General features: G+C 39.5%; 2 protein-coding genes and 1 non-coding gene across 6 annotated transcripts in view; 2 read left to right on the forward strand and 1 right to left on the reverse strand.

Annotated features, from left to right (window-relative positions):
- Positions 1-10,516: 10,516 nt before the first annotated feature.
- Positions 10,517-49,650, forward strand: COL1A2 (collagen type I alpha 2 chain). 3 transcript variants are annotated; one of them, XM_085566675.1, is made up of 52 exons: positions 10,517-10,714; positions 12,886-12,896; positions 13,518-13,535; positions 14,213-14,248; positions 15,783-15,866; positions 17,156-17,212; positions 19,333-19,377; positions 19,474-19,527; positions 19,836-19,889; positions 20,262-20,315; positions 20,847-20,900; positions 21,177-21,230; positions 22,889-22,933; positions 23,123-23,176; positions 23,282-23,326; positions 25,339-25,392; positions 26,763-26,861; positions 26,947-26,991; positions 27,100-27,198; positions 27,785-27,838; positions 27,938-28,045; positions 28,867-28,920; positions 29,036-29,134; positions 30,006-30,059; positions 30,433-30,531; positions 31,288-31,341; positions 31,990-32,043; positions 32,169-32,222; positions 32,322-32,375; positions 33,157-33,201; positions 35,948-36,046; positions 36,697-36,804; positions 37,606-37,659; positions 38,227-38,280; positions 38,817-38,870; positions 38,976-39,029; positions 39,131-39,238; positions 40,200-40,253; positions 40,345-40,398; positions 41,338-41,499; positions 42,222-42,329; positions 42,757-42,864; positions 43,812-43,865; positions 43,967-44,074; positions 44,261-44,314; positions 44,649-44,756; positions 45,420-45,473; positions 45,601-45,708; positions 46,121-46,367; positions 46,778-46,971; positions 48,397-48,639; positions 49,226-49,650. In XM_085566675.1, exons 1-52 carry the CDS (start codon positions 10,645-10,647, stop codon positions 49,370-49,372), a joined length of 4,095 nt encoding a protein of 1,364 aa, XP_085422801.1. In that variant the 5' UTR covers positions 10,517-10,644; the 3' UTR covers positions 49,373-49,650. The 3 variants fall into 3 exon arrangements, with proteins under 3 accessions (XP_085422801.1, XP_085422796.1, XP_085422798.1); XM_085566672.1 differs by lacking the exons at positions 10,517-10,714; positions 12,886-12,896 and adding an exon at positions 13,101-13,239; XM_085566670.1 differs by lacking the exons at positions 12,886-12,896; positions 13,518-13,535 and having other exon boundaries at positions 14,194-14,248.
- Positions 49,651-56,710: 7,060 nt separating this feature from the next.
- On the reverse strand, positions 56,711-56,784 carry TRNAN-GUU (transfer RNA asparagine (anticodon GUU)). The gene has a single exon. It is a non-coding gene; the product is annotated as a tRNA-Asn (tRNA).
- Positions 56,785-62,121: 5,337 nt separating this feature from the next.
- The window catches only part of CASD1 (CAS1 domain sialic acid O acetyltransferase 1), a 29,542-nt gene continuing 19,863 nt past the window's right edge, over positions 62,122-71,800 (forward strand). The window contains exons 1-4 of one of the 2 annotated variants that reach the window (XM_021538393.3): positions 62,122-62,377; positions 67,444-67,540; positions 68,214-68,334; positions 69,839-69,883. In XM_021538393.3, the coding sequence (XP_021394068.1) occupies positions 62,245-62,377; positions 67,444-67,540; positions 68,214-68,334; positions 69,839-69,883 (396 nt within the window). In that variant the 5' untranslated portion in view covers positions 62,122-62,244. Of the gene's footprint in view, positions 62,378-62,712; positions 62,738-67,443; positions 67,541-68,213; positions 68,335-69,838; positions 69,884-71,800 lie in introns of those variants that run through there. The other variant, XM_031503835.3, reaches the window with a different exon arrangement.

Genomic DNA, 71,800 nt, shown 5'->3' on the forward strand with positions numbered 1-71,800 from the left:
ACCATCCTCTGTGGGTTGAAACCTTTAGGAGAAACCTCCCAAAAGCCAAAGACCTTTTAAATACTATTCTTTTAACTAGCCAGTCTGGATTTTTAAAAAGCACTTTAACTCTTTGTTGATTTGCTCCTTTTCCATTCACTGAGAACTTTTGGTACAAATAAATTAAGAAAATATTTTTGTTATCAATTTGGATAATCTGTGAGGTGATAGTAACCCATAGTCCCACTTCTTTGACCATTTAGGGGGAGGTTGAGCAGCTGTGGAATCAAACCTCCTGAGGCTATGCAGGCTACTTAGGCTGCAGCCCTAAGTTATCCTGAAAGGGCATTACACTCTCTACTATCCACACAGCACATGCCCTTGAGCTTCACAACGAAGCATTCTCTTTCAATGTACCCAGCTGTGGTCAGCTCAGAGCAGAGCAGTCTGCTCCCTCACCATGAACCCCCACTCTGCACCACTACCTTTCCTGCAGGGCAATGGAGCCTTATTTCCACTAAAGACAGTGCTAAACTCCCAGCACTGTTCCTGAGACAAAACCTCTTGGTTTCCTTTGGTGAATCCACTGAGGCTGGGTTCCACCACACTGTTTCAGAAGTAGGGCCTTCATGCACACAGAAATTTCACCAAGACATCCTAGTTCTTAATCACTCTTTCTGTAATTTTTAAAATTATAAAAAGTGGAATAACTTAATAATATAGTATCATTTGTAAGACAGCAGACATTTGTACATGTACTTTGCATGTACTTGCACTGGGAGCTCTTCTGTCCAGATCTTATCCATACACCCTACTGAGCATCTTGTCACCAATAAAAAGCAATTTACAAATTCAAATAGTCTCCACCATATCTGTTTAGCATCATCAGACTAAGCACAGACAAATTAACTATTCTCATGTACAGCCTGACCAGTAATATAGATTCTGTAGACTTGATCCTACCTTTCCCAGTGTCCCATGGATATACCTGTCAAGATTTTTCCATTCAATTTTCTGACAGCAATGTAAGCCATAATCTGTTTTTCCCAAGAAAGATCCAGGAGGAAAAATAAATCTGCAAACTATATAGGAAACAAAAATTATTTTAAATACACAGGCTCAGTACTGAAAAATGTTTATAAAATTTAATGGATTCTATTAACTTATCTGGTTTAATTCTGTATTCTGTGATTCTTGGGGTTGTCCTGTGCAAGGCCAGGAGCTGGACTTCTATGATCTTTGTGAGGCACTTTCAGCTCAGGATATTCCATGATTCTGTGACTCTATGCTTAAAGGACCCATCTTTCTTACAATATTGTGGGGTTTTTTTATTCAGAAGTACTTTGGAATCTACCAGGTCAGATCGAAGTGTGTCCAATGCAGTGTCTTGTCTCTGGTGGTGACCATAAAAGACAGTTAAAACCAATAAATACAGCAGGCAATATTTTATTAAAATAGTCTCACTGCCTTTAACTTCTTATGGTGCAGGAGTGACAAGTCTCAACTCTCACTTGTGAATTTGCACTTTGTAAAGTTTCAAGTAGTCCACTGATTTATTGCCTAATATTTCAAATATCATATTAAAGTTGGACATGTGAAAATATTCTGCTGTGAAAAAGAGTGGAGTACAGCATTACAGCAAGGCTGCTTATGATCTCACTAGATGATGGAGGAGTACCTCAAGGCAAGGATGAGCAACATTTTTCAAAGAGAGGAAAATATTGTAGAAGAGAGAACAGAGAGCTGCCACTCTATCTGTTACTGGTATTTACTAACAAACAAATTTAATACTAAGAAGGTATTTTGTGCTGGAGAATGCCAACAACATTCAATAAAATATATTTACATCTGAAGCCCAGCAGACTTCAGTAAGGAGACACTTGCGTCTTCTCTATTTGCCTGCCCACTGCATTCCCCCATAACCTTGCAGCCCACTTCAGCAGAATTGACAGAAAGATTTAAAGATTCTGCAATTTTCATGAAACTGGCAGGTTAGCTAGAGGGGAAAGACTTAAACCAGCAACTCCAAGAAGAAAAGGCTTGTGTAAGTCAAAAACTGTCTGGTTTGGTTTACCAGCTGGCTAACCAGTACAAATACACTGGCTTGCTTGGGGTCAGCAGTGGCATGAGCTGCTTTTTGCCCAGAGGATACCTGCAGAATAGGCAGCTGATGCTAGTGAAAGGAGCAGGTATAGATGTGAGAAGGTAATCTAGGAGAAGGGAGAATCTGAGGTTTTTATGTTTGCCACATCTATTCTTCTGAAGGTGTGTAAGACAGTACCACACAGAACAGTCTGAGCTGGAAGGGACCACAAGGACTATTGAGTCCAGCTCTTAAGTGAAGAACCAGTGATCTGGCTTGGTTATGAGTACCATGCTCTGACCAATCTGTTGCAAGGTCTGTGGGTTCTGCCCCTCATGCAATCACCCTGGACTTTTTATGAAACCACATGCTGTTAAAACAAAAAACAGCATTCGACTGTATTAAGTGCTTTTAGCAAAGCACAATCAGCTTTTAAAATATTTCTAGGGAGAAACAAGACTGCACTACATGCCATTCATTGATTCTACCACTTAAAAATGGGAATGTTGTGGTGTACAATATTGGGGAACAGCAACATGATATACTCAGCCAAGCCTTATATGAGTGATCTCACCTGTAGGGATTTCACATTTGCCTCTGTGTGACATAAAAATATGCCTTAAGTCCTTGTACTCAGATACTATACCATTTTCCCCTAGTCTGCAGCAGTAGATTTATTTATCTTTTCAAATAGAAAAGTTGTGAGAAGGACATCCAAAACTAATCAACACGTAAGATTTCCTCTGCATTCTCCTTCCAGAATGAGGGATTCTAACTCCATGTGAAGCAGAACATAGATCTGTCCACAGTTGCTGTAGAAGATGAAAGCATTTCAGGATGACAATTGGTGAAAAGTTTTTTAATGGAAAAACCTGGACTGACCAGGCAATGTTGTTGCTGAATACAACTTAAATATGTATGCTGCCTCATTTTTCAAAGTAAGATTTAAATGCACTTGAAAATTACCTACCCACACTGCCTGTAGGAATTTAGTGGCTTCAGAAGCTAATTTCAGTAATTTGCACTGTCTGAAACAAGCCTTTACTTGCAATGCTGCTTATTTTTGACTGTCAGTGTGCATACCATGTGGTATCCATATAATGAAGGATTAACTTGAAGGTGTTTCCTTTACTGAGACATGTTTCTTTCCATTAAATTATGGGTTATTATGTTCTTTGTTGTAGCTGAAAATTGCCACTTGATTGCAAACTACCATTTATTATTATGCTAATTGACACTCAGGACATGAAGATAACAAAAAGACTGATTATTTTCCCACCTGCTGTAAACTGTTATAGTTGAGAGTTCTTTTGATGGTTTTGTTTTGGTTTTTTTTCATTCTGATTTGTCAGCAAACTTTTCAGTGGTTAATTTCAAGGCAAGGTACCAATAATTTGGCAGTTTCCTCTAATATTGCGTGTCTGATTTTGATATCAATAGTAATTGTATCAAGCAATAATTAGAGCTTTATATGATACTGTCCACAACATTCATACAAAGACGTCTTCAAAGACAGACCAAATAGAACCCCTGATCATGTTTGTTTGCTTTCAGTTACTCCACTCATCTTTACCTTTTACATTTTGCAATGCATTCTTGACTCATGCACTTCTGAGTTCTTATCATTCCCAATCCTGTTGAGAATGTAAAGGAATGGATCTGTACTGATTCTCTACAAGTGATATTCATTGCATTTTTGTTTTATCTCATATAGAAAATTCTGAAAGCTCCCAGGAGCCAAGGCTCTGTAGATGCCAATTCCATAAAGATGCAATGCAACCTTTTAATGCTGTGATTTGATCCCCATTTCAGTAATAGTCTAAATAACAATGATACAAGCTTGGCATACCAGTCCTTGTGTCCACATCACAAACTTATTTCCAATCTATCTACACACATCCATTATTGTGTGTTCATACAAAGAAATTATTCTCACCAGTACAATGTTAATTTGCTTTACTAGTATTTGCTGAGATTGATGAGCATCTCAAAGGACCACATGCCTTTATTTCATCTTGCCTCCTACTGTAGTTGAGAATTTTGATTTCCTTGAGCCAAATTGTAAGGCTGGGAAATAAAATGGGAAAAAAAACCCCAATGAGATGGTTAAAGCTGAAATTAAAAAAAAAGTAATAAATTTGGTGATATGGGTTAAATACTTGTGAGATATACAAATATAGTGAATATTGGGCTGGCTCTGCTGTTACTGAAGCCAGTGTATGTTTCCACTGTGTTCCCAGAGTGAGAACAGAATCAGAGCCAGTGTGGAAGAATGTTTATAGCAGACATGCAGGCTTATGGCTTTATTAGATAAATTAGAGGTGAAGTCCAAATGATCTTAAAAAATAAAGTTTTCAAATTGGCTTTCAGGTGTAAAGTTAGCGTACCAGTAATTTCATTATTTTATTGGATGATTTTCAGTGTCACAGAGCAATAGATTGAGCTTATAATGACATGAAAAGAGGTCAGTGTGTCCTGAATTTATTTAAACATGATAAATTGTTTTGGCTTCAGTAACAACCAACTATCAATAGAACCTTCTATCAATAGGTAAACTAGGCCTTTATTTTGACCTCCTCAATCCCTAAATATGTAAAGGGGAGGGGAGGGGAGGGGAGGGGAGGGGAGGGGAGGGGAGGGGAGGGGAGGGGAGGGGAGGGGAGGGGAGGGGAGGGGAGGGGAGGGGAGGGGAGGGGAGGGGAGGGGAGGGGAGGGGAGGGAAGGGAAGGGAAGGGAAGGGAAGGGAAGGGAAGGGAAGGGAAGGGAAGGGAAGGGAAGGGAAGGGAAGGGAAGGGAAGGGAAGGGAAGGGAAGGGAAGGGAAGGGAAGGGAAGGGAAGGGAAGGGAAGGGAAGGGAAGGGAAGGGAAGGGAAGGGAAGGGAAGGGAAGGGAAGGGAAGGGAAGGGAAGGGAAGGGAAGGGAAAAAATTATATATACTTTGAATAACTTAAACACCACCCAGAAAGCTCACTGACTGTTGCTGTGGAGGTTTACCCCTTTTGAAAAGAATAAATAGACATCTCAGTTTTAATAAAGCAGCATTGAGTCATTCTCTTGTTTGCCTTTACTGAAAGAAAATTGAGAACAATTTTCTGTTAAATTCGTCTACTGATCCATCTAACAGCACTCCCACAAGAGCTGCCTATCAGTTGCTCCTTTTTGAGAATTTTTGACCATTAATCGTGTTGAGGATAATGGATGATGATTCATTTCAGACACAAGACAGCCACTGGGGAACAGAAACTAAATGAAGCAGCTATAGCTGTTCACATAGAACTAGTTTATTTCCCATTAAAATTCAGTTTGCTGGACTACTTCTCAAAACCCACTTTGAATTATTCTAAAAAAATTGTCTTAAAATATCAAGGAAGTATTAGAAGTCAATGGCTATGAGCTGCTTGCACAAAGAACAATATTCCTGCTCCCTTAACATTTACTGGCATCCCATGGAGTCCATCTAAATTATGATCCATGTAGCAGCAAAGCCATGACTTCGTGTACCTGTGCCATGCTCTATATGTATTTTTAGTGCTTGTAGTATCTTGTAGTATCTTGTCCTCAACAAGATTTTATTTTCCCTTTTTTTTGTTGGTTTTTTTATGGATTTTTTTTTTTTTAACTAAGCAGTCAAGAAGAAAACAGCAAGCATGACACAATGAGTTGCAATGAGGAAGATATATGGTACCACTTCCATGTTTTCTTCACTGCCAATATACTACTCTCCTTGTTCATGCAAAATACTGACTAACAAGCTAAGGTGTGAAATCCAGAATCATAAACAATTCCATTAAGGACAGCTCTAGGGAAGCTGATATGGCTACACAGTAGAAATCAAGCAAAAACTATCCAAGGCTGCATGAAATCAGAGACCTTTGTATATCTATACAAAGGATATATGATCTACAAAAGGAAGATTGAAGCCAGGCCATGTCACTGAACCAGCCCCAGTACTCATCCTACTGGGAAACTGTTTCCTTTCAGCACCTCTGTTACTCACCCACTGCTGCTGTACAGCGGGGCATGCATCCATCATCTGAACAAATGTGGGAAAGTTTGTGTTGGAACAGATGAAAAGAAATTAATAACTTATTTGTGCCAACCAAAACCACTGTTGCTCTCCTATTCACATCAGCTGGAGGAGAACTTGGATCTGAGAGCACACCAAATGCAGTTATCCACCCTGGGGTATGAGGTTTGGGGACAGCCTAAAAGGACACAGATCTTTCTCCAAATTCAAGTATTATTCTGTCTTTTCTTGTAGTATGGTGCTGGCCAGACAGTATTAAATTGCTTGGCTGGATAATTGTTTGGTGCCTCTACTCCACTCTGATGAGATTGCACCTTGACTGGGGTGGGATCTCTCTGGGGTGCCCAGCACAAGAAGGACATCAACTTGCTGGACTGAGTCCAGAGCAGGGCCACCAAGTTTATTGGAGGAATGGAGCACCTTTCCTATAGGGCAAGATGAAGCAATTTGGGTTTGCTCAGCCTGTGAAAGAAAAGACTTTGGGGTGACCTAATTGTGGCTTTCCAGTACCTGAAGGGAGCCTACAAGAAAGATGGAGACAGAGTATTTACAAGGGCATGTAGTGACAGGACAAGGGGAAGTGGTTTCAAACTGAAAGAGAATAGGTTTATAATACATACTGAGAAAATTTTTTCACTGTGAGATTGGTGGGGCACCAGAACAGGTCCAGATAAGTTGTGGATGCCCCACCTTTGGAAATATTCAAGACCAGGTAGGCCATGGTCTAGTGGAAGGCTTTCCACAGCAAAGGAATTGGAACTAAATGGGGTTTAAGGTATCTTCCAACTGAAATCATTCCATGATTCTATGATAATGGCCTAGTGGTTGACTGGTAAGTTTTGAAATAGCATGCAGGGAAAATGCTTCCCAGTGTATGTATTAAAAAGTTGGCTTTTTTTTTTTTTTTTTTTTTTTTATCTGTATTCTAATGATATTTCAAAATAATTCATTACATCCAGGTTGAAATCACCTGGAAACTCCTCTTTCAAAGTCTGCCCTAACAGTAAATCTTGCAGATGATTTTTTTTTTTTGTTATCATGAAAGATCCAATTTAAATTGTGCCATAGGCATTACTGGCTTTAGTGTGAAATAGTTCTTTTAAACAGGTATGATCCAAAGGGGAAAAGAATTCTTAGATGTTTACTTGTTTAAGCTAGCTGATCAAATCAATTCTGGTATGCTAACAGCTCCAAAAGCTTTCATGTTACTTCTACTACTTCAGAAATACTTGTACTAGTAATGATATTGCACACTAGCAACCATTTGCTATGATTGTATTTTATGGAAACAGTATTTCTGAATTCACACTCTAGAACCAAAATTACTAGGCAATACATGTTTAAAGAAGTACTTTTTTCCTTCCCCCCAAGTTTCTAAGATTATTTTTACATGTTTAGATAGAGAAGATAAGCACTGTAGTTTGTTGTCACAACAGAAACTGTGACAGCGCCTTTATGACAGAGATACCTTGCAGGAAGATCAGCTTAATAGGCCTTTGCCATTTACCCTAAAATCATTTGGTGTGGCTTGAATAACTGCTGATGCAAGAGGGAGAAGAGATTTCTCTCTTTCCTTTCTCATCTTTTATTGAAATATAAAGACAACTGAAAGTGAAAAAAAAATGGCCAAGGACTCCATAGGTTCCAAAGGTCAGGTATAAATCTTAGCCTGTTGTGGCAAAGTGGTTGGTCCTAGAGAATTTCATTTATGGATTTTTCAGCATGGTAGATCACTGAAAAGAGACTGACATGGGAAAAGAGAAATATCAACAGATTATTCTTCTGCATCTCTTTTTTTCTATCCATATGCAAAAATCCTGAAATGGCTGGAGTATATAATTTCTTTGGAAGCCTAAGGAGTCTCATACCATCTCAGCTGGTTTTGTGTGTTGCTGAGCTTCTGGCTCCACGTGTCCCTCAGCCACCTGCGTTATGGGAGACACGGTGATTGAAAATCCACACCTTTGCAGGGGTTTGCTGTTCTTTTGGGTGGGAGCTTGCCCTTCCTGTGTGAAACTTTAGGGGTAAGATGGAACAGTGGCTTAGTTTGATTTGGTCAGGGTGCATGTGCCTGCATCCTTGCACCTTCCATGTATTTCTTTAATGGAAAAGGGCTATCATTTATTGAAAATGTGCATAAAATAGATTTATACATACGCAATTAGAACAGGTTTGTCTCAGAAGTTTCTAATTACTATTATAAAAATCGATCAATAACTATTCTGCTGATGCATCAGAGTCAAAACAAAGAAAAACTAGCTATAGACTCAATAACTAATTTCAAGGAACAAGTTGGAAAAAAAACCAAACAGTTCACTGAAAGTATCAGGAAATACTTGGATTTGAGCCACAGTGCTTTGGGTCTATAACGATGATGATGATGATGATGATGATGATGATGATGATGATGATGATGATGCTGATGATGTATTTATTATTTTAACTTGTTTGAAGGTCACTGAGCTACTTTAGGTTTATGCTGGTATAAACTTTCAAGTAGTTATCTTCACTGTCCAGGTTAATTTAAAATCCTTCTTGGTCTAAATTGATACCATTCACGTGAAAGATAACCTGCAAGAATACTCATGTACCTTTTATGCCATATACTTTTATTACAATGTTTCAATCACATCATTTGTTGTGCTACAATTTTGTGGTTAGACAAACTTCGTTGGATCACCTTTTCCTAATGCTGTGGATTTTCCTATCCAAACTGCAGTCTTTTCCATTTTATCGGCACTCTTGATAGCGAGGAACTGTCCTGTCCACGGAAGCATCTTCAGGCAGGCTGTCCAGCCGGGAACGGCCGACTCGCCCGGACACGCGTGGGTGCGTGGCGCAGGAACGCTGCTTTCGCTGCTGACAGTGCCCCTGAGACACAGCGCCTGTGGGGTCCCCGCTCAGGCTCACATCCGTGACCCACCTCTCCCTTTCTGTCTGTAGACGTGCCCCCGACGGCAGCTGATAAATACGGGCTGGACACACGCCCGGCACCTCCCCGCGGCAGGCTGAGGGCGGCACGACCCTCTGGCTGCGGGGCGGCCCGGAGGCGGTGCCGAGCCGCTGCCGGGAGCCCTCCTCACCCTCCGCCGCGGCTCTCCCGGAGGCTGTCGCGGCTCGCTGGAGGAGGATCCGCCTGCTCGGCGACCCGCGGCTGGGGGAGGGAAGGGGAGCGAGGGCGGCCGCCCGCCTCGTCTTTTCCGCCCCGGAGAGGTCCCCCCGCCCTGAGGAGGGGCTCCTGTTTGCCTTCCCGTTAGTTCTGCCCGGGACTCCCTTCGGCGAGCGGAGGGGGCCTGGGAGGGGGCGGCCGCCGCCTCGGAGGAGCCCCCGGGCGGGGAGGCGGGCTGGCCGCTTGGCTTGGCCGAGGGCACCACGTCAGCTCCCCGCACAGCGGGGGCCACGATCGCGACCCCGAGTGACTGCAGCCCCGACCCCGGTCCCGGGACAGAGGAACGATGGGGCACACCGCGGGCAGCTTCTCTCACGCCCACCTCGGCCCCCTCCCCGCGAGGGGAGAAGCCGTCTGTAGAGCAGACGTGGCAGACAAGCCCGCTAGTTTTCCCTCAGCTGGGTGGGCGGGTGGCCGTCGCGAAGGGGAGCTGCCGGCAATGCTCATCTCCGCCCTGCGCCCGCAGAGTCCCGTTCAGCCGGCCGGGAGGCGGGGAGCGCTCGGGGCGCCGGCTGCGGGCATCCCGGCTCCCCTCGCACACACACACTGCCCGAGCGGCCGCGAAGCCGGGAGGGGACACGGGCAGGGCTCTGCCCGCGCCCTGGACGGAGATGCTTCCCCAGGGAGAGCAAAGAGCCGGGACGCGAACGGGCTCCGCCGCGGCTGCGGGCGGGCTGAGGGTCTGCCGATGTCCCCGGCACTCGCTGTCCGCGGAGAAACGCCAGGGACCGGAGTGACCGTGCTAGAGGGGTCGTGCAAGAGGGTCTGGGGATGGGGAGAGGGTCGCCTTTTGCCTTTGGTTGCGGCGCGACTGCGGAGAGAGGTTGAGCTGGGATCCAGCCTCCTCCCGGCTGCCCCGGCCGCTTCCCCGCGGGGCGGGAGGCGCCGCAGGTCCTGGACAGCTCCCGCTTTGAACGCCGTCGGGGCGCTGCCAGCCGGCTGCCCGGAGAGGCTCCCGGCCGCGCTCCCCGAAAAGCGGGGCGAGAGGGGCGTGGGACGGCTGAGAGGAAAAAAAAAAAAAAAAAAAAAAGAAAGAAAGAAAAGGGGAAAAAAAAATGAGACGACGAGTCAGATTTTCCTTCCGAAAGCCTCAGTGTCCACGTCCTCAAAGCATGGAACCAATTTAGCGTCGCCGCCCCCCCGCCGCCGCCGCTGCCAAGGCTGCTGTGGAGGGCTGGAGACGCGGGGCACGTGATGGCCTGGGCGGCGCCGGGACCCTCCTGCGGTATAAGTACGGCGGACCGGGGCTGGGTTAATTTAGCGTCCCTGGCAGCAAGTTTCTGCTGAGGTTGGAGTTACTCCTCGAGACTGTATGCCTGCGTCCCACAGGCGATAGCTAACCAACCGACTCGGCACCACAAGGAGTCTGCATGTCTTGCAACTAGACATGCTCAGCTTTGTGGATACACGGATTTGGTTGCTGCTCGCAGTAACTTCATACCTAGCAACAGGCCAACGTAAGTGCTTTCCGCTTGTTTGTGGCAGGGGTGGTGGCAGGGGTGGCTGTCCGGCTCTGCGCTCCGTGCTTTGTCCCGACGCCCGCCCCACGCACGGCAGTCTGCGGGGAGCTGCTGCTTCCCAAACCATAGAGACCAGCTCCTAAACTGCCACCTCCATCCCAGATCAGACTCTAGATTGTTTCTTTCCCTCAGAAAAAAATATGGCAAATTATCAAGGAGATCCCCCTCTACGGGAAAAGAAAAAAAAAAAAAGAAAAAAAAAAAAGGAAAAAAAAAAAAATAAAAGGGACCACCTCCTCCCCAGACTCGTACCTAGAGGAGGACACAAAGCCTCACCTCCAGCGCAGATGCTGCGAGGAGACGCAGATGCGGGCTGGGAGGAGAGTGCTGGCGGCGAGCGGAGGACCGCAGCGTTTGTGAGGGCGCTTTCCGCCGCGGGCGGCGGGGCCGCGGCGCCGCGCGCCCTCCGCGGGCTCCGCGCGCGGGGCGCCCCCTGCGGGCCGCTCGGGGCCGCGCGGCGGGCGGAGCTGCCGGGGGCTCCGGGGGTGAGCGCCGTGAGGGGCCCGAGGAGGGCGGCGGGGAGGGAGCAGCGCCCCGCTCCAGTGCGAAAAGGCTCCCCGGGGGCGCAGTGCAGCTCTCCGCCTCTCCCTGGATGAGGATGTAGTGCCCCCTCTAAGCGAAGCGCGCACGCACACACACACACAGACACACATACATATCCCGCACGCTGAGATGGGAGGGAAACGCGCCCCGCCACTCGGCTGGGGGCGAAGCGGAGCCTTCCTCTAGGGCAGCGCCCTGTGAAGGGCCCCCCGAGCCCCCAGCCACCGTGGCCTTGAGCCAGGGTTTGGCGGTGTGCCAGGCGGAGGAGGGAGGCAACAGCCGTGCGCTGCCCGCTCCTGGCGCTGGGAGCTCCCCAGGGATGATGCTCCCCAGGGATGATGCTCCCCAGGGATGATGCTCCCCAGGAAGATGCCCCCGGGATAATGTCCCCCCCCACTCGGGATGACGCCCCCCGGGATGATGCCCCTCGGGAGGCCCTCGCTGGGGCGGGGGCAGCGGCGGGGCCGTTCTGGACGGGCATTCTGGGGACATTTCCCCCAGCCCCGGTGACGGAGGCAGCCGCGCCTTAGCAAAGGAAACGGAGCGGGTCGTGTGGGGGTCCCCGAAGCGATCACCCCGCGAGTTTCTCGGGAGTTTGGGTAGGCTCCGTTGTCACCGTCACCTGCGGGCAGTAGTGGCTTTAGTTTTGTGTTGGACTAGCACAGGCTGTCTGTGTGTACTGCCGCGGAATTCCAGTGCTTTCAGCATTTCAGCGCTGTTACCTTTTTCTGCGCTGCACAAATCATCCGAATTTAATGTGGTCAGGCAGTGCCAAAGTGACACGTTGTGGAAAAACATCCAACAACCTGTTAGTTAGCAGTGTGTGATGTGCACAAGTGTGATGTGCAACTCTTTTACTATGGTGAGTTTAAGTCAAAATAGATTTTTAATTCCTTGAAATTAAGAAACTCAGAAATTTTTTCTTCAACTAACGAAAAAAGTGCATACTCACACTTAGCAGTGCATAAACATACAGAGATAGTTATTTGCAATCTGGTGTTTGTTTAATACTTCAAACTGTTCCCTGTTACACAGTTTTACAGGAGAATGTAGAAATAGGTGTGTTTGGCTAGAACCTTTCCTGATAAAAAGTGGGATTAGACCATTTATATGAAAATTTCAGATTGCTCCTACAATTTAGTATCTTCACATGTGTCAGTCTGCCTGGGTTTATTAATCTCTTGCATGAACACATATGTGGAAATACATAGGTGTGGTGAGTTTTCAATGGAGGTACACTGAAACATGTTTAGAGCAGGTTTATAGTTGTTATCTGCCTTTTTACTGTATCAGCCATGTTACTTGTTTTGATTTAATTAGCAAGTCCATTTTGAATTTGAAATACATGGCATTTTCACTGTTGAGTCTTTCCAGTGTAAGATCTTAACAGGAAGAAATTATATTAGGAAAATGTTTATTGCAGTAAAGGAATTGACAAAATTGCTTTTCAAATTAAAAGCAGAAAATTTAATTTTGAATTGAAAGCAAGTTTAAAATTTAAAATTTGTAAAATATTTGTCTCCCTGCTCTAATTATCTTTTTTCTTCATTCCCTTCTCTTTACAGATGTGAGTCAGGTCAGTATAATTTTTTTATCTAATATGTAACACTCCAGTTAACAGGCTAGTCTTCTCTTCTTGTGGCAGGATTATTTTCTAGCATTCATTCCCAAGATGGTCATGGAAAAGTGGTGATTAAATCCTGAAGGCACTGCCTGGAAAGGTACCCACCCCAATTTCACAAGTGGGACGGCCTTTTTAAGAGACTGCCTTCATAGGTGTAGAGACCATGAGGAGAAAGTAACGGAGCAGTGCTGTTTGGACATTATACCTGGCAGTCTGGATGGGACATTACTCTACTTTAAAGCTGTTTTTTTACAGTCTAAATTTCATTGCACAGTAGGATTATGAAAGAGCTCAGGTGTGACTTTTTTTTTAGTTCTAATATTTTAGGCTGCAATAGCTATAGGATTGTCAGTCTTCAACACAACTTTTTAATACAGTTACATGCATCTTTGCTGTATATAACCACCTAGCCTTCAAAGTAATTTTAAATCACAGGGTATAGTTAAATATGTTGGGCTGAGAAAAATTATAGTTATGTGAGAAAATGAGTCTAAGTTATGCATTATTTTAATTTAAAATACTGGCAGAAATAGTAAGTTATTTTTTTTAATTCTCTTCCTTATTTTTTTCCAGGCACCTGCAGGGCGCAAGGTAAGCATTTTTATTTTTCTTGTGTGGAAAAAATTATGATATCAGGTAGTCTTCAGCAGATTAATATTTTGTTGAATATTGGATGAAAGGAAAATTGGCCACCCTGCTTATTTTCAGTGTTCTCTGAAAATAGCAGAAAATAGCAGTAGTGAAAAAAGGAGGAAATTATAAATGCAAAATTTTAACACCAGGGTAAATTCAAGTATTGAATCAAAGGTGCTTCACCTGTGAGCAGAACTAAGCCTGCCAAGACCTAAATGGCATCGAAGTATCATTCTTATTTAAACAGAGTTCCTTTGTAAAGAATTACGTGGATTGAATAGTACAGCAATATCCATACAGGTCTAAAAGGCTGAATTGATTCTATATTCTTTCTAAAAATCACTACTGTTAAACTAGAACTGGTTATTCAGTAGAAACAAACCTCAATTTTGCAAGTACTTCTGTGATCTGTGGAGTGACACTTCTAATTCACACAACAGTGGCAGTGGCTAATCTATTTCCAGTATATTATTGTGGACAAAAATACACTGTCTGCAGAAAATAGCTGTTGGACCTGAATGTGCAGCTCTCTTTTCCTTTTTAATGTACACTAATTTTTCTTAATGTATCTGTTTCTCTGTATTGTCCTGAAAAATTTCCACAGTAACTCATTGAGTGTTATTTTCTTCCGGCAGGGCCCTAGAGGAGACAAAGGGCCGCAGGGAGAAAGGGTAAGGAATTAGATTGACATTTACTTGTGATCTTTGAACAGTAGTTGTTGGAAGACCAGTAAGAAAAAACTAAGTTTAAGCATTCTGTGAGATCAAACGATTGTATCTGTAGAAGCTTGCATGTGCAATTTAATTAAAAAAATAAACCAAGTTACATATGTGCCAAATTCAGCCTAATTATGGTCATTGTGCCTGAGCAGATACAGTTGAGATCATAAGGCAGCCTAGCTCTTCAAGTAATGATTTGAAAAATGTTTTTCCAGCTGTTCACAGAGGAAATAACAAATAGAAATGCAGAGGGAAAAGTTGGCATGTAATCTTTGAATAATATGGTGTATAGGTAAGCTCTCTACATAAAACCTGAATAGAGTAAGCCAGTTTTGAAGATAATTCATTATCTGTGTTTCCAACGATGTTTTGGAAAAGCTCTTTTCTTGACAGCTGGGCATTTGTTATCTACCTTCTGCTAGTCAAAGAGCATGTTATACTGCTGAAGGCTCTACCGTATAAGTAACTATAAATAAAGACAGTTGGATAATTTAATTGTAATATTCATTCATATTGCTCATACCTGCTTTTCTGCTTTGCTTCTGCATCATTGCTGCTTTTTGTAAAGTGGTATTCTGAACTTACCCGGGTTGTGTGTAGTTACGTGTATTTTTTGTATCATCTGAAAGTGAAAATGCTATAGTACTGATGAGGGAGCTCTTTAAGATTTCTGAGATCATAGTGTGCTGACAAATGTAATGGAAACTATTAGGAAGACTATATCAGTGTGGTGAGCTGGATATTTGCTTTAGGCTGCCGCTAATTAAATTAATGAAATGAGATGCTTTCTTTGTTCTGAAGTCAACAAGCCTAATTCTTCTCCTGTAGAAATCCATTTATTATGGATTTCATTAAGTACTGAACTGGGTCCAAAAAATTCAACAAATTAAATACCTCACATTTATTGCCATGATGCCAAAACTTCACCAGCTTTATGTACTGAGGACAAAAGAATGTAAGGACGAATGTTACTGAACTGAACACGGGTAATTTCAACCTGTTGTAAAAGAAGTTCTGACAGTGGTAGCAGATGGATGGTATCAAAAATCTGTAGAAGAGCACTGCTAAATTTTAATTGCATTTGCAATTATAACAGTAAATTGTCTATACTGATTAAAAAACTGTCATTGGACTTACTCTGGATCCATGTTAACTCATATCAGTAGGACTGACCTTTTCTAATCCTCAGCTGGTCAAACTTTAGGCTCTCAATAGCAGCATTTGCAGGCTGTGCGGGTCTGCATGAGTCACTTGGGGTTCGTAGGTCCAAAGTTTGTTGCTTAAGATGAAGTTTCCCATAACGAGGGAACATAAAATCAGACTATCTTTCTTTTCTCAAGTTAAGCATTTATTGAAACTGTTTATTGAAATGTATAGCCCTGCTGTAGGGTGTGCAGTGGGTGCCTGGTTATTAGTGAAGTTACCACATCAGGTACTTCTTCAGCCACTTCTAATTTTTACTGTATAATTCTCTTTTTAACTCTAGGGTCCACCAGGTCCACCAGGCAGAGATGGTGAAGATGGTCTACCAGGTCCTCCAGGGCCCCCTGGTCCTCCAGGTCTTGGCGGAGTAAGGCATCCAAACTTTCTATTACCAGAATTCATGAGCTGTGCTTTGTAACCAAGATGAAATTTATATCTGCTGGAAAGAACTGTTGTTGAAGAGTAGAAGAAACATTCTCTTGCGAGTCATAAGAAATTGATGGCCCAGTTTCAATGAAACCCTCCTTGGGGTGTATATATTCCATGGAAAATTTGGATTCTGTATTCAACAGGGACTTAAGAAGAAGAGCAAATCAATCCTGATATTTAGCATTAAACTTACACAGCAATAATGTGTATGAGTTAGGCATCAACTAAATGAAACCAGTGCTGTTAAGTAGATGGGGGAAAGAAACCTTTGTGGCTGGATTCAAGAGACAGCAAATGTATTAGAATCAGCAAAGAAGATGACTCCTTAAGCTAAAAATCAATTAAAAATGCGATAGAATTTTAGAGTATTGTCCTTTAGAAATTTTTGTTTTTATCTGTATTCATGCTGCAGAACTATAAATGGGCTGTGCATACACACTTTGTGCACCGGTGTCCATCATGTGTTCTCTGAAGAATGCAGAATTTAACTCTTCGTTTAACACTAGCTACATAGGGATCATGAAGACATAGACACGTGTTGTATAAATAACTTTAGTAAGTCCTTTTGCATGGAAGAATACTCTTTTTTTACTTCAATACTTCATTTTGCTAGTTGCAAATATCAAACTGCTTTCATTGTTTTTTATTTTAATATGTTAATGAAACAATCAAGAAAAGGGCGTTTGATTGTGCTGTGGAGAAACTTTTTCTATTTTTGATAAAATACCAAAAATGCATTGCAGTGTTTCTAAGGCTGCACGCTCCTCAGATGTTATTGAAACTGAAGGGCCCACCTCATGCAATAGCTACTCAGGACTGGTACATTAATTTTACTTATGCATATTTTTTCACTGCTTTGCTTAACTTCCCTCATCGGAAATTAGGCAGAATAATTTAAGAGTTTCAAGAAAGTTTTTAATTTTAAATGAGCGCTGAATTTATATTCCTAATTTTCAGTTCACACTATTGAATGCCTCTCTTGTCACTTCTGCAGAGATATTTAGGTTTGAAAGGGCCTTCCCAGTAAAATCAAGTCTTTTTGGAAACAAGCCAATAGAAATGTATTTCTAATAGGGCTATATTTACTGGGTTATATGTATGCTGCTTTAACAAACCTCATAGCAAGTATAACAAATCAGATGATATTTAGATACAGAATGTTGATTATTAATAGTTTTTAAAGTAAGGTTTTTAGTATTTTGATTTAAACCTTTTTATTCTCTACAGAACTTTGCTGCTCAATATGATCCATCTAAAGCAGCAGATTTTGGCCCAGGACCTATGGTAGGTATATGACATAGCACTTGATAACTCACTTGAATAACGTGTTCAGGATTTTCCCTTAATTAAGCTGCATTAATGAAAAACATAGTGCTAAAATTTTGGGTTTGATCATATATTGGCTCAGACTGGAAACTGATCCTTTTAGATAGGATAATGATAAGTGTTTTATATAGTCTGAGGGTTTGAAATATAGGGTTAGATCTGTATATTTATCTTGAATATAGCACTGCTGGGTGTTGTGCTTTAACTCTGTTTATTGACCACACTTCTATGTGTCAATGAATCTCATTAACTGATGTTAGATAACACATGTACTTTGAGATAGTATTACTTTACCCATATTGAGACCAAATATTGTGTTTTAGGAATGAGATTAACTGTAAAGCTGCTCTCTAAAGCAGACACAGGCCTAAAAAGTAATTCATCATCCTAGCTCCAACTGGTGATGATTTTTCCTCCATGGCTGTACAACTCCTTTTGATACCCTTAGACTGCACTGGTTTTTAGGAAATTGGCCCCTGCGTTTGGTTCTCAACATCTGAATGTTAGTACTTGATACTGTAAGGCTGTTCTGAGAACTCTATATAGCTCACTGTATACTGTGTACAAATGAAATTTAAGGGGTCTATTGCTACTCCATATGAACTTCCTTATGTTAGCAAATATTTTCAGCCTACATATGTAGCAGAATATGGGTTAAATTTACCACATACACTGAGGTCACAGACAGTGCATCTGATGGGTGAGCAGCAAGATGAAGGATGACCAGAATTATTCTGGGTCAAGTGCTTGCTTCCACTTCCAAAAACACTCTAACATTAAATGGACTTTGGAAAATACTTTGGTATCCATTTAGTTATGAAATATAGAAAATAGGAGTACCTTTAATCAAGTTCTGCCCTCAGTGTCTGATGACTAATCAGAAAACATAGATGAGGATTTATCTGAGATCACCATTTCTATATTCCAATTTTTGAGTCAGTTAGGTTCATTTGACAGAAAAAGCAATAGAATCTACCTATTTTGAGGAAGTTTTAAGTTTCACATATTTATTTCATAAATAATATGTAAAATTCAGGAAAAGAAAAGTAGTTATAGAATATAATTTGATAAGAAATTCTCAAGAAATTTGAGAAGTGTTTATGCAGCACATATGATTCAGACTATCTAGAAATTATTTTTCCTAGAATTACTGCATATTTTCATATCCACAACATTGCTTTAACTTCCATGAGTAAATGCCTGTAATTAATATCAATTTATTCCTCTTAATAAAAAGTTTTCAATCTTATGGAAAAGCTACATAAACCACGGAAAAGTTGACATATTATTTTAATGTTGTAATGAGAAAATCTAAAACTTTCCATGAAAGCTTTAAAACAAATTCAAAACATAATTATTAAAACATAATTATTTCTGTTGAAACATCTCCGAAATAATTTGTTTGGACTATAGAAGTCCAAGTTAAAATTTCAGTTCACAATTGTTTTCTTGTTTAGTAAATCTTAAGGTAACTGTTAGGAGCTCATCAATCTATGGAAATTTCCTTTTTAGAAGTGATTTTTCTCACCCTGTGTTTTCAAAATGCATGTAAATCATAAATAATGTCAAGGAAAACATACTAGTGACTTATTTTGCAAGTGATATGAAGAGAATTTAATAAACACCAGAAAACAATGAAATATTTAAATAGAAGTAGAGAATTATTGGAAATAGATGTATATGCAATGTGTATAAGAGCCTTTTATGATGCATTATGACCCTCCTCTTTAAACGTTTCTGCACAGGAAGAGCAAAGGGAAGAATTCAAAAGAGAATGAACCAGATCACTTTCTAACAAGCCAGAATAGATTAAGAAGATGAATCATGACGTTCACAGCCATAGTGGTACATTTCTAATCATGCCACTGGATTCTGTGCTGGTTGTTGCCATTAGATGTTTGCATTTGGCCTGCCTGTGCAAATTCGTGCAAACCTCTTAACTTCCTCTAATTTCATTTGAGCATTGCACAATGGAAACTGTGATGCTAACCATGTTTTAGGAATGCTGGGAATTGGTGTTATAGATAAGTTTATATAAGTGATGTTCTTAAAAAGATCTTGTGATTTTTCTTCCCTAGGGTTTAATGGGACCCAGAGGCCCACCTGGAGCATCTGGACCCCCTGTGAGTACAGTCTTCTCTCTCCTACTGACATTGACATACCTGTAAATTTACAAATTATCTTGTTTGGAAACCAATAATATCTGCCTAATTTTCTAGGGTCCTCCTGGTTTCCAAGGTCTACCTGGTGAGCCTGGTGAACCTGGTCAAACAGTAAGTACAGATCACATACAGACACTGCTTGCATTAGGAATAGCACACCAAAGTAGGTTTGTAATGCTTAGGCCCATTTCTCCTATCCATATGCACTTCTCTGAATGTTTGGATACTTGATCTTGATACACGTTTGGATGCATGATCCTGTTACAGAAACAGAGCTGAACTCAGATTCAGGCTCTCTCCACTTGGAATCAGGAAGTGCAAAATCAATTAGGCTCCAACTATGCCCCAACTCAAGTCAGAAAACAGTGGGAAGGTGAATGTAAAGGCTGATGCTTCAAGTAATTCTCAATTTTTGACAGGGTCCCCAGGGTCCTCGTGGTCCCCCTGGTCCTCCAGGAAAGGCTGGTGAAGATGTAAGTGGTTATTAAGTGTTTTTCTTCTCTTTTGGGATGGTGATTCAATGCTAACAGACAGATTATTGTTAAGTTATGCATTCTATTGGCCACATTTTATTCATCATTAAATAAGTAAACCACTGAAATAATTATTTTGTGGTACAAGAGATGCAGTATGCTGGAAATGTACAGAAAATTGGATAACTTCCAAACCATTCAAAATATATTATTTAACTTCCTGAGTACAGGGAGAAGAAAATTTAAGTTAAGAATCTCCCTGTATTTATGGAAAAAGAGAAGCCTTACCAATGTACTTTCTTTCTTCTTAGTGGTTTGTGTTGCTGTTTTACAAGAGCTTTCCTTCTTAGTGCATCTTTATTGCATTTTTAGGGTCACCCTGGCAAACCTGGAAGACCTGGTGAGAGAGGTGTTGCTGGCCCTCAGGTGTGTAGTGATCCACTGGATACAATAAAACCAGTTCACTAATCAATGAAACTTAACAACCTTTCTGAATTTCACCACATTAGCAGTCTAGTAATATTACTTATATGGATTAATACAATTTCACCCTTACCTGCAGGATATCATATAGTTATGTTTTTATTTTGTTTCCCTACCCCATTCCCACTAAAGCTGGTAATGAGTAACAGAAGTGGCATAACAGTAACAGAAGTGTGAGGAGTTACACAGGAGCAGGTAACCAGGCACCTTGGCATGGAAAGTTAAAAACAGCTCTGCTGTCACGTGGTAATGCATGAAATTTTTGAGATTTAGAATGGGAAAAATCAGGTTGATTACTGTTAGTCTTGAAACAAGTCTGGTCCTGAGAGGTGAGGATCTGGATTCTATTCCTTCCTTGAGTGATAATGACCCAAGTCTACTTGTTAATTTTATTGAAAGACTTAGTCATCATTTTTCCATTTAACTGCACTGTGTAATATGAGAGACAGTCATTCATGCACTCTGTATTTTTAGGGTGCTCGTGGTTTCCCTGGAACTCCTGGTCTGCCTGGCTTTAAGGGAATTAGGGTGAGTACATATATACCTTTCCCTGAGTATTTAAGACAGCATCCCTGCAGCATACTGAAAACCTCTGGAAATCCTCTGAAAGTGAAGAGTGCATGAACCTCTTCAAAGTTTTTAATATTGCTTGATATAAAAGACTAATTATTTCTGGAAAATCAGAAGATTATATTAGGAAATAATTTTGTGTGAAAGGAAGGTTTTATGTTATAAGACTAAAAATTTGCATAAAGCCATTTGAGAGAAAATATGTATCACTATTTATTTTTCTACTCAATATAGGGACACAATGGTCTGGATGGTCAAAAAGGACAACCTGGTACTCCTGGCACCAAGGTAAAGAAAAAATATAAAAATGTAGGATGCATTTGTAGCTCTTCATTGCAAAAGACATGTGAAGTCTCATCCAATCAGTCTTCCTTGTTGCCATTAAACATTGCCCAGCTGCAGTAATCTAGAAGTCAGTGGATCCATATAGAACAAATACATGCACCTTGTCATGAGAAAACATTCCTGAGGCCTTAGACTTGAGCCTTCAATCAAGCTGTAAAGAAGTTAGTGCTTTCAGTGAATAAAGGCTGCAGAACTGGGCTCTTAATGATTGACTATTCAGCAGCACTTTAGACTGATTTTGCTATCTCTGCACTTCTCTGGATTGTATTCTACATTTGGGTGGGTGTTTTTAAAGCTTGCTAAAATGAAAACATCTCATTTTTCTACAAAACTCTATTGTGTGAGACACATGATCAGTGTAAGGCTTCACTGAGTTAAGGCTATTTGATCCTCACCGTCTTATTTCTTTTTATCATCTTCATATTAGAGCAAGCACATTTGAACAATAGCCTTAAAGAAAACCCTTAATAATATATTCTGAAATATAGTCTAGAAATATCTATGATAAACTCTTTGTCTTTTATTTTTTCCTTCTCCTATTCCACCTCAGTGCCTAATATTAGTGTTCTTGAAAAATTTGCTGTTGCATCATTTTCTTATAGGAAATCCTGACTGATTCACAGGAGATTTGTGTTCACAGACTTCTAATATAACAATGAAAAATTCAAATTCTAATTCTCCCTCTTGCTTGTTTCTAAGAGCATAGCACTACTTGGTTATAGGGTTTTTAGTTGTAACATAACTATATTCACTGCAACTTGTTAACCTTCAGAAGAAGTTTAGATGGCAAAGTCTGTCCAGTCATTGAATATTTAAAGTAGATAAAGCACACAAGTAAAGGATAGAACAATTAATAGTAAGAGTGCTAGAAAATACTAGCATAACAAATCAAGGCTGTTCATCATATAACTGTGCTGAAAGCAGCAATGAATGCAAAAACTTGCTCCCTTTGCAGCATTTAAGACTAGGGGCATTCAGGATACAAGTGCTCTAAGACAAAGCTTGTCACTGCAGACCAGCCTAGACTTGTTGAGAAGGCTGTTGAGAATACAGTACTGAAGGGAGAGTATTAATGGCTATTACTCAAATACTCAGTATTATTGGTCTTAAGTTAAAAATACCTGAGGCAGATCTTTATTTTAAGCCATTTGAGAGGATTTTGTCAACTTATACTAAGGCAAAAGAAAGCATCATTCTGCTTCTGCTCTAGCTAAAAAACAGCTGCTGATTGATCTGTGTTTGTAGTTCACTATCCAGATCCAATCTCTTAAATGTGTACTACAGAGTGAATGTCAGCATAAAGAAAGGGGGTAAAGAAAGCTGAGCAAATTACACAATTTTCTTTGGCCTCCCCTTCTAAAAGGATTCCATCTGGCTGTGTTCCAGTATATGCAGAGATGATTGCAGTCTCTGCACCCTCAGGACTTGATGTGCTATTATTGTATAATGTGATGCAGAAACATGGACAGTGCTGTCTTATAAAATGCTACAGAAGACGCAGACAGTGGGATCCAGTAGCTGAAAATCTCTCTGATAGTGTTAGACTACCTGTCCAAAGCATCCTTTAAATAACTCAAATCTCTAAACTTTCTTTTTCATAGGGAGAGCCTGGTGCCCCTGGTGAAAATGGTACCCCAGGACAACCTGTAAGTATTCACTGCTACTGTGAGAAAATATAATCTGATAGATTTAGTTCAGCCAGAATTTTCTTCAATATTTGTCAATATTGACACTCCAGATACCCAGATACTCTAATGTGACTTAACAGAGGAAAAAATGTCTAAATGTCTATGTTCAATGAAAATATATAAATGAGTTTAATTTTTCCTTTCAAGGGTGCTCGTGGTCTCCCTGGTGAGAGAGGAAGAGTAGGTGCCCCTGGACCAGCTGTAAGTGGCTTCCCATCTGTCTGTCATCATGTACCAGCCACTTTCTGTGGCTTCCCGTGATACTCAGTTCTCTTTTCAAACTGTTTATCATGTTCTTCTTCACAGGGTGCTCGTGGAAGTGATGGCAGTGCTGGCCCCACTGGACCTGCTGTAAGTTTCAGTCTTGCTTTTTGGCAGCTTGGTTCCATTAGGCTTTGTGCTTCTTTTCCTATTTTTAGAGGATTTATTGGGGTCTTAGGAAGTTGATTGTGTTGATGTTTTTAACATAGTTCTCTGTTGCTTATCAGAACATCACAAAGAGAATTAGTGAAACATAAACATAAACCCTTTGCAGACAGTATCATGAGAGCCTGAGGATTTATATTAAACACATCCATATCAAAGGAACCAAATATTCTCTTGTTTGCACTGGTGATTTCATGAGGTTTTCCAGTACATCTCACTGGGAAATAATCAGAGCACAGAATTCTCATTTCCAACAGTCTAACATAAGAATTCTTATCCAAAAGCTAAAGAGACTTTCTGCTTTTTAACAGATACATATCATGCATGTGTTACAGATGGCTATAATTATGTACATCCTATCAATTATATATGTACAGTACATAGCTTTGCACCTGCAGGCACTTACCTTTTTCATCCACTGCTGATACCTGTGTTGTGAACTAGTGTGAAAGGTCAGCAAGATCCAACTCTCCTGCTCTGACTGGTACAAACTATTCTAATAAAAGCTAAACCAATGCAGATTTGACTGTTTAAAAAGAGTTAGTGTTGCCATAATTTACCCCTGACTTCAGTAAACCTCATTTATCTCAGCCACAAAAATATGAGTACAAGGATATAGTATTGAAAGTGTAAAACAAATCTGGAATATACTAGAACAATAGTAATAACCGTTAATGGTTTTTTTCTCCCTACCTTCAAAAACTCAGTCTTATGATGAAGCTGTACTTGGTTCTGTTTTGCCAGAGTTGATTTTAATATCTCTTGTCACTTTGAACACCTCTTGTGCTTTAACTGAGTAGAATGAGATCATGGCTATAAATTTCTTTTACATTCTCCCATGTGGAATATTTTAAAAATATGTGATTGGGCAGTTAAATTACAGGCGAATAAAGTTCTTACAGCTAAGATCTGATGTAGTAAAACCAAAACATTTTAGCTGAAAACATTTTGAATTAAGGCAGTTGAGTTGCTATAGGAAAAATGTTCTGAAGCTGTCAATTGCATAGGTTGTTATTCACAATGGGCGCAGTGTTGCCTTATGTCCCAGGCTGAAGTTATTTGTCATATACTTAAGGTTATGATACCTTAAATATTCTGCAAAGCAGTTACTAACACTCATTTTTTAAAAATAAAACAGAAATAATGTTTTATCCTTCTTTCCACTTGAAATTTAAAATGTAAATAAGTCATTGCAATGAAGATTCTGGAAGTTTATGCTTTCAAACATATCCTAAAGGGAATTTGGTCAGGTTTTTTTTTCTTGCTTATGCAAAACTAGTGACAATTCCAGGTACCCCCTTTATAACAGAGTAGGTTATAAAATGTTTGAAGCCAATTCCTCTTTGTCATACCAACTGACATGTTCTATTACCTTGAATTTGTGAGGCAGTTTTATTATAAATATTTTTAATTGAAAGATACTAGCTTGAAAAAAATATACATCAATTCCCAATATGAGTTGGATTTTTTATTCAATAATTGAAGAAAAACTAGCACTTTTTATTTGTATGCATTTAAAAATTTAGGCTATTAATCAGTGTATCTTCTCTTGTAATGTCTCGTACATTGGAACTTTGTCCCAATGTAATTATAAATCTCACAGCAGTAGATAAACATAGCAGAAACAGTAATCTTGCCTTGCAGATGCCTGCCTCTGCTCATCCTCTGTTCTTTCTCAGGTGTTTGGCCTCAAGGCAAGGTTTTACCACTTCTTGTTTAATTTGCACTGCAAATGTTGTTTAAGCATTCACCTGCTCTTAACTGTTTGTAGTGAGACAAATCTGTCAGTTTGGACCTGCAAAAGGCAACTAGTGTGCTGAAGGGGTAATGTGTGGAATAAGTAAATGTGCATTTTTTAAATCCGGTTACTTCAACAAGCAACATGTTTCTGTTGTCACTGAATACCTTTACACAACTGTTTCCCTTTCACTTCCCAGGGCCCTATTGGTGCTGCTGGTCCTCCAGGCTTCCCAGGTGCTCCTGGTGCTAAGGTATGAACATCTGCTTCCATTTGATTGTGAAGATGAAATGTACTAAGCAGAGTTTCTAGGCAGCAGAAAAATCCCATCCTCTATGAACTAAGAGTGCTTTCTTATTAGTTACTCTAGGGATTCATCCTCATTCTGATCTGCATTTGGAGAACATCAGATATGAATGCTAATTTAAAAGTCAGCACTTACTTCATAGCTGAAGATTGAAGCTGGGCAGGTTCTGGAAGACAGAACCCTTCACTTCTTCCTAATTGGTGAACTTATATACACTTTCCAAGGGTGACATGAATCATAATAAATAAGCAATGCAGCAGTTAAATCACTTTACAGAAATAGTAGAGGACAAAGAAGCTGCATTTGAGTATTGGGCTACATCTGAGTCCCTGAAATTGCAATACAGAAATTGTATTAAAATTTTTCAGGTTTAGGGCAGTACCATTTTGCTCTTGTGGACTATAATTTAAATTATTCACTTTATTGCTCAAATCCTAACATTTTTTAACTGGGTAAAAGCCTCAATATTTTGAGTGACCAGAGAAGGACAGAGCTTTTGAGGAAAGGGTATTGCATATATTTCATTTACAAATTATGCTGACCATTTGCCACAAAATCCATGTCATTCTGTGTATCAGACAAAACTTAATCCTCTTTTAGAAGAAAAAAAAAAAAGTGTTTTTTTCTAGACACTTTAATTTTGACTGCAGGGAAGATGAGAAAAAAATTGAGATCCCATTCTGGTTATTGTTTTCAAAAGGCAAGACTTGAAAACCATTAAGTCTTCTCTAATGCAGTTGTAAGCGTGGTTATAGCATATAGTTTCAAGAGAAGACTGTCTACATATCCAGGATGAACTCTGGCTGAACTGCTGAAGAGATCTTGTCATTATATTTAGGTTCTTGTAGTAAACTTAGAGAATACAACCTTCTGAAAATAAAAGCAAGAACCTTTTTTTTGTCATTTATTCCATTGAGAACATATTGTATGCACTCTGATCAGGCATAATTTTGCATCTATGCAAATGGCATACGAAAGTGTGAGATAATGGCCAATTATGTCTCATGTTACCTCAGGCCAATTCTGGAGGCATATGGATGCAAGTGAGACTGGAATTCTAAATCTGATTTTTTTGGTCAACCTTCTGAGTAAGCATCTGATTTTCCTGTCTTAGCCATTCCTTTAGATGGAGCCTAAATAAACATCTCAAGTTGAGTGCCTTTAAAATCAATTAAAAGCTCTCAGCTGCTTGGTTTCCTGGCCTCTGCAGTAGGAATACACAAATATGGTTATCTTCATGCCTGGCTGATACAGGATTGCTTCACTCCTGCCATAAGGCTGTGTACACTGATAGAGGGTTCTGTCCTCTCCAACAGGGTGAAATCGGACCTGCTGGAAATGTTGGTCCTAGTGGTCCTGCTGGCCCAAGAGGAGAGATTGGACTTCCTGGTTCTAGTGGTCCTGTCGGCCCTCCAGTGAGTAACTTGCCAAGCTTTATCTACTGCCAGATGTGTGCACTTTTGATTCTGAATTAACCAATATTGTTACCTTTCTTAACAGGGCAACCCCGGTGCTAATGGTCTCCCAGGGGCTAAAGGTGCAGCTGTAAGTACAACTACACTCACACGTGTTTCCTCTAAAAAAACCCAGTTCTGCTGATGCAGTAGAAAAGACAATGGGTTCACAATACCTTTTTCCCCCTCTGTTGGACAGGGTCTTCCTGGTGTTGCTGGTGCTCCTGGTCTGCCTGGTCCCCGTGGTATTCTTGGTCCTCCTGGCCCTGCTGGTCCTAGTGGTGCTAGAGGACTTGTTGTAAGTGACCTCCTGTATTGCATGTATTTGAAAACCAGACACAGTGTCCACAGTTGTAAAAGATCTCTGGATACATTTTTGCTATAGTGCAGACATCTTTTCTTGATGTACTGGACTAGAACATTGTAGTTAATTTCTGTGTCTCATTACTTGCTTTAATGCTGAGATTGAAAACATTCACTTTTCACTCCCTATGAGTGCAAGGAGTAGTTGGATTTAGCGATCCTTGTGGATCCCTTCCAATGCAGAATATTGTGTGAGTGTGAAGCTCTCTTCATGTTGATAGCACTGAGAGAGATGTGGCAGCAATCTCCCAACTAGGCCTTCAGTGGGTATCCTCAGTAGAGGAACAAGCCCTAAATGTGTTGTTGTTCAATACTGTCATTTCTAAGCACTTTTAACATGTTTGGTTTTGTGCCTTTTAAGTCAAAAATACAGTCACGCTCATTGGCCATTTTCATGACAGAGGGAGGCATGCCATTAGATGATAAAAGTATTTTTTAAGTCATGATTAACCTCTCCAGGTAGAAGAGAGATTTTTGGAATGATGCCTAATTCTGTCATCTCTTTTTATTATGGACTCTAGGGTGAACCAGGCCCCGCTGGTGCCAAGGGAGAAAGCGGTATGAAGGGTGAGCCTGTAAGTATGGCAAAATGGGAAGGCTTTTTCAATCAAAAGCCTGATAATATCTGCAACACAGCCTCTGATACCTGATTTTTCTCTGTTTGTTCAAAATAGGGTGCTGCTGGACCTGCTGGCCCTCCTGGCCCTAGTGGTGAGGAAGGCAAGAGAGGCAGCCCTGGTGAACCTGGCTCTGCTGGTCCCCCAGGCCCTGCTGGTCTGAGAGTAGGTTTTCTTTTCATGTTCCAGACTTAGAAGCAAAAAGGAAAGTGAAAATCAATCTAGAGTCCCACAGGCAAATTAAATAATTAGGAGTAATTAAATTTACATTTAAGCTGCTAAGCAAAGATTATTTTCAGTTCTGAACCTTTTGATTAGTTGGGACCAAACCCATTTTTGCTTTGCATTAATGCTTGTTTACTCTCTTATTCCCTGAAGTATTTAGAGATTGCTTTGATTTATCCACTGTATAATATTTAGTGAATTATCTTTTGATTACTCTTAAAAGTTTGTGATGGGATTTAACTGCTTAAAACAGATAATGGGTTGACACATAAAGGGGGACAAAAGCTTTCAATTCAATGTCTTCAAGGATGCCTAAAAAACTTTTCACTGGAAGTGAATGCCATCCATGAACTTCATATAACTTCGTGAAGGAAAAGAATTAACAGAAAAATAAGAAAAATGGCAGCGCTTCCCCCAGATTTTTTTTTTTTTTTTTTCAGAAATAAAGAATTCAGTCAGTAACTCTAAGGGAATGTGGAACTGTGTGGGCCAGGCTGTGGGATCTTAGCTGCTAGCTAGATCTGTTAGTTACAATGAGCACTGAAAATAGAACAACAGATTAGAATTTAAAGAAATCTACAGGAAGTGAGAGAGCTTTCTTTCACAATACCTATTTACACCGAGGTGTGTGTGCTTAAAGCTGCACTTACTTCAAATTCAGTAGACCTGCTTGGAAGCCTGAAATCTAGTAGGCACTATACACCTCACAGGAGCAGATTTCTTTCTTTCCCTTTCTTGATTTGCTTTGTGTTGACTTGCAGGGTGTACCTGGATCTCGTGGGCTGCCTGGAGCTGATGGCAGAGCTGGTGTCATGGTAAGACTTTTGTCTGGGTCACTATTTTCGAGCCACCTTTTATATACAGATCTGCATTGCTTTTTGCTTTTTGCATTTGCTACCTCTACCTAATTTTATTTTTTTCTTTTTGTAGGGACCTGCTGGTAACCGTGGTGCTAGTGGTCCTGTTGGTGCTAAGGGTCCTAATGGTGATGCTGGCCGTCCTGGTGAGCCTGGTCTTATGGGTCCAAGAGTAAGTTCAAACTATGTGGATTAAGTGTGAACTGCATAGGAAGAAAATTACTTACAATTAATGGACAAAATTATTCAGAAATCCAACTGCAAAAATTCAGCATGTGTTAACCACAGTTAGGGCACTTCCACCACCCTACTGAAAAAACAGGAAAAAGTTAGGAACAATTAAGAAGCATCAAAATGTTTATTGAAATTAGTTACTTTTGTTAGGGTAGCATTTGATGGCCATGGGATGGAGCACTGCCCTCTTGTACTGGATACTGCATTGACTTCTGTAAAAGGTTTCCACTTGTGATTATTTACAGAATGCAATCATTATGATCACAATTAAGGTGTGTGTGTTCTCTTCAATGAACTCAAAGGAAAGCAGACCCTACTAAAATGATGTGAAATGGATGATGTAAATGATCTCTTTTTTATTTTACAAATTATTTCACTGAAAACAGCCATTTACTTTTAGTGGTATGGGCTGCAGCCAGATTACATTCATTTCATTACATTTATACTCCTTGTTCTTTCTCTTCCTACCCTACCCTGTGAAGTAAAGGTTTGCAATGCATATATGAGTATTAGGCATCTGCAAACATTGAAACACACTATCCTCCAAAGCAGACCCTAAATTAGTTTCTCTGAGTAAAACAGGTACTTCCCTATACTGACTTTCGACTGGCATGGGGGCACACACCATCAAATTAAAGAGTAAGTGTGCTTCAGGTGGAAATGTGATAGCACCTACAGTCATGTTTAAACAATGTACACTGATAACTTGGCACCTGTGTATGTGTGCATGCATGCATGTAGAAAAAATGGTGGTTATGTATTGGGTGAGTAGGTTTCCTTCTAAAAACATGAAACTTTTCCTTTCTCAGGGTCTCCCAGGTCAGCCTGGAAGCCCGGGCCCTGCTGGCAAGGAAGGTCCTGTTGTAAGTATTTTGCTTTTTATTTTGTTCCGCCTTTGCATGGGAAAGAAAGAAGTACAATTGTGTAAAGCAGACATCTCAGCACTGATCTCTAACACAACTGTGTAAAACCAGCAAGATTCTCTATTGTATTACTCAGAAGATTGAAGTGAAGCTTTCCATTCCTTTCTGTGGGTGTTGGATCAGGCCTGTGTCCTGGGAGGGGAAGAAGAAATACAGATTCCTACAAAAAGGAGAAAAAGGGAGGGATACATGAGCATGCGATGTATCAGCAATGGTGAAAAGTTAAATTACATTTGCTTCCTGTCAGTACATATTTCTCCTAAAGCTGAATTAAATTACCTCAGCCATTTAATAGTATGATTTCTTTTTCTAGGGTTTCCCCGGAGCAGATGGTAGAGTTGGGCCAATTGGTCCAGCTGGTAATAGAGGTGAGCCTGGCAACATTGGATTCCCTGGACCAAAAGGTCCCACTGTAAGTACAGGACAATAACTTTGTATTACTATGAAAGTATTTCCAGATTAATCTGTAGGGTCTCAACAATATCATTAATCCAGCACATCTCCCTATATGCTCCTGTGCTGTTCATTGGGTGGCATCTGCTTACATTCGAGAGTTCTGTTTCAAATTACTTTCCAGTTATCTAAAATACGATCAAAGAAATGAAAAAGCAGTTTAATTAGCTTAGGGATATTTTGACATTGAAGTGATTAGAATAATATATGTCTATTTTATTATTTCAGCATGTCCATTTTATCATTTCTGTGTATTCACATCTGTAGAATCTGTCAAGTTTGGACATTAAACCAATTTCAGAGTACTGTTATTTATGGAGCACTAGCCAAAGCTCACTCAATTTAGAAGAAAAGCTACCAGTGATTTCAGTGGAGTTCTTTACATGTCCCACACAGGCCACAGATAACAATCATGTCCTGGACTTGGGTGTTGCTGTACATACACACACATGCAAATATATAGTGTATTGCATAGGATACTACATGGAGTGCTGATCTCAAAACATAAAGGCATCGAGTTTTGAAAAGACATATATTTTAGAGCTAATCTAAGTGATCCAAAAAGATAGATGGAGCTTGTGTGTGTTTTAATTTGGGTTAAATAAATATTTCAGTAAATCTTCTGCAGTGAGAATGTAAGTCTCTGCTTAGTAGTTTAAACTGAATCTAGTATGAAGTGTTGGTTAACTTTTATATCTTTTTCTTTCAACTTCAGGGTGAACCTGGCAAACCTGGTGAAAAAGGCAATGTTGGTCTTGCTGGCCCACGGGTATGTGGATATATTTTATTTATCATCTTCCAGAGAGTAAAAAAAAAGTAGATTTTCCAAACCTCTGTAATAAGATAGCATTGACTTGTGCAAGTAGGACTAGATGATGAAATTAGAAAAGCCCTTGGGAATGCATTATTTTTAGCCTCTTGTCAGTGGGGACTATTACTTAATGGATAAATGAAAACTCCCCTTCTTGGATATTAGTTGTGTAATTAATCATGGGGTATTATCCTATGAAGAGGAAAAAATAGCACTCCCTATCCTTAATTCTTAGAACGCAGTGTATGGTTTCCAATTAATCCTGTAAATTTGCAACTTTTTATTCATAGTTGAAACTTACTAATTCTTCCATTTAAGGGACCGAAAAAACAGACTTGTGTGGGAAAAATTCTATCAGCAAAGTTTCTATATTTTGTAATTCCCAAAGAAGTTTTCTGAACTATGAATGTGCTGCAATAAATAAAAAAATGATGAGAATTTAAAATTTTAAGCATCCTTAGTACCTCTGGCTTTGAAGTTCTTGAAAGTAAATGGTTAAGTTCAAAATACAGTCAGAGACATTTGCTTTTGGCACATAATCATTTAGAAATATTACTCATATAAAATTAAAACTTTGAGCATAGCTTTCTACTTGAACATATACAGGGCGCTCCTGGTCCAGAGGGAAACAACGGTGCCCAAGGTCCTCCTGGAGTCACTGTAAGTAACAGCCTTCACACAAATCCAATTTGTGATTTCTTTTTATTAATGGGACTTCCCATTGTAAAATCCACTTCCCTGTATTTCTTCTTCCAAGTTAACCAATTGTTTTTCATTCCATCCAGGGCAACCAAGGTGGAAAGGGTGAAACAGGTCCTGCTGGCCCTCCTGGCTTCCAGGTAAGGAACTGTGTGCTCTGTTCAATCTTACCTGTGGTTCCCAAAGCGTGAAGAGCTTCTGCCTTAGCTGTGTTTGTATTCTTGTTTCTTTACACTCAGGGTCTGCCAGGTCCCTCAGGTCCTGCTGGAGAGGCTGGTAAACCAGGCGAGAGGGTGAGTGACAGACACAGCATTCCATGGATGGGGCAGGCATTGCATGAGGGCTCTGTTTGCAGTGGCACACTGGGTGGAGCAAGAGCCTGTTGAATCTATTTCCCAAAACAAAGCAATCAGGGTAACATGCAAACTTTAATTTGGAAAAGTCCCTTTTGCATTGGAACTTGCATCATGCTTCCTTTTTAAAAGTTTTGCTATGAAACAAAGCAAAGATAGTCCTTTGCCTTTTGGGCCTTAAGTAACAATAAAATATGCTTCTTCCCCCAGAAGAGACAGTACATGAAAAATATTTCACTTCACAATTCTTTTAAAATCTTCAAGGTTCAATGTAACCTGCACTACTCCATTTATGTTTTTGCACCTCAGCTGATTTCAAGGAATGTAAAATGGCATCCAGCTGAGGTAGTTATTTGAAATTCATGCTGTAGCTGCTGCACAGTTGGTGTGGGATGTACTCTGCAAATAGTGCATCCTTTGTGTCATAATCACCTTTTACATTTATAGTTACATCTGTGCCCCTGTAGAAGAGTTTACATTGCATATACCTAAAAAAGAGCTTGTAATTTAATAACTAACTCTTCAGATTAAAAAAATGTTATCTAATGTGTACCTTGAGATACTGTGCAGCTGGAGGAAAAGGGCTTATTTCCATGTATGTAATAGATTGTCTGAAAATTCAATATGCTGCTGCAATTTAAGAAATTCCATTTGTTGTAAGAAACAAAGTACCATTTAAGCAAGTAAAATAAACTTTACCTCTATATCTACTCTCTTCTAGGGTCTTCATGGTGAATTTGGTGTCCCTGGTCCTGCTGGCCCAAGAGTGAGTAACTAATTTGAAATCTGGTACAGACTGTCTTAATAATGTGTTCAATAATGATAGTAACTATGCATGTTTCCATATTCTTTAAGGCAAAAAGCTCTTCTCTGTTACAGAAGAGTGTATTGCAGCAGACTTACAGGAATGAACGATGGTATTCTCTGGCCTTTGTAGGTGTTAGGATATTTGAGTTAGGGTTAACACAGTTGCCAGTTCTAGTAAACTTCTGAGTAAGTATAAATATTACCCAAAAAAATATATCCTGTATTAAACTTGAGACTGTGGGTGATAAAGGACTGATCCTGATCACTGAGGCCTGATGAATATGAGGGTTTTCATCTGCAGTGCCTGTGCACACACCTTCTTAGCCTGACCATTTCAGTTCTACTATCCCTTGCTAGGCAGCTCCTATGTCCCCAGTACTGTCCTTGAATTAAGAGTGGACTGAATCCAGAAACCAGAATAGTCATTAGAAGGTATTGCCTCTCAGTTCCCTTTCATTCTGAACTGTCAATAAACATCCTCAGAGAGCTTTGTGTGGATGCCTTCCTGCATGGCAGGAAGATCCCATTTATGTAGGGCAACGAGTAGTTTATAAACGGCTCAATTAAGTATTTGCTTTCCAAATCCACCTCTAAAGAGATTGAAATAACTTATAAGAGTGAATGGGAATATTTGTCACTGAAGATATTTCATCTGGAAGTCAGAAGAAAAGAATAAGCAACTGAAGTAGGTTAAATATCAATCACTTTAAACAGCACTTTTTTTTTCCTATGGTTTAGAGCCCTGAGTCTGTATCAAAAACTATGTCTGCTCTAAACTCTCATTTTGCCATTTCATCCAAGTCAAGTTCCCTTTGTCATAGCAGTAGCAGTTATTTGCCTCTACTCTAGCTTGCCCTAAGCATCATATCGAGCCCTCAGTGTATTTCATTCAGTATTCCAAATTAGGCCTTACTGATGCTTTATACACAAAACTAGCACTTCCTAAAAGTATCCCACTGCTTATGCTAGATCATATTTTCCCTTTACATGTCTGTCATATTGTTGGCTATTAACTTTTTTTCAGTCATTTTTACAATTGAAGCCTCCATTTGCAGTTTTGATGCCTAAATAAATGGCCTGGTACTTGCACTCTTGAATTTTATCTCTTTGCTCTAGCCATCTAGCAGGTTATTCGCTTCTTCCTGTGTAGTCTGCCAATCCTTCTTCCTGTTGACAAATGCTTCCTTTGTGATATTTGCATATTTCTTCATTTTCTGCCTCTTTATAATTAACAAAATGTATAAAACAAGTTAATTTAGGAACATCTCTACAATATAAATTAATCTGTTGCATCATTGATGCTTTCTACTGGTGAGCTAACTCCCCTTAAGTAAATTCTTTGACCACATTGTAGTTCTTATACAAATTCCAATTTCTCCAACATAACTAAAACTCCATTCTACCTTATGAGATTATTCACTGATGTCCACCTTGATCACACTGAGATCATTTGAGATATCTTTAGTAAAACTGGTGTTTCTATCTTTGATAGATGTATTGTGCATTTAAGTTGAGTTTCTGGTTACTTCCATGTCTCCAGATCTATAATGCAGAACTTATCCTTATACCTGCTATAATGTACAGGTCATATTAGTAGCCTTTAGGTGTTACCTTTATTATTCTCCTGTCACCAGGCACTTGCCACTGCAAATATAATTGTTTTCCAATTACTATTCCTTTAATGTTGGAACTCAGAATGTTCCTCAGACATTTTTGGAGGTTCCAGGCCCTGGTCAGAGGCATTTGAGACCCTGGCAGGCAGCTGGAAACAGCTGTGATTTTGAGTTTGAGCCATGGAATGAGTTACCAACTTTGCAGGTAGAACAAGAAGTCACAAAAGTTTAGATATTATAGTAGAAGTAGTTACAAAGTAGAGGGAAGAACTTGTTTGTATTGTACAGGGGGGGTTTAACGCCTGTACAGGGGGGTTTTTACTTTGTACATGGGGGTCAGAGGTTTTAAGATAGAGGAATGTAGGCTGGTCCTGTTCCTCCTCTTTCTTCGTCCTTACCTCCATGTTCTTGATGATGTTGGCACTTATGGATTGGTTTAGAGTAGAAAAGCACCATTTAATATAGGTATAGGTATTGGGGGAAAATTGTAAACATGTATCATGTAATGTATCATATAAAAGATAGCAGCAGCCCTGGGCGGGGGGAGAGAAGAAGAAGACAGCAGACAGAGAGGATGTCAGGGTGTGTGTGCTTCTGCCTGAGCTGCTGAGCAAACTGCAGCAGCCTGAGAAGACAATCTTTTAGATAGCTTACAATAAACTGCTTTGAGACCAAACAAGAGGCTGCTGAGCCTTTCTTTGGAAGCACGGGTTGGAGGAGAGACTTTACCACCACACGGAACGCCTGAACCAGGCCGGGGTTCTGACACTTTAATTTCACTAGAATCCATTATTTGTCCTAAAACAGAATCTCCATTTGATAGTAGGATGCCTGTTAACAGAACAAGCACAGTAGCTAAAATCCATGTTTGAGAAATATTAATACTTTAGTTGTCAGCTGTTGTCATGATGCAAGACTTTATTACTTGATTTTGATATTTTTGTGTCAAAAGCCAGAGTAAGCTCTTATGACAAATTTGGTTAATAGCTGCCCAGTTCTAATGAAAGGTTTATTCAGATAAACATGTGACATGCCAGTGCTTTCAGCTAGAGAACAATTCAAGGAGCACTCAGATCAAACTGTGTCCTGTAGGGTGAGCGTGGTCCTCCTGGTGAGAGCGGTGCTGTTGGCCCTGCTGGTCCCATTGGAAGCCGTGGTCCCTCTGGCCCACCAGGCCCTGATGGTAACAAGGTATGTCTTTTCCAGCTGCCACTGCCTTACTGTTGAATTCCTGATCAATGCAGTCCAAAACCTCTCTCCAAGTGGTGAAGTTCCATCCCACTCTAGTTTACACTAATATTAAATGGGTTTATGTTTAGTAATATAGATGATTGGAGGGGAAGTCAGTTTGAATGCAGGTTGTCAGCTAGGGATGCTGTTATGTTTGGAGATAGGATCTGAGATTCTGACCAAAATTCATGCCGACTTCTGTTTATACCCACACTTACCTGTACACAGGAAGCTCTTGTCTCTAGTTAGTGATATTTTCCCCTAAATATTAGCGCAGTAATAAGTGTTCATCTAGAAAATGATGATGTTGGCTTGATGCTAAGTGAATCTGGATCTTAGTTTTCTAGATTTCCATGGCTAGTCTTTCTGCAGAAGTTTAGTTTGGAAAATGGACCTAAAACCTCAGGAGCCCACAGAATCAGAGAGAGCGTTCGCATCTAGCATCTTCACTAGCTGGAAAAGCAAAACATGTACAATAGCTCAAGACAAAAATGTTACTATTCATACTGTTTACAACCAAGTAGAATGGTGGGCAGAATAGTAACGATGATTTTGTTCCAAACTGTGTGAGTGACTTGACCCTGACTTACATGATATGCTGTTGCTGCTAGGGTGAGCCTGGAAATGTTGGTGCTGCTGGTGCTCCTGGTCCTGCTGGCCCTGGTGGAATCCCAGGAGAGAGAGGTGTTGCTGGTGTTCCAGGAGGCAAGGGTGAAAAGGTAAGATGGACAACTGGCTTGTTATTGCATGCGCAAGTTTGAGATGCCTAAATTTCATTAACTTGGAAAAAACTGCAGGTTACCCCAATGTGACTTTTGTTTACTGTGAAACTGTATTATGCAGTGGTCAGCAAGTAGAGGTTTTGTCAGTCTGACTGACTGTCTTTTCTAATGTGCCATCCTAAAACTTTTTTAAAAATACTATGTATTGACATGAAGATTAATGAAGAGCTGTAGGCTGTATTAAGAAAAAAAAGAGAACAGAGTGCTGATCTGGTTTCTTGACTCTAGTGATGGTCTGAAAATGACTTTTTATTATATGAAACATGTGGCATTTTATGTGTTCACCCATATGACCTCATTGTTTTTAATAGCTGCTTTCTTGCTTCACATAGAAGGTAGAAGATGAATACCTAGAAGAACTTTTACAAATGGATATCTCTTGACCAAAAGAAAAGAGATTTTGAGGGGGATTTTTATTCATCATTTGTAATATACATTGACATGGTCTTAAATTTCTAATTCCATTCAGAACTCTTGGTACCTGAGAAGAAGCCAAGAAGGCTTCCCATGACAGAAGCAGGTTTATTCCGAAAAGCATGCCAGCACCATTTTCAAACATTCACTTTGCCAGTCAGCAATAAGAACAAAATAATCAATGCTTGTTGCTCCAGAAAACCTAGCATAAGATTTTTGTATGATGTCTAAGTAATGCACAGATACTCAGCAAACAGCTCAAGACTTCTTTGATACAAACTATTGTGTTCACTACCAATCAATTTTTCCCACTGTGTGTTCCAGGGTGCCCCAGGCCTGAGAGGTGATACAGGTGCAACAGGAAGAGATGGTGCTCGTGTAAGTGTCTTCTGATTCTACTTGACTTTACCTTGCTACACCTCAGAACTAAAATAATTGAGAAAAATGTTCAGAACTTGCATTTCCCACTGTATTGCATTACTGCTTGTATCTGCACATTTTTGATACAAATCAATGTAATTTTGTTGCCCCTTGTCCAAGGATGATTGAATTCAGGGGGAGAGACAGAGAGAAAAGTGATCACTTCTCATCCAAGCAGAGAAACTACATGAGCAGAGTATTTCACAGACATTGCACAGCTGTTCAGTGTGACAATGCCCTCTTTAATTTCATGGGCTCAGCCCAGACAGCTAATTTTAAAGGCAGCCTGCAAAGTTACACAAAACTACCCTTAATTTGAGATTTCAGGTGTCTTTCTTAGGATTCATACTTTGGGAAGGAAAATAACAGAACAGGTTTTGTTTTATAAAAGCATGTATCCTTTATACTGAGAACATCTGAAAGAAAGTTACACACGTTTCTCTAAGGGGAAAGAGAAAGCTTATTTAAAGCAGTTGGTCCTGCTTACCTTTTGTTTGAAACAGTGTCCTGTCTCTCGGCCTGTAGGGTCTCCCTGGTGCTATTGGTGCTCCTGGCCCTGCTGGTGGTGCTGGTGATCGGGTAAGTCTACTCTTTGAATGAAAAATGCCTTGTTGATACAATTTACTCACACATGAATATTAAAGATGAGTTCCATAAAAACCAATTCCATCTTTCTAGTTTGCACCAATTCTTTAAGTATTTCAGATTCAGGAAGCAAAGGCTTTTCAGACTGTTCAGTGAAGCTTATCATAGGATCCCAAATATTTTTCTAAAAGGGTAGGAAAGGGGATGCACATCTGCATGGCAGTGGGTTATATCTGGAGATTATTCTGATTCAGCCTTGGGCTGAGGTTGAACTCCACAATCATACTGAGAGGAGATTCTGATACAATGATGAATAACTACATGTTAGCTCAGGCTGATATTTTATGCTGTCTGAGAATCATTAGATAATATTAATGCAGGGTCGATCAAAACCAGAAGCATTTTCAGTAGCATCCTCTGTACTGGAGATCCAAGGAGACTCACTATACATATCTGTACCACAGGAGCATTCCTGTTCTGGCTGAAGTTAGGCCCTTTCCCAGAGTCAAAATATTTTGTCTGTCTTTTAGGGAGAAGGAGGTCCTGCTGGTCCTGCTGGTCCTGCTGGTGCCCGTGGTATCCCTGTAAGTTGTAATTTCTACAATTATTGCTGTGTCAGAAACATGATGTTCAGAAAACTGCTCTTTTAAAGACTGTTCTAACCAGTCATCTCTTTGTCCTCACTCTAGGGTGAACGTGGTGAGCCTGGTCCTGTAGGTCCCAGTGGATTTGCTGGACCCCCTGTGAGTTTTGTTTGCACTTTCCTCATAATGATGTCATAACTTTCCTCTATTTCCTCTGCAAAGCTTTCAATTCCTCATTTTGTCTGTTTTTCTGCCCACAGGGTGCAGCTGGTCAGCCTGGTGCTAAAGGCGAGCGTGGGCCCAAAGGACCTAAGGGTGAAACTGGACCAACAGGTGCCATTGGCCCAATTGGTGCTTCTGGACCACCAGTAAGTGAATTGTGTCTTTGTGAAATGCATAATTCTCAACTGTGTCATGCAAGCAATACATTAGCCTGAAAGCCTTGAATTCTGAAAAGGTAATGAAAGAAAAAAACAAAACTTCAAGCTAGGTTGTGAGAAAAGTTACCATGCTGATTTTCACACATTATGTAAATTTTATCAATCTATTTATGTGGGCTCAGATCGTGAGTCTGGAACTGAAATGAAGAGAAAATAATAACTAATTTTCAACTTGCTCTGAAGATCAGCAAAATCACTCTATCTTGGACCATTCAGGGGGTGATTGTGGGTAAGTTCTGAGCTGAGGACATTGACCCTTTTCTCTCAAAGATGGGATGTGCTGTTACAGTCTGATTTTCCGACTCAGTCATCCAGAAGCATGTGTGCAAATTTGTCTGTGCACCCATTTGCACATAGGCTTCTCATGTGCTGGCATCTTTATAGCCCAAAGTTGTATTCTGCCTCACATGCATATTACTGGGGAACTGCTTGAAATTATGCAGAAAGTAGACCCGCATACTTAAAATACCACAGTGTTGCAGGATAGTGTGGCTTGGGTTATTTATTGTATGATTTTAATACCAATACCAGGCTCTTGCACTAAGTGGCTGTATTAGTCACACAGTGCAAACAGAGGATTTGATGATTTTGCCCTGTTTTCACATTTTGACTTCCAGATTTGTTTAGAAGCATGTAAAATTTGCAAGGAAATTAATCTGAATCATAAATGCCTTATGCAACTTTTCTCAGACCTTATGATACTGATTTAAAATGTGTGTGAGAATTGAATACCCTGCTGTCAGAATAGGCTGCATGGTTTTGGGCCCAGTCCTCCTGCTGGTGTAAAAATCACCCTTTGCTTTCACAATAGTGAGACTGAGCCCTTGTTTTAAATAGAGAGCATTATCTTTGCTTGATCCATCACTCTTTTTCAATCCTTCATACTTAGGGTCCCGCTGGTGCTGCTGGTCCTGCTGGCCCTCGTGGTGATGCTGGTCCTCCTGTAAGTCTTCAGGCTTTTAGTACTGACATTGTTGCTTTTCATGAAGTTATTGTTTCCTTAAAACCTACTTCATTTTCAAATCTGTTTTTAGGGCATGACTGGTTTCCCTGGTGCTGCTGGAAGAGTTGGTCCTCCTGGCCCTGCTGTGAGTAACTAATGAAGAAATGTAATGGGAGATAAGTTAGAAGCTGCCTTGCTTAGGGATAATCCTAACTTTTGTTTCATTGATGTGAATTGTAATTGCACTAGAATAACCTCAGATCCTTATAGAATTGGATGAGAAAAAAAACCAAATTGTTCAAACTCACGGAGTACAACTTATGCATTTAATTTGTGAGTTTTATCAAAACATCTATCAAGCATCCCTATGCTTCTTGCAGTACCCAACCATTTCCAAAAATCAGTCTTTATTTGCTTTTGTTCAAATCAATGGCTATGCAATTACTCATGATGGATTAGAATAAGAAGATCATGTCCAATCTGCAGAAGAGTATTAAGCTTATTGTATGTCTACATTTTCTAAAGTTCCTGCAGTTCTAGTCCCTAAGGAGGGACTAGTGAGGGCAAACTCATTCTGTTTTGGAATGTGAATCCTTTTTATTTTTCAGCAAGAAATTCTTATTTAGATTCACATTTGTAATCTTTTCTTTTCAAAGGTGTTTCCAACCTTTACCAAATGGTAAAAAACGTTCTTTTCTTAGTTACTCTAGATTTAAATAATTTTTAAATCCCATTATCCAAAGCAAATAATCCTGTTGAATTGGAAGATACTGGGGTTTTTTTCTCATGGATTTTATAGTTGCAATTAATGTCTCCAACAAGAGACATATCTATATTTCCCACCAAATTTTGCTACTTTAAGCTGTCCAGAGTTTAAAAAAAAATAAAAAAATAAAAAACAAAAAAGCAGTCAAATAATTCTACTGCTTCTAGCTCTCCACTGCTAACAAAGCAATAGAAGTTGCTGCTTTGGAGTAGCTGATGACCTGCTTATTGCAAGGGGCTATTTTTTCACATGGACTTAAAATGAAATTTTATACTCAGGTCTATATTGTAATGGTATCATATTCATACTCAATCCTAGGGCATCACTGGTCCCCCTGGTCCTCCTGGCCCAGCTGGCAAAGATGGTCCTCGAGGTCTTCGTGGTGATGTTGGACCAGTTGGCCGCACTGGTGAACAAGGTATTGCTGGCCCACCTGGTTTTGCTGGTGAGAAAGGTCCATCTGGAGAAGCTGGTGCTGCTGTAAGTTACTGAGTATCACATCTCATTAAATATGTTTCTCTTCATGTGAATGTTATGGCTTCTGAGATACTTTTGATGTTTGTGAAAGGCTTTTCAACTTTATCCACAAATTTAGCAAAGCCTTTAAGTAGAAGTTCCACTGAGACACAAGAAATTGTTCATAGATATGCTTGGCAAACATACTATAAAAAGTGAGCCTGATCCCTGGATCAGGGTTTTGTTTCTCTTTTTCTCTTGTGGCAAGTTGTATCTTTCTCTAACTACAGAAGAAACTGATATTTAGTTTGAGAAAAGGAAGCACATCTTCTACTCTGAAATTAATTCTCATGGATAGAAAAACAAGGAACCTGTGAATGTCCATTTAGAACAATCTCAATTCATAGCTGCATCAGAAACTCTGATTTGTGGGGATCACAAGGTTAAAGTTGTCTGCCCACACGTTGATGTAGAATTATGCAAATAAACTAATTACTTTTGAGTATCTTTAAGCTTTCACATCCAGAATTATTGGCTTTTTTAAAAAGTCATACATGTTTCTGTCTTACTGAAGTAAGCACTTGTGTGAAATACCACAATTGTTACTCAACAAAAAAATTATAGAAATTTCTTCTGTGATCCGCAAAAATTATAACCGAGAATTCAGTTTTCAATATCATTGTCTGATGTGTATGTTACATTTATTTTTGTCTATTAATATAAATATTATTCTCTTCATGTCATAGGGTCCTCCTGGTACCCCAGGTCCTCAGGGTATTCTTGGTGCTCCTGGTATCCTTGGTCTGCCAGGCTCTCGGGGAGAACGTGGTCTTCCAGGCATCTCTGGAGCAACAGTGAGTATATAATTAGTTAACTGCTTTAAACAGATAACATGTAATTAAAAAGAAAAAAAGCCACACACAGTTGAAGTCCTGGTCAGGGTTATGCTGTTTCCATTGCTGTTGGAAACAGAGGATATGGACCTACCAGACATAGATCAGTGGAAGAAGTTATGGCTTGTTGCAGACAAACCAGAACTATCTGCAGGTGAGCAAATTTCTGAATGTCAGAAATATCAGAAATGTTAAGGTTTCTAGTAGTAACATTTAGAATGAATGTAACATTTGATATAGATAGGTATGTTTCTTGTGTCCTGATTCTTTTTTCCTTCCCAAACTCATTGCAGAGAAATGTTTCTCTTAGATAAAGGCTAGAAGTTCTGAAAGACTGGTTTGTGTTGTATTATAATGTCACATTTTGTTACAACTGTTCCTGTATTAGGGTGAACCTGGTCCCCTGGGTGTTTCTGGTCCTCCTGGTGCTCGTGGTCCCTCTGGTCCTGTGGGTTCTCCTGGTCCAAATGGTGCTCCTGGTGAAGCTGGACGTGATGTAAGCTGGTTTTTTATCCTCTTCAGGTTGCTTTTTCTTTATTCTGATCCAAATACAAATACTTGGAAAAAGTGGATGGAACTGGAGGCTGTCTACTAGCAAACTTGTGCAATGTCTTCAGAGAAAATTATATCAGGATTTTATAGATATGGATTCCTATGCCCAACTAGGTAACAGACATTTTAAAGCACAAGTTATGTCTGAAATACATCCTGAAATCACTCTCAGAATCTTTTCACTTTTTACTTACATGCCAAGCAAGATGGAGTGGGCAACATACATATCTTTCATAAAAGTATAAAAATTGCAGCCTTATCAGGGAAGCTTATTTGATAAACTGAAGCATAGTTAATATGTTGTTAATACAAATCTTGCAGAGACTTTGCAGAATTTCAAAGAGAACAGAGAATAGTAATTCAAAAATCCTGAATTTTGTTTCACTGGAATTTTCTGAAGGAAAATGGTTTTTTTTTTTGGACACAGCCTAAGTGCTGAAGTGAAATTAATATTCACAAAGGAAACCATTTAACCTTATGAAGTACCACAGCAAAGTAATTTAGTTGTGGTTATTCTTTAGGTTCTTTTCCCTCCACTGGCATTTTCATCTAAAAAGAAAATCTCAGTTTTAAAAGAGTGCAAGCTAGTGAAGAGCACTATTGTCTTTGCCTTTTCATTTAGAGAAATGTTGCAAAGCCCAGTAATTTTTTTCTTTACTGAAATTTAAAACCTAAAGTATTTGAAGACCATTTTAGTTTTCTCAGAACATTAGAATATTTAAGGCATTTGAGAATGGCATGTATAAGGAAGAGGTTTTTTTCTCTTTAAGATTTATACTATCCTACCTCAATATCTTCTTATTCTCACTGTAAGCAATTAGTCTGAGACACAGTTCTGTGTGAGATGAAAGGTGATGGAATTTAGTAAATTTTTTTGTGGTATTTTAATAGGGCAATCCTGGAAATGATGGTCCTCCAGGCCGTGATGGTGCACCTGGTTTTAAGGTAACTTGTTTCTTTTATTTCATTGTCATGGAAGAAATATTCCAATATGTGTAAGTCAGTAATAATACAATGTATCTCCTGTTGCATTCCTTTGTTCCCAGGGTGAGCGTGGTGCTCCTGGTAGTCCTGGTCCCAGTGGTGCTCTGGGTGCTCCTGGTCCTCATGGCCAAGTTGGTCCTTCTGGAAAGCCTGGAAACCGTGGTGAACCTGTAAGTTGATGAGACTTTCTAGATTAAGGTCTAAGAGGACTAAGACTTGTCTATCAGATATACGAAGTACATCCCACTGCTGCAATGTATAGATAATTACTTCACTTTCTCCAGAGATGTGTTGAGCATGGAACCCTCATTAGAACAATATACAGCAGTGACATGTATTCTCTATTCTTGTTTCAGGGCCCTGCTGGTGCTGTTGGTCCTGCTGGTGCTTTTGGTCCAAGAGGTCTTGCTGTAAGTCTGACTTTTAAATACATTACCACATTGACGCAAGAAGAGAAAACATGCTTTATCAATAAGGGATCATAACTGTGATAAAAAGGCCCAAAAAGTAATGCTTAAGGACCTGAAAATATTTAGGAACTTAGAATCTCAGTTAGCATTCTCTTCTGTGGAATCAGTCCTGAAGCTTTTGGGATTGTTGGGATTGGCCCTCTTCCTGAGTGTGTTAAGGGGATGTCCATTATATACATTGGGATAATAATATTTACACTTAAGTTTTGCTTTGACAGGAGTATGCTCTTGAAGCTTTCTAATTTATTCCCTTGACACCTATATCCCTTCCTAGGGCCCACAAGGTGCACGTGGTGAGAAAGGTCTACCTGGTGATAAGGGACCTAGAGGTCTGCCTGGCTTGAAGGGGCACAATGGATTGCAGGGTCTTCCTGGTCTTGCTGTAAGTAAATGATTTTCAGGGTTTTGAATATAAAGAGAAAAAAAAAAATAAGGTCTTACCAGCAAATTACGTATGCACAATACAATATGTTAATACCACTTACTCCACTCTGCAGCACCTTTCAAATGAAGAGTCACAGTCTCTTTAACATTCAACATTTTTTGTACAAAATGAGAGATTCTGGTATTGGTATTGGAACTGTGACTACCATTAGTTCCCTTGAAGCTTAATTCCATTTGGCTAACAAAGAATTAAAAAAATCTTCTACTTTTGTTTTAGTATTATTTCTTATTTTGGCCAGAAAGTGTAAAACTTCTAACTTAGAAAAGCTGAAGTAATGTGTGGATTTTCTTCCCTTTAAATTTGGGTATCAACATTAGGAATTCTGACTTTTCTTTTAAATACTTTCTGATCTTCTCTGAAGATTGTATAGGTTATCCTCTTAAATTGTATAGGTTATCCTCTTAAATATATTTTGATGCCTTCTCTCCTCTCTTCCCAAAACAAACATTTTATACCCTAACTCCACTAATAAATGTCATTAGCCCTAGATTCCCATTATCTGAACCCAAATGCACATTATGTACATTTCCCTCTTGAATCAAGCAAATACAAACATGTTCCACTGCTCGTTTTTTGATGACTGTGTATCTTTCCCAATAGGGCCAGCATGGTGATCAAGGTCCCCCTGGTAACATTGGCCCTGCTGGCCCAAGGGTGAGTTACAGGATATATTCAAATAACTCTCATTCTCTTTGTGCAATATAAATGTATGCTCCCATCCATATGAATCCCTATTTGTAGCATTTTTAGGGTCATTTAAACTGTTCAAATTTCCATTTAGGGTCCACCTGGTCCTTCTGGTCCTCCAGGTAAAGATGGTCGCAATGGTCTCCCTGGACCTATTGGCCCTGCTGGTGTGCGTGGCTCTCATGGTAGCCAAGGTCCTGCTGTGAGTATAACCTTTTTTTTGTTGTTGTTGATTTAACACATTTATGTTATACTATAAGCATAGTAATTCCATCACTTCAGGATCCTAGAAGTTTAATAATGCATATGGTTTAATTTCTTAAAAAATATATTTAATATTAGGGAAATGTTTAATAGACATGAACTAAAAGGTTTTCTTTGCTCCTTATGGCCAGAGTGCAAATGCACAAAGGAGATGTGGTAGTCCTGCACTGTGCACCTTCCATTGCTTCAACCCACAGCAGTCACCACAGGGCAAGTCCATGTGTGCTGCCTCCAATTGGAGCTGAGAGTGCCAGCAGTTAACCAGGAGTATGCATGTGTGGAAGCATTTCATTAAAAGCACCATATCTCTAACAGAATGCTTTTTGTCTTCTGCTTTTGAAAAACTTCAGGGTCCTCCTGGTCCTCCTGGTCCCCCTGGTCCCCCTGGTCCCAATGGTGGTGGATATGAAGTTGGTTTTGATGCAGAATACTACCGAGCTGATCAGCCTTCTCTCAGACCCAAGGATTATGAAGTTGATGCCACTCTGAAAACACTGAACAACCAAATTGAGACCCTGCTGACCCCAGAAGGCTCCAAAAAGAACCCAGCTCGCACCTGCCGTGACCTCAGACTTAGCCACCCAGAATGGAGCAGCGGTATGTTAATGCCAGATGTTTGTCCTTTCTGTCTCAGGGAGCACTTCCAGGGCATTAGCTTTCTTCAAAGAAAGGTATCCTTGGCCATGTGGCAAAAATACTAAATGACCAATGAAGTTTTTTCTGCCCCCACTGAAAATACAGTTACATCATTAAAAGCTCTTTGTTGATATTGTTGCACATTATTGCAATAATTTTCCAAAATAATACAAAAATATTTAACCCTTGCTTTTAAATACAGTTTCTTATACATTAACAATCCAAAATATCTGTATCCCGCTTATCAGCTTACTATTGCACCTAGCTGTGATATTTATGGCCTGAGTTCCCATATCAGACAAGTGAATATGAACTGCATGCAAAGTTTATGTTTAGTGAACCATGATTCACATTTCTTCCCTCAACGGCAGGGTTCTACTGGATTGACCCCAACCAAGGCTGCACCGCAGATGCCATTAGAGTATACTGTGACTTTTCCAATGGTGAGACTTGCATCTATGCCAACCCTGATAATATTCCTGCTAAGAACTGGTATATCAACAAGAATCCCAAGGACAAGAAGCAGCATATATGGTTTGGTGAAACTATCAATGGTGGCAGCCAGGTAAGTGATATATGGCAGGGTGATTGTTTCCTACAGCATTGTCTGAAGAGTTTTCAATTCACTGACTCGCAGAAGCAAGAAGATAAATTAAAGAAAAACATCAATGTTTTTAATTGATATTTTTTACATAAAACGCATATAATGCCATTTCTGGAAAGATATTTATATTACACATCACATTCTGAATGCATGCCACCATAACATTCAGAATTGTTGGTGTAAGTAAAAAAAAGAACTACTACTTGCACATTAGATACTGTCCCAGCAAATTGCAAATATATCACTTTTGTACAGCTAAGGAGCTTAATTCTTAAATGAAATTGAGTTGATATTGTGATGAAGTGTCTAAGATGAGATTTAATCACATTGGATCAGAGCAGTCTAGGGTCCTGTTTCTTAGAGTCAAAAAGTAAATGCTGTAAAAAGAATATAAGAGTGAAGAAAACATCTGTACTATCCACAAACACTATTAAATTTAAAAAATTTCAAAATTCTATCAAAAAAGGTTTCACAGTTTTATTGAGACAGGCATTGTTTGTGTGTAGCTGTGGGAACAGTAGATTGTCTTCCTTGAACTTTACCTGATATTGTCTCTGAATTCATATTGACTGTTAACACCATACCTTGGAACAGAACTCTACAGTTCAACTACATCCACTCATGTCTGGTTGTCAGTCTACCTCCTCCTACTTTTATTTCATATTCTTTAGCTCTGGAGTGGCAATAAAAAAGTGACTGCAGACTTCAAATTCTTTTTTATAAAGTTCCTAGCTGTCATGGTTTAAGCTCAGATAGAAATTAGGTACCACTGCCACTTGCTCAACTCCTCTCTCTTCCCCGCAATCCACTGTAGTAGAAGGGGGCAGAGAATCAAAGTAAAACTGGCATGTTGAGATAAAAACAGTTTAATATTTGAAAATAAAATATAGTAACAATGGCAAATAATAATAAAAAGGAAAGCAATACATGATGCAAAATGTCATTGCTAACCACCTGATGACTGAACCCCCTGTTTCCTGAACTCAGACTGGCTGCCCTTTTAGGTTACTTCATCCCAGTTTACATACTGGGCACTATTTTTATGGTGTTAAATATGCCTTTGATCAGCCCAGGTCACCTGTCTCAACTATGCTCCCTCCTAGTTTCTTTTGCCCACTTCCTCACTGGCAGAGCATGAGACACCAAAAAACAAAAAATAAGACCTTGACTTAGGATAATCACAACTTAGCAAAATCCAAAACATCAGTGTGTTTTCAACACCATTCTCATTCCAAATCCAAAACACAGCACTGTATCAGCAACTGAGAAGAAATTAACTCCACCCTAGCTGAAACCAGGACACTAGAGCAGCTATCACACATTTTCATTACAAACATCCTCCTTTCCCCCACAATACAACTGACTGGGTTTCTCTCTGTTTTTCAGTTTGAATACAATAGTGAAGGAGTGACCTCAAAGGATATGGCCACCCAGCTTGCCTTTATGCGTCTGCTGGCCAACCATGCCTCCCAGAACATCACCTACCACTGCAAGAACAGCATTGCCTACATGGATGCAGAAACTGGCAACCTTAAGAAGGCTGTTGTGCTGCAGGGATCCAACGACGTTGAGCTACGAGCTGAAGGCAACAGCAGATTCACTTTCAGTGTTCTCGAGGATGGCTGCTCTGTAAGTAACAGAGAAACCACGGGTGTGGTGACTGCCCAGGCATAAGCATGTGATTAGGGATAGAGTTGTGCTTTAATTCAGAATTAGATTATTGGTCAAACCAGCAAAATTTTGCTTGGTGAAGATATGTAGCGTACAAACCCAACCATGGCAGATCCTTAACAAGTGATAAGGAAGAGGTTACAAAAAAAATCCTACCTTGTACTATACATGTGGCCAAAAAAAGAGTTTTCAGAGGGACCAGATACAAATTCTATGTAAACAGAAGATTGATTAGCAAAAAATGCACATGCTATAGAAGGGGCAGGATCTTTAAGTCCTGAAAGAATCAGGCAGGGTTCTCTTCGGATCTAACATCAGTGTGAAAAATATAGTAGCTTGCATACAGCATCCCATTGGACTACAGAAGATTCAAGTAAATATTTTCTCTATATTGGAGATAGCAATAGTTGGATGTAGATCTCTGATTTGCAAACAATACAAGCAAAATTAATATGAAATTATTTCAGAAATTATCCATTCAGGTGAAACAATTCTTAATACTGTGAGCAGTGCAATAACAACTGCAATGAATCTTCTCTTACAGAGAAAGAACAACGAATGGGGCAAAACAATCATTGAATACAGAACAAATAAGCCATCCCGCTTGCCCATCCTTGACATTGCACCTTTGGATATTGGCGGCGCTGACCAAGAATTCGGTTTGGACATTGGCCCAGTCTGTTTTAAATGAATGAACTAAAATTAACTTAAAGCCTCTCCCAAATTATTCTCTTGTCATTTCTTTTCATAATGAAAGCTGACTCCTTCCATTTCTCCTGTTCATCTACTTGCTTAAACTCTGGGCCAAAGAGAAGGAGAAGAATTGATTGGAGCATTGTGCAATGAAATTTAATACAGCCCCAAATGGACTTGGAAGTCTTTCAAGATAACACCTTGTTTTGGGAAATGTCAACCTTTGTAAAGAAAAAAAAAAAAAAACCAAATAAAAAGTCATGAAAGTTTGCACCACTTGTGGCCTTTGAATATCTTCCACAGAGGAAGTTTAAATCCATGACTTCCAAAGGTTTAAACTACCTCATACACTAAATCAAGAGTGATCCACATCTTTTGTAGGAACTTCTCCATATGATCTGAGGTACTTTCAATTCCACTCAAAATACAGTGGTGCTGTTTGCATAATTACAGAGTATCTTTCCAATACTTGAACTTTGATGGTGCTAGTGGCATTTAAAGTATTGCTTCTCTGTTTCTTTGAAGTCTGTCTTAAAACTTAGGATGTCCTGTCTCACCCACAGCTTAAGCATGTGGATAATTTTTCTTCCTCTTTGTCTTCTTCCTCCAAAATCAGGTGTTCCCATTTTCAAATTTCATTTCAATCTTCTACTATGGGTAAAAAAAAAGGTCATCATTTCTCAAAAAAGAAAGAAAATGTATTTTGTATATGTGAGATGTTTAAATAAATTGTGAAAAAATGAAATAAAGCATGTCCAGTGTTCCAAAATAAACTATTTAATTATTTGCTTAGATGCATTGGAGATTCTCACACCAAGATTTTAGCACGATGCTATAAAACATTTTGTTAAAGCCTCAAAAGGTTGCCTACAACTCCCTTAAGGGTGTGATTGTCTACTTGACTCTTCATTTCAACACTAACTTCTGAGAAGTTCTCAAGAAACTCACTCAGTAACTCTGTGCATCAAAGTATGAGAAGTTCAGCAGCAGAAATAATTTCATCCTTCTTTCCAACTACCAAGTAGGATTAATGACTGCAAGAAGGATCATCATCTCACTTAAAGGTGGAAGGAAAATGAAGTTTCTCTCTTTCACTTGAGGACAGAAAGCACCTGACTGTTAATAGAGCTGTGCTGGCTGATGCTGTGCTGTAATCAGCAGAATCATGCCTATGCACTTTAGAAAGGATGTGCAGAAGTCTATGCCAAGAATCTCAAATTTAGTTTTTTTGTGAGGAAGGTCAGTGTTAGGCTCTTACAGTTTGTTCAGTTGTGTATGAGACACAGAACCATATGCTTTTACTAATCTTAATAATTACTTTCACACAAACCACCACATGAAGCATCTGAGACCATTTAGAAGACTGCTGAAAATCCTAAATGAACTGCAATTCCAACAGCCATGCTTTTGTAGTTGGGAAGGAGTTTGAGAGAACCCACAGAGGATCATGAAGGCAACAGCAAAATCATGTAAGGCAAGAGGTGAGTTGGCCAGACAGAACCCCCAAAGGGTAGCATGAAGAAAATATCCAGAATAAAGTCTCCTGAAACTGAAGAAAGCACCTCTCCAAAGATTAGCAGCTGAGAGTCTGAAGGCTACTCCAAATGGTACAAGGGAATAAGTACTAAAATCTGTTTCTAAAGACTTTTTTTGTTGTTCCTGCTTGCAATGAACCGATTAAGGAAAATAGAGCAACATGAAAACATGATCTTGGGTGCAGTTGCTACGTGCCTGCAGCTGTGTGCTGAATTAGTAAAAATGGGAATTTTCATTATGAAATATAACCCATTTTTTCTTCACTGAGTAAAACATACTGTAGGTAAATACCTGCATTTACTCAGTGGACCATGATGATTCTCAAAATATTATAATCTTTTTTTCACCTTTTCAAAATAAGCTTGTTGTTGTAAAAACAGTAACTCAATGTTTGAAAACAGTAAAGACTTTCTTTCTTTGTATAGATTAACTACAAGATGGGAAGTTTCTACAAGGACTGAAAAGCTAAAATTTCATCCCTGAGGTTATGCAATTCACTAGAAGGTATGCAAAGATTATTGCTAGGATAAGGGAGGTAGGTAGACCTTTATTACCTGGGGAGAAAAAATACCCCAAAGCACAGCTAAAGGAACACTTGAGTTTAGAAAGGAAACTACACCTAGCAAACACTGTCTCCTTTTGTCGTCTTCTGATTCCTACTTTGCCCTCTGATCTATTCCATGGCATGTCCTTCTAGGCAGAGAACACTTTCTTTCTATCAGCTCACTAATAACATCCAAATTATGTGTTTTCAGATCTTTTCTCCAAAAGCAGCCTCATTTGGAAATTAAACCTGAAAAAGTATATAGTGTTTACCCCACAAATTCCAGCCTCATTAGCACTGGACAGATACTCAGTCTGCTTTGCAGGTTTTCAGCTTATCAAAACTTATTGCATGATCAAGTATTTTGTTTATGCTACGTACAATATTGAAGAAACTGTCTTTCAAAGATCATAACTGCAAATAAGAGATAAAGGGCAGACAGGGCAGAGAGCCTTAATATAATCTAGTTTTGTGAATAAACTTCTGGTGAAGTGATCTTAATTATTTTTCAGAGTGCTCCACCTCCCTATAAGCATTATCTTTGGAGAATTTCATTATCAGCAGCAGTACATCTAGATCATTAGCATAAATTAGCTAAAACTACAGATTAATGTTTACATTTGTAGCAAGAACTAATCTTAGGAGGAAAGGAAAACAGCTGGAGAAACTAAGTGAAAGGCAAAGTTTGCAGCAAGCCCTGGCCGTACTGTGCCAGAACAGAATTGATGAAGAAGTTCTGTAGAGCTGGGTAGAGAGACATCTGATGTATAGTGCTCGGTTTTGATACAAGTGTGCAAAGTATTACAGCATTCAGACCATTTTCTTCCTTGGAATCTGCAGGACTGATGACTCTCACCTGTGTGATCAATAAATATGTTCTGTCTATCAGTTTCTCTTACACCATCCCCCCAGGAGATGGACAGAGATTAAAAGACTCCTGTCAATGTGTGCTTCAAATTGTATCTAAGCTGACTTCTGATGTCTCCAGTGCAAATACTCGTTTTTGTATCCATGTAGTTTCCTGTTACAGCAGGTTCAGCTGGCAGCACAATGGGCTCTCTGTAGCATGTGCTTTTGCATTAATATGGCCTAAGTAAGTAAAAACTAGAGGCAAGGAGACCATCAACAGGATCAACATTGAGCAAAAAGAAACTCAAACCATGTAGCAGGGTTCTAGAAGGGGCAGTTGCAACTGCACAGCCCTGTAGGGAGAAACACTAGCCACTACAGTTATCTTCAGTATCTGAGTTTATCAGTCTAAAATATGAATACTGTGCTACAGACAAATGTCCTTTAATACAGGTGAGTGACAAAACAGCATTAAGAGACGACATATCTACACTTCCACCACTCAGGTTTAAACTGTAGCTTTTGATGTGACTTTTGATTTGTTTTCTTGTACTGGTTTCAGACAGGATTTCCTAGAATCTGCCTTCCTACCACCGTCTTGATGCAGTGTTTTACAGCATTAGAATCATGTATTCAATTGCAATGAGATATTAGCAAGCTCAAATAAAGCTATTAGACATACAAACAGGAGTAACCCCTAAATCATTTAGCTTTACTCATGCTTCATTCTGAGCTCATTGGAAATCCACTATTTTTCTATAGGGCTCCCCCATGAATCTCAAACGTGTAATGAATGCAATCTACAGTGCATAAACAAAGAAAGTACTGCATGCCTATATTCTAAGGCTGGAATAAATTTGTCCTATCCTGGAAAACATGTGGTTGGATATTACTTGAGCAAAATTTCCTACATTTCTATGAATCCATACTTATGTATACACTCCAAGTACTCAGGAAATTATGATTCTCATTAAGGTAAATATCACAATCAAAACAAACAAATACATCATTTGAATATTACTTTGAAGACAAGCATTTGAAATAAATATAATAAATTTCAATCATTATTATCAATATCTTACTGTGTTCAAACTACACAAATTGGACCTTAAGGAGAAATGAAACTTTTCCCAAATGCTAATTATGAAGACACAGTGAAACAGCAGAGCAGTTCTCCAGCATTTTCATAGGCATTGTGCACCACCTGCTGCCTCACATACTAATTACCAGCCCCTGAAGACTTTTTTTAGGGCTTTTATCCCTGAATTCACCACCATTGACAGAATCACAAATATTCTGAGTTGGAACAGATCTACAAGGACCACCTAGTCCAACTCATACATAAATGGCCCATAGAGGTATCAAGCTCCCAACCTTGCTGTTACTGGCACCATGCTCTAAGCAACTGAGCTAATCTCAGCGCTGCTGCTGTCAAAATCTTCTGTACCAAGACTATCCTATAGGCTATTTCTTCAAAACATCAGCATCAGAACTCACCCTAAATATGCCCTAACATATGAGAAGATCACTCATCCAAACACAAAAGCTCTTGGAGAAAACTGCAGGCTCACTCAGGGCACAAAAAAGACAATTATTAAACTTATCTTTTAGCTGTTAGGTTCTGTCAATCTGAAATTATCTTCTCTATATAGCAGGGTAAAGGGCAGAGTTTTTTCTTCATTAAATCTTTCCTCCATAATGACTGTTAGTTTTTCTGTTTTTCAATTTTATCCAAAGGAATTTACCACTACTTTTTGCTTAAGCTATTTAACATCTCAAGGTGTAAGTCTTCTGCTCCCAACATATCCCAGTATAGTCTCTACACCAGTGTGACAAGAAGAGTCCCCCAAACACAGTGTGACTTAATTTGGAGAAAATGCTTTTCATTACTGTTTCTAGTTAATAATGATCTCCCTTCTCATTTTTTTTTCATATTTCAGCATTTAACAGGGAATAAGACTAATTCCTCAGTTTGAAAGAACATCCATTGCAATTATGGCTGTCTGTACCTGCCTCTGTACCACATTTGCTTTACCACAGTCACCTAAAATCTCAATTCCTACAGAAGCTGCCCATAGCCAAAATTCCTTGTCTCCCAGATTCTGCAATAAGATCCAAAGGACCTCTGCTTATTCTTCTCAGGAACAGCAGAGAGAAAACCACACTCATGAAGAGCACCTGCCTCACGGTAGACAAAAAGTAGAGTTACAGTTTTACTTCATTTCTCTAATCTACTTAAATTCTCATATAAATACAAGAGATGCATTAGGTACAATAGATACAGACAGATACAAGAGGTCCTTTGAACTGTTTCAGTTCCATACCTGATTCTGGAGTACAGTTTCTAATAATTTTTTTCATATAGTTCCTGTAACTCTTAGTTAATAGTCTCCAGTTTTCTGGAGACATTAAGAGCTAAGGTTAAGAATTAACCCCATGCAGGATGAAATGGTGGTTTGTGCCTAGAGATGACAGTGTCCTTGTCTGGCTCCAGGTGAGAGGAACCAGCATTTCATCTCCCTCCTCCTGTAGGTGCTGGGATGCCCTCAGCTGCTTTGGGAGTATGAGCACTTTGATTCTCCTGGAGATTCAGTAACTGCATTCCTACCCCCACCCACATTCCTCCTGCAAGTTAACCATTAAATATGTACTTTGACAAGAACATCCAAGAGTAAGCAATACTGCTTATAACACCTTGCTCATGTATAAGGCGGTGTTTCTCTGGCCCTATATACAGTATTACCATCTCTATAGCTGTTACTGTTCTCTGTACATCAGGATCTTATACATCTCTTTGTTGTAATAAGACTTGGGTATCCAGTCCAGGTGTGACACCTTGCTAATAAAATTATGGGCTAAGGACTGACCTGTGGATTAACTGAGTTTCTCTCACACCTTCTTTCTTGGTCCATGGCAATGTTCTTACATTCTACTTATTCTCTGCTGCAGAAGCTTAGTCTAAAAATCCATTCTCTATGTTAACTCTACATAAATACTGTGGAAATTTCATACGCAACAACTCGGTAACAATTTTCTGTGGGCTTTGTCTGAAAACTCCATTACCACTTTTTCTCTCACATGAAAATGCACTGCCCAGACATGCTATGGAGACTGACTACTTGAATTGATTTCTACTGACTCCTTCATCTGTTTCTTAGTATGGTTACAAAGTTTAATAGATTTTTTTTTGTTTAATTCACAGACTTTTACAACCTGAAACTCTGAAATTTGGAACAGTATGGCTCCTAAAATATTACAAATTTTAAATTCATTATCTGATATCATCTGGATCTAGTGTGTTGAAACCCAACTGGGATTTGTACTCCATTTCCAAATTGCTTTGCATGTACCATGAAAACAGATCTGTGGAAAGACAGCTCTGTGAGAGAAGGGTAGGCTCATAAAATAGAATCATAGAATCATTGACTTTTAAAGGGTGGGAGTAGACCTGAAAGTTCATCTAGACTTGACCACCCCTGGCAGGGGTTCCTCCCACTATACCAGATTGCTCAAGACATTATACAACTTGGCTTTGAACATGGCCAAAGTTGGGGCACCCACAATCTTCTTAAACAACCTGTTCCAGTGTCTAACTACCCTCACAGTAAAAATTTTTTTTCCTAATATCTAACCTAAATTCTTCCTCTTTCAATTTATTATACCCATTACTCCTTGTCCTATCTCCTGAAAGAGTCCACGAGAAAGCTGCTGAAGGATAATGGGCTCCAGTGGTTTCACTGCATATGGATTTGTTCTGGTTTCAGGCTTTAGAGAAAGCCATACACTGTTAGTTAAGCATTTCAGTTCAAGTATTTTTAAAGCACAAGGAAAAACAACACATCAAAGAACTAGATCTACCTGCCAGTCATATGAGCAATTATTGAAGCATATTATGCACAGGAGATTTAAAGCTAGGGACAAAAAACAATAGCTCTCCTGTAGATTCCAACTCACCAGTAACACAAAATTGCTGGAAATGGCACAACTATTCAGTTACCTGTTAATTCCTAAATGACAAATCTTTGTTCAGCCTGAGGTGAACAGTAGCCCATGTTGATATTTTGTATATATGCGTTTACATTTAACACCATAAAATAACACAGATCCTTTAGAGCTCACAAGCAACACAACTGAACACCATATAGACAAACAAATAAGACAGAACTTTGCAATATTCTGCTAAAATGAAACTATTTCTGTGCAATTTCATTCTTAAATTATGATGCATGGAAATATTTTATTCTGTTAATCCATTACTTCCCACTTCAGCAAATTAGGGTTTCAGTGAACCTGAGGCTAAATAGAGAATTTCAAATTTCTAAAATATCACTGAATGGCTAGGTTTGGAAGGGACTTTAAGATTATCTTATTACAGTCCCCTGCCATGGGAGAGGAAAAGGAAAAACACGTCCCTGGGTGGGCTCGAACCACCAACCTTTCAGTTAACAGCCGAACGCGCTTACCGATTGCGCCACAGAGACTCCCTTAGCACTGCAATCTTCATAAGAAAAAATAATTTCCCTACCCAAAATATTTTTTTGTTCCTAAAAACATTGATTTCAAGTAGCAGAGATTTAGTGCAGAGATGCTAAAAGAGAACATGGTCATCACATGGCATTGGTATTGCTGGCAGCCAGAAGGAAAGGCTTATAATGCTGCACAAACACAGCAAATCTTGCACTGTGGCTGTGTAGGCTTCCAAAGGCTGTCCTATAAATATAAAGAATTCTGAATTTTAAGAAGGCACAACTGGGAGCACAAGGGAGAACCAGAAAAAGAACAATATGAAACAAAGTGTTCATTAAAAGAGAATAACTCAATTTGAAAAGGAACTAACAGTGACTGCCGTTTTTCCTCAACCAGGAGTCAAGAAAAGAGAGGGAGGAAATAGAAAAAACTTACACTTGCATATCAAAAAATTCATCCAAATCAAACATTCTTAACCCATTACTTTGATGGATACAAAGCTTTGAGGATAAAAATGCAAGCAGCTGAAAGAAATATAATTTGTATTAGTGAGCTGAGCTGCGTACCAGCTCCTTTCTCAGGACTGTGTAGCTGCACATGCAATGATACACCCCATGATGAAGAAAGGTGTGGCCCCTTGACTGTCCTTAATTAAAGGGGACAGATGACTTAAATATTTGCTATCGCCCATTTCCCTTCCCTGTCTTCATCTGATCCATCTTTGTTTCACATCCACAGAAGCCTGAAATGAAAACACTATTAAGCCTCATGTTATAGAACAGCAGATGTATTTATCTCTTAGTGATAAAGCTAAATATGGCCTTTGTACCTGTGATTTCATAATTACTTCACTTAATATCAGTCTGATTTTAGTACAGACTATTGAGAAACCGTTTTTATAACTATTACAAAAGTATAAATCTGTAAAAGCAGGAATTGCTGATAGAATTTCCAGGTTCTTACAGGTTTGAGGGCATATTTTTTTCAGCATTTGGCTACAAATTCAGTACTCAGGCTACACTGCTTGATTGAACAAGTCCACTAAGAAAAAGGCTTCTTATACTTTGTACTCCTTCTTCATTTAATGCAATCAAATATTTGCAATAGGTGGCTACCATGCATACACATGCCACATGGAAACTTGATTCTTAGGGAAAAATTTATTATCATTATAAGGGTGAAAACCCAACAATTAAAATGTCTGATGCCTAAGATGCCATCATTTGGCAGGTCCCAAAAGCTGCCCAGGTAAAAGCTGTATTACTGAAAGTACTACACCGCCCAGGAATCCATTGGAAATACAGCTTTATTTCTGGAATTACAATTTGAGCAGAGCAATCTGGCAATGCTGCACCATTCAAATTAAGAAATTATATGGTCTGGGGTATGACAGATCCTACTAATTAATTAGTTGACATTTAACCTGTAAGTTAATGTAGGGAATATTCTACTTATTATATAACAAACAGTATGTTCCTTATGAATATATGATCATTTCCCCTAAGAAACTTCAAGATTAGAGGTAAGTGATAATATTTTTTCTAACTCTGGTGCTTATATTCCTTGCTAGATATACTTGTGAAAAATGAATTACACTCTTATAAACATACACAAACTCAAAGGGGAAAACATCACATGAGAATACCCTACTATTCCTCTGAGAATATTTAAATGTCAGCTCTCTGTTACATCTGACTTTATACTACAGTAGCCAATTCATGTTCTTACATGCTCCAAGTCCTTGTGATTACCTTGTGCCTTTGCCTGAGGACAGGAGCTCCAACTTGAGAAGCTACACATGGCTGTAATACTGAAAACAGGAAAGAAGGACATATCTGGTGCTCTCAGCTTATCAGCAAACTCGTATGTGCATGCCAAGTTTGACCCATGGCACAAAGTTCTCCTTCCATTTATGATGAGCCTGCCAAGCAAAGTCGGGAAGCATTAAAAGAAGAATTACCTCATCTAAATTACACCTGTGTAAGTGACATCTGTCCAATTTAAATTTATTTTCTAAATTGAACAGAAAGTCACCATTCCTCATGGTAAGTCATTCACCTTATTCCAACTTACAAGTAAATTACCACCTTATGTGCTCTCTCAGTTCTGCGGAGGGAAGGTGATTAGTTTAAAATAGATTGTTTCTCCATGAGGAGTGGAATTAGGTGGGAATAACCCCTTCATTCCTGACTGTTATTAGATTGATTAATAGAGGAAATAGAGCTGCCAAAAACTATAGTAATGACAGCATCAGTCTTTAGTGGCCACAGCCTCTTATGAAAATAATTAATCCAGTTAACCCAAGGCTACCCCTGTAGAATATGCATGTTTTAAATTCTTCCAGAGACATTTTACTTTTAATATTCATAAACATTATCCCAAGTGCACAACAGTGTCATATCTCCTCTGCCTCTCAAAGGAAACACTTTTCTGTTCTCTGGATCTTCTCTCTGTAGCTGCTCTAAGTGTTCCACTCTCTCTGATGGCCCTTAATGCTTCCAGCAGAGCAAGCAGAAGGCCAACAGGAAACTGTAGCATTTGCAAACCAAAAGCTGAGGTTTGACTGATCAGAAGAGCTAGCAGCCTTCTGGTTTACTTTCAGCCACACCAAGTTGATCAGCAGACAGAAAATAAAGAAGGTACATAATTTACAAAACTGCTTCTAGCTAATAATAGTTCATGTCTGAAGTTGGTTTAATAGGGTACTTTGCAATCCCTAATTAGCCTTTTCTAGCAAGCCTTTTATATATAGTAGTATTGGTGTGAATTACTTAGGTATATGTCATGATGCCAAATTCAATTAGCATGTGAAAAACAAGGAGAAACCTGTCAGAAGTGAGACCACATGGCAAACCACTTCCTAACTCACAGCATTTCAGCCAAAATCTTCTGACTGAATGAAGGGGATCTCAATTATAAAACTCCTAATAAATGTCTCCAAAGAAGCACGGAATCAGAAGCAGATGTCTTGCTTACACCCATATAAATATTTAAGATACTCAGGGGGATTTTCTTAATTAAGAAACTCAACCTGCAACAGTACCAGCATGTATTTGTACAGTCCTAAAATAATACAGTTGAAATCCACACATGGAGTTTTCAGGAATTACTGAAGATCAGTGTTAGTTCTTTATGGAAAGTGAAGAATAGCTGGGGACTTCTATCAGCAGGCAGCAGATCTGAAAGAGTCCTCCAAAGGCTGCGGGACAGAATTACTTTTTCAAAGGGTTGTAATTTTCTGAGATATAGATAAATTGAAGTATGGTTGCTTTGATAGAATTTTAGTTCCTACTGCTCTTTTAGAGAAAGAAGATGATTTAGTTGAAGATCCCAGAAATTCTCCTGTGAGACAACCTTGTTGTGGAAACTTGAATTAACTTTTTGATTTTGAGAATAAAATAATAAATTAAATTTCCCTGCTTAAGCATTATAGCCACCCTAACTGAGAAGTTGAGTCAACACCCCAGGAGCTCTGGCAGAATCCCATGCTTTCTGCATTAATAGTATCAGCAGTAAGTTGGGTAAGTTTTGAGGAGCTGCACTCATGATCATAAATGGACCTTGCAGACTTGCCACATAGCCCTCAAACTGGACATATTTACATTACAGAATGAGACAGGCTAAAGTAAATATGTTTTGGTTGGATAAAAAGTCTCACTTGTTCATGAACAAATGTTATATAAACAGATGAAGAAGTGTATCAGTCGTCCTCAATGACTGCATGAAAGATATATTTCATAAGACTGTAAAGAATTAATGAGCAACAGTGCAAAAAGCTACAAAATATTCTAACTAGAGAATACGTTTAAAAGTGTTTAAGTTGCATTTTGCACTTTAGAAACTAACAGGAATAAGCACTAACATGAATATTTCAACAATTTAAACAGACTTTAACAATAAAGCTTTTTCACAGTAAGCACACTGTGAAAATTCCTGGCTTTTTGAATGAGGCATGAGAAAAAAATAATGCATCAATGAGAATTTTTCATTTATGGAGTAAAAGAATCCTTACTACAACCAGAACTGGGGCGTTGGTTTGTCTGGATTTTTGTTGTTGTCATTGTTTTAGTTTGGTTTTGTCAGAGTTTTTCTGGAAAAATATAACCAAGTAACTATCCGTCCGTATACTTGGTACCATTTTTCTCCCTCTTGCCCTGAGAGAATAAACCTGAGCATTTTAAAATAGTCAAGTGTTTTTATTATTTATAAAGAATACTGAAAAAATGAATGAATCAACAGACAGACTTGACTAGAAAAGAAGTATAGACTATATGTTGGCATTGGTTGGATATAAATGGGATATATGTTGAATATATAGTAACGGCACACATCAGAATAATACTTAACTCAAATTTTGTACATACATTACATTATGTGACTACATACTGCACACATTTCCTAAGTTTTATATTTGTTTATATGGTCATATATGGTTACTTTATTTTGTGTAAATGTCTTTCCTGTGACAGCCTGGCGTGCTCCAGGCCTGCCAGGTTTGGTGGCAGCTTCCCAGCCCCACCACTGAGGAGGGACTGGATTCAGAGCCCAGATTTCCTGCCCAACGCAGGCAGCTGCTTGTGGAGGAGCAGAGTTTCCCTTCGTAAATCTTAGCAAGGTTTGATTTCAGTAATCACTGCATGCATCCACCAAACCCAGGTAAATCTATGGAAGTCGGCCTCTTCTCCCAGACAAATAGCCATAGGAGAGAGGCAACAGTCTTAAGATGCACCACAGTTGATTTAGGTTGAACAGTGGGAAGAATATCTTCAGAGAAGAGGGGATTATAGGCTGCCCGGGAGGTGGTGGAGTCACCATCCCTGGAGGTGTTGAGGAAAGTAAATTCAGTGCCATGGTCCAGCTGGTATGGTGGTGTTCGGTCACAGGCTGGACTCGATGACCCCAGAGGTCTTTTCCAACCTAAGATTCTGTGATTCTGTGTGTCAGCTTGCTTGTACAGTTACCCGCGTTCAGAGGGAGTGAGCGTCTCCCAGCCTGAATGACCATTTCCTTCTCACCAGAAGTGACAAGTGTTTAAAAATCGCATTATTTGGAAGGAAGCCCTCACTGTCCAGTCCCCGGTACGGACCGCGGGCGGCAGAGACCCTCGCCCAGTTCCTCATTCACGGAGCACAGTCCCCAGGGGTCTCCGCCTGGCCGCCCCCTCAGCTGCGGGGCTCGGGCCGAGCGCGGCGGGATCCCCTTGATTCCTCCGGAGCCGCCGCATTCCCGCGGCGCCGCGGGGCGGGGAGCGAACGCTGGGGCCGCCCGCTGGCGGCCGAGGGGAAGCGGCGGCACCTCGAGAGGGGCGCCGGCTCCGCCCCGTGTGCCGCGGGGCGTGGGGCTGCTCCCGGCCCCGGCGGCGAGGACGGCGGCGGCGGCAGCGGCGGGGTCCGCGTTGGCCGCCGGCGGGGACCCAGTGCTGCCCCGCCGCGCCCGCCCGCCCCATCGCACGCCGTTGTCATGGAGGAGCCAAGATGGCGGCGCTGGCCTACACCGGGGGCAAGCGAGAGATCAACTACTACTTCAGCGTGAGGAGCGCCAAGGCGCTGGCGCTGGGCGCCGTCCTGCTCCTCACCGCCTGCCACACCGCCTCCCGCCGCTACCGAGGTGAGGGGGCGGCCGCGGGCGCTCCGCGGGGGGCCGCTGCTGCCGGGCAGGGGAGGCGGAGCCGCGGCGGAGCTCGGGCACCGCGGCCGTGCGGGGAGGGCGGAGGGTCCCTCCGCCCGGGGCAGCCGCGGCGGTCCGGGCGGCGCGGGGCGGCGGCTGGCTGACCGCCGAGGGACGCGACCCCGGGGGACAGCGGGGACGCGGCCCCGGGGCCCCGCGGGCCCGGCCGGGGGTCGCCGCAGGCCCGGCCGGTCGGGCGAGGCCCCGCGGAGTGAGGGCGGCGAGCGCGGCCGGCGGGGCTGGGGCTGTGCGGCGTTTCTCTGAGAGCTCGCCGCAGCTCCGGGGCCCGGCCTGCGGCAGGTGAAGCGGCAGGGGTAGAGGGTGACATGTTCCCTGTCACTTGTTTCCGTACGGCATGATTAATGGCTAATTACCTAGCAATTAGTGGTTAAAGGCTTAATTGGTACGAGATCTGGTATATATCGTTTCACTCGTTGAACCATCGCCTCAGACATCACGAGGCCGGCTGCGCTGGTGGGTGAAGCGCAGTAAGGAGCTGTTTGGCTTCACGTGTGTCGGTGGCCGCGGACGGGCTCCGGGCACCGAGCGAGCTTGTGTCGCTGCGGCGTGACCGGCTGCGCACCTCGGACACGGGGCGCCGGCTGCTCTGCTCGTTCCTCCTCGCTAGGGCTGTTTTGGCCCTGAAGCGGAGAAACTTGGCATGATCCCTACATGCAAATGCAGTCGCTGAAGGATATATTTACTTGTTTCTGTGTCACGCTGAAAAATGTGGTATGTTTTTGTGGGTAAATGAAAAAGTTGATCTGTAGGGAGATGACCGCGGTGTCGTGTTCTAGCGCTTGGCTGCCAGCATTCATGGGAGACAAGGCTGAGCGAGGCAGTTCATTGTGGAAATGGAAAAAGGGGTAGGGATCTTTATGTTTAAATTCCCTCTAGCTGGCATGTCGGTAAGTCTGATAAACTGACTAGTATTAAATTGGAAGACTTGGAAGTATTTACTGAATTCTAGCATGTATCAAGCGTGACATAATTGAGCTTGCCTGTTGTGCAGTGTTCCTTAAGGCACAAAAGAGCCATAAAACTAGACGAAGGAGGGTGGCAAATTTTTAAAAAGGGATTGCAAGACTAAGCAAATGGGGACTGACATATCAAGCAGGTTGTAAGGAAAATAAAATATTCATAGTTTCAGTATATACTGTGAGAGTTAATGAGGGGGTTGAGTCTCATTGCAAAATGGTGATAATCTGCTAGCCTTTATGTAAATTTATATAGTCACTATGAATTGTTACAAACCTTTCAAGTTTTTCACCTAAGGCTTTTAGTGTCTTGAAGCAGTTAAAGGGTAAGAGAAAGGTTTTCCCATAAGTGTTTTTAAGGTAGGAGGACATGGAGTCATAATAAAAACAGACTTACTAATTTGGGCTTCTGTGAACATAAAATGTTCAAAAGAGAAGTTCAGAAAAGGCAGGTGGAAAATTTTCAGCAGATGAACATTTAGGATAGGTAAAAGCAGAGGTGCTTTAATTGAAGAGATCATTCTGCAAACTTCTATTGATATCAAACAGTTGAAATTCAGCAAATGCCACAATACTTTTGACAAGTAATGAAAAAACCAGAGGTTTTCACTAATAGTGCACAGCTAAAGTTCACTGGCACCTCACTTATTCTCACAGGTGTTGGTTACCCACTCTTAGTAGTGGTATAATAGAACTTGGAAAGTGTGTACAAAAGAGCAACACAAATGGCAGAAGAATAAAACAGCTTTTCTATGAGAAATAATATACTAAATTCTGTAGCCTGAACAGAAACCTGGTAACTTCTTAATGTTCTCAAATGTTAGGAATTATTGAGGAAAAGTGAATTGATTTTTGCTGTGCCATAACACAAAAAGTATCAACTGACAAATAAGGCAATACGTTTTAAATGATCACAAGAAAGCTCTTTCTTTTACACACAAGACATTTTACACCAAGATTTTTATATCAAAATATCCCAAAAAGGCTTATCCTGATTTCCAGAGGGTGTATGAGGTAGGGCTGCAAACAGGTTCAAAGTTGCCAGGCTGTGAAAGCTAGGCCGTGTCACATAAGTGATTGCTGTGTTTGTTGTGCTTTTATACTTCCCCTTTTATACTTTTCTGTCTGGTTGTCATTACATGTAAAGATTTTAGCTAATTTTGGCCACAGCCATGCAAGTACATATTACAGATAGGAGCAGCCCAGTATACTTCCAGTCAAACTTGCTTGTATAAAATTTGCTTGTTTGAAAAAATGTTGAACTGCGGTTGTGGAAGGTCAGGTTTATGTTCAGGAAGACTGTTGTATTTAGGGGTCACCTGCATTTTTTTACAAAAGAATGTGAATAAAGAGAAGGTACTGTCTGTCTTTAATTTGGGAAGAGTTAAGTGGGTTGAATATTTGCATACTATCCAGTGAAGTTAATGCTTTATGTTTTTCAGTTGCTGTATTTCAAAGATACAGTCCTAATCATTTTGGAAATAAGAATTCACTTAAAATTTTGCATTCTTAAAATCAATAATATTAGACTGTTTAAAACTACATTTTTTACTTTGAATAATAGAGAACAATTGAATTTCCAGCTCTTTGAGAGTATGTATTTTAGAGAAAGCTTTGTGAATTGTAGTCTGCTCTGCTGCTGAATGAAGACTTTGAGATTTCACCATTTAAATGAAATTACAATGATTTTGAGGAATGATAAATTAGAATAATGAACATTAAAAATTCAGAAAAATTATACACTTTGTACAACTATAATGTGTATCTAAGTGAGCATGAAAGTTAATGTGTTGGTAGGATAATTTACACAAAGAAAGAGTTTACAAAGAATGGTCTGTGTTTTGTGTATACAATGGCACTTGGAATTCTTTTTCTTGTGTTTTGGGTTGGTTTTTTTGGTTGGGTTTTTTGTTGTTTGTTTTTTTTATTTTAAGATCTCATTGATGGTTAAGAAGTTGTGGTGTATTAAAATGAACATAGATAGTTCTTTGGCTGCTATTTCACCTGCTAAATCCAGAGCTGAGCTTTTCTGGAGGTTTTACTGTCTGGTTTGTAACCTCCTCTTTACTTTCTTGGCTGCTGTTTCAGTTTTGTTTTATTCCCCTGCTTCATCTTCTCCCCTTATTTTCTGCAATTATGTTTAAAGGAAGATATCAAACTTCAGTAATAGCTTGAATGCATTTCAGGAGCTTTCTAATATTGCTCAGGGCGGTAGTAAGATAATCAGTACCTGGAGTTGGGAGAGAAGGCATGACTCTTGACATGCATTGTTGTCTCTATGTTTGCAATGTATAAAGTGTGTGATGTTGGGAATGTTACTTCAGTGAAGGTACTGTAGGATGAAGGGTTGATCTATTTATGGGCAGTTATTGTGGAGGGAGTGCCATGGAGTGCAGAGGTACTGAGTTTGGGTCATGACCTCTATGTGAGGACATCATCCAGTCTTGAAAACTTGATTGAGAAAGAAGTGATAGTGGTCTACAAACCATGACAGATGTAAGTCCAAACTGCCTTGTCCCATTGAAGAACCAGGGAGTACCCCAGGTAAATCTAGTAGAAACTGTATTTCAGATAAAGGCAGATGATTCTTCAAGCATGAACTCTGGATATAGAAAATTCTAGAAGAAGAACTTGAAGACTGCATGTCCATTTCAGTAAATCCTTGGAATGAACATAGTTGGGAGAATATCAGAGAAGAAAATAATGTTTATTTGCCCTCTTCTTATTTATCTCTGAGCATCTGCTTTCCACCCCTGTTGAAAATGGAATACTAGGCTAGACTGACCATTGGTCTGACTATGAATAAATGTCCTGATTTTCTTACACATCTTTCTCAGCAAGTTAATGGATGTCAGAGTGAGCTTGATTAGTGGTGGATATTCTTTTACAAAGTTCACTCTTACATAATTTTCATATATCTGCAAAGTGAAGGACTTCATATCAGTAATAACTCTAAACCACCTCATTATCAAAATCATGTTGCTTTTGATTAGATAGGTTTTTTATTATTCCTGACAGTTTCATTTTTTTTTTGCAATTTACTTGAAATTATAGCTTGCATGAGTTTGCAAGTTTTAGAATCAGAGAAATTGTGTTGCTTGTAAACCAAGGTATGAGTTGAATTTAATGAACTGAAAGAGGTTTCACAGAAAGTATTAGGTAGGGGCAGTGGTACATTGTTTCTGCCCAAGCTAGAACAAGTTCCTACCATTTCATTCACAACCATTTCCCTGTTTATCAGTGCTCAGAAATGCCAAGTATGACAAAAATGTTGGAGGGCAACTTCTCTTGCAGTGAATGGGTTCAGTTGTGTTCAATTATAAAGCAGCAGAATCTGACATGGAGTTGGGAAGATAACAATCACTGATTTTGTAACTGAGATATTTGAAATTTAACATGACCTGGAACATCAGCACCTGCAAAAGTGATTAATCTTAATTAGCATAAAGCTTATTGACTAGAAGAGATAAGTGTAATTCTGAATGATTAGAAAATTGATATGTAAATGTGTGGGGTTTATTTTTTGTGTATTAACCCATATCACCTGTTCTAAGGTGACCACATGGCTGTATGTCTTAAGGAGACACAACAGACTGTCTTGCAAACCTTGTGATGAGTTTTGTGTTCTATACAAGATGCTGTGCATGGTGATTCTGTGTAGATTACTTTATTCAACAGTTGTATTCTTTAATTTCATATTAGTGTATTTGGGTTAGTAGATAGTAGAGTGGATTGGTATCTCTTAAAGGAAATGCCATTCTAAGTCGCAACATCTTTCTGACAGCAGAGGTGGGATCATTAATATTTTGTGGATGGGGTGGGATTTACTCAACAGTATTGTATAATGAGTGAGAAGGCAACTTGCAGAAACTTGTGCAAGATGTATTTACAATCAGTTAAATTTGTTTGCTGCTGTTTATTATTTCAATTTCTGTTTTTTCAGATGTCAGATTATTTTTTATAATAGCAACAGGGCTGTGTTTTACATTTCATGTGTCTGAATTCTAATCTTAATATAACATTTCAAAGGTGGTGATACATGTGAGTATCTTCTGTCCAGTGGGAGATTTCTTGGAGAAAAAGTATGGCAACCTCACAGTTGTATGATGCATAAGTATAAAAATAGGTAAGAAAACTCATGTCTTCTGTTTATCTGGAAAGAAGAGTCATTGTTGTTTGACTGCAGCTGTAGTAATTGCTGTAATTGTAGTAATAGTGTCATCTATTGTTCACGTCATATCTGATTCTCTAGGCTTTCAAAAGTATACACCATTTATGAGAAAGAAGTCTTTTCCAAGTACTTTATCTGTGTTTCTACAGTGTTTACCCTAGTTGTATTTCTGTATAAAAATACAAATAAATGTTGGTGATGGAGGTACTGGCACAAGTTATGGAGAGCCACATGAGGCTGCATATGTCTCAGATTGCTGACCTTATGTGTCAAATTGCAAGTAAAAATATCCCAAATAAAATTACCTATTACTTTTTTCACTTCCTAGTAAGAGAACTATTTTTTTTTTTTTAGTTATGCTGTATATTATCATTTTGAAGCAACTGTATTTGTAGCACACATAGAAAAACCTGCTTAGTTGTTTCCCTAATCACATTAGCAGGAGAGTTCATTTTCAATTCTGTGTAAATTGCAATATACTGTTTATTAATTCAGCATGTTTAAAAAAAAATAATCATGCCTTAGAGCTGTATATAACGTTTAGAGTTATCTATATAGCTCTGTAGATTTTGAGAATACTTCTTTCTAAGGTATGTATTTTCTGTAATGTTGCTGTTTTGTTTTACAGTGAAGCAAAAAATTGCCTCATAGACAAACATGTTGTGTTTATAGGAGATTCTAGAATTCGACAGCTGTTCTATTCATTCATAAAACTGATAAATCCTCAAGTCAAAGAAGAGGGAATTAAGGTGAGATAGCTTGTTTCTTTATTCCAAATTTACCTCATAAATCTTGTCTGAACTTTAAAAAAGCAAATTATATATTGCTGGCCTATCCATGTGAAAGGAAAAGCACAGAAAGGTATTTTGAAGAAGAACAAGATAAGACCAAAATAATTGTCTGGGTGCACATGTGATAATTGCAAATCTGAGAAAAGAACTGGAAGTTCAAGAGAAAGCTTGCAGCAGCCTTGGAATAAATTAATTAAACTGACTTGTCCCATAGCAATTTGTGTTTTGTATTTGGTTCCTTGATGAGAAAATGATTGCTCCTTTGTGTTTTTTTAAATAGTAGTAATTCATGCCTTCTAATTTGTCATTTAAAATGTCAGGTAAATTGCTGATCTAATCTGTTAATAAAAATCCTTGGGGCAATGACAGATTTCCAGGTTTAACTTGAAACTTAAACTAAAAATATCCTCAGGTCTCATCTTCTTTTTGATCCCTGATGAAGAGCTGTCTGAATTTTATAATGTGAAGTATGTAAACTGCAGCCAGGTGGAAGGAGGAAGAAAGGATTTAGGTGTATCGTTTGTTGAACAGAATGCTGATTTCTTTTGTTCTATGATACTTGTTAGCACATGTCTTCATAGATGTATGTACATATGTGATGGAAGAGACATCTTTCAACAGTACATCAGATTTGTCAATTTAGTACTTCTGTCACTTAAAAGTGCAAGCTGGCAGCTTGTCCAGCATACAGCATGCAATCACTTCCACTTGTCAAAAAAAATATGTTTGATTGATCTAAGAACTCTGGTTTTCTTAGTTAATTGGTTAGGTCACTCATGCTGCCCAAAAATATTGGTGTGATGATGAGTGCTGTAATGGATTTTGAGAGTATTTTTTGTCAAGTGTTATTGAAATCAAGATCTCAGTTTGAAAAAGAGAAGTACACTTGTTGTTATGGACCAGTACCAAAATGAATACTGTATTTTATAATTTTAAAGGAGCATTGTATATGCATATCTGATTCTTTCCTTTCTGATTTTTTAAAATTTTCACTCAGAAAATGTAATAATAGATTCTAGATTTTATTTCTGCCTGAGATTATTTTCTTTTATTCTTTAATTAAAACTGTGTTGGTTGTTTTGTGTAAAGGAGATGGGCAGATGAAAAGGCTGGAATAAGGCAGTATAAGAAAAGAAAAGAAAGAGGAAAAGTCATAAGTTTTTCTTATGCTGAAAGGCTAAGTTTAGGACAGCATTTGATACCTTTGTAACAGAGTGAGCAGAAAGCATTTCAGACTTTGTTGGCTAGATTGCTTCCAGGAAAAATAACAGTTTATTTTAGTAGCTTTTTTTATCAAGAGAGCAACATAAATATTTTGCGTGAGTACGCTGACAAGTTTATACAAGAAAAATCCTTTCTGCTGAAGATAAATATTGCAAGTTAGCATAGGTATGTAAATATTTTGTTTTCATTCTGGAAGTTTTTCTTACTTTGTTTTTACTGTTTTGGGGTTTTTTGACAGCATGGAAATATCCCGTTTGAAGATAAATCTGCTTCAATTAAAGTGGTAAGTTTTTATCTAGTGTTAAATTGCAAAACATAATCATGTTATTATTTCATACAATATGATTGAAAATGCTGTCAGAGCTGAAAGTTAAAAGAAAGTTAAGACAATTGACATTCTTTATAAATGTTTCACAGTACATCTTAATGTACTATATTTTAAGAGAATTTGGCATGGAGTACTTGTACTGTGGCTTAGTTTTGGGCATAAGCTCTGGAACTGTGTATAATTTTTGTCAGATCTTACAATTTGGCCTTTCCAAGCATACCCTTTGCCAGGAAGTTTGTTCTTTTCATGCTGTAAAAATATATATCTGAGTCTCTTTGGATTGGTAATTTTTCATTTCCATTGAGTTTTCTATGCTAGCCCGACAAGTATTCCTTCCACTGTTTTTGCATGCAGAAATAAGCACAATGTTGATTATAATGTGGATATTTTAAAAAAGAAAGTACTTGAGTTTAGTTTTTCTGAAGGACTCTGTTCTCCTCTGCCCTGGCAACAGAGATGCTGTCCTCAATAGTTTTCTTTGCTTCCCATGACAGCTGTCAGCAGTGCTGGCATTGTGCTAGTCATGTATTTATTTATGCCCTGAAGAAAACTCATTCTCTATTCACCAAAACCAAAGCAGCAGTGTGTTTGCCGAGTTGTCTGAATGTGGGTTTTCAGTACTTGTTTGTGTGCATGGAAAAGATTTAGGGTACAGAATAACATTTTGGGGTGGTAAGCCCATAGCAATTTAAGCATGTGCTGACCTACTCTGTTGGGCCTCACAGTGTGTTCCTGTGTTTGTGCTGTAACTAGCGCAGGTAAGCTGTGGAGTGGGTTGTTTCAGGAGTCAATTCAGCCAAAAAGTTACTTTGTAGGATTCCTTTTCAGTCACCTCTGATGTGGTTCATCCTGTAGTTATCAGAATGCTAGAAAAGATGGGACAGAACACAAGGCCAGGAGGAAGGGGTTTTTCAGTGTGATTTGCATTGGGCTAGCCTGACAGAGTCACATCTTCAAAACTCTAACCACCAAGATTTGAGATGGCAGTTCTGGGCTTTTGGGAGATGTCTGATAGTTAATGTATTCCCAGTCTGCCACTTCCTTGTTTTGGTGCAGTGCTGCTCTTTGACATTATTGGCATGGTAGCTAAATTTCCATATTCAGACTGGCTGTGACCCAATAATCCAAATGTGGAAAATACTTGACCATCAGAAGAGAAGATTACTGGGAACAAGTGGAGAGTTTAATTCTGCCCTTTTTATTCATCAGAGTAACTCTTCTGTCTTTCAACCACTGTAGAGGATTGCATGATTGCTCACAGGTTCCACAGCCAAATAACGAATTGACAGTACTCAAGTGAACTACCAAAATGTAGCAATCCAGAGGAGTGGAAGATAGAGATTTCCTCTCTGCTGATAGTGTTTTAGCACTCTGTTACAAAGTTTCCTCACAACAGTTTCTGCATGTGTAGCCCCTGCCATTTCCCTTCAACATGTATTTTTAGGCTATTCAATAGTGCTGTCCTGAGGAGTAACTAAATGCTAGGAAGTCATGGCTTTCCCTGGGGGATATGAAAGCACTAGTCTATATGTCCTTCTAGATGAAAGCTTAGCAGTGCTCCAGCAATCTAAAAGAATTGTTAGGTTTTGATTTTGTTTGAAAATTATGATTTCATGCTATCAATTATTTTAAGCTATGAAACAAAGAAAATCTGCTAGTAAGGATGTGGAAAACTGAGCAAAAAGCAAGTTCTAATAAGTTATATATATAGTTATATGGATTTATACCTGATTGCAGTAGAAACCCAAACCAAATGTCTGTCATTTGTCAGACATTAAAGAAATACCTTCTTTGTGAAATTCCAACTCCTGAACTACAAATAAAAATTTGTTTTTTATGAGGGAAGAGTTTTGTGGATTTGTTGGCTTCTTC

This window comes from Lonchura striata, chromosome 2 (assembly GCF_050655825.1).
Source record: "Lonchura striata isolate lonStrDom1 chromosome 2, ASM5065582v1, whole genome shotgun sequence".
NCBI lineage: Eukaryota > Metazoa > Chordata > Aves > Passeriformes > Estrildidae > Lonchura > Lonchura striata.

Excerpts from the sequence above, each read along its gene's own strand:
- COL1A2 (XM_085566675.1), top strand. The coding sequence starts at position 10,645 with ATGCTCAGCTTTGTGGATACACGGATTTGGTTGCTGCTCGCAGTAACT. Across the intron at positions 28,921-29,035 it reads ATGGCAGAGCTGGTGTCATG|GGACCTGCTGGTAACCGTGG; the intron begins GTAAGACTTTTG and ends TTCTTTTTGTAG. Across the intron at positions 32,044-32,168 it reads AAGGTCCTCCTGGAGTCACT|GGCAACCAAGGTGGAAAGGG; the intron begins GTAAGTAACAGC and ends CATTCCATCCAG.